We start from the raw sequence: 62,648 nt of genomic DNA, 5'->3' as shown, positions 1-62,648 counted from the left end.
AGAAATGTCAACGGGGCGGGTAGGGTACAGTAGTTCTCTCATACCCTATCCGCTAGATAAATATTCGTCATGTACTTGTATTCATATTCGTCGGATATCCGTTATGTGGATATCCGTTATGCGGATATCCGTTATGCGGATATCCGAATAATTTTTTAATATTCACGGGTACTCGCAGGTATTTACAAAAAAATTAAGATAAATGATTAACAATATATTTTAATCATAAATTCAAATCAAATACAATAGATAACATTCCTAAATCTCAAACAAAGTCTAAAAAACTCATTTAAATAGTGTTGAATGACAGTTTACAAAGAGATGATTTTTTTAAAACTAATTGATAAAAAAATAACTCATTCAAAATTAATATGTTAATATTTTAATCATATTTTTTTATTTTTTTTAATTTAAATTAGAGTATAGTGGGTACGGGTATCCACGGGTACGGATACTATGATACCCGTACCCGCTCCGTTAACATACGGGTATACAAACCCGTACCCGTTACCCGTGGGTATCCATTTACAATATCTATTTCCTACCCTTGCGGGTTTTATCCGCAGATACCCGTGGATACGAATTTTTTTGACATTCCTACTTGGGGTATTAGGCCACCCAAGATAAATGGTGGTTGTCATCACTTTAACCGAGGTTCAAGATAAGAACAAGAATAGAACACTCTTATAAGAGCAAAGCTCACAAAAACACATTAAGGTGTCTTCAAATAAACCTTAATCAACCATTTACAGGAGGTGGGAGAGCCTTATTAAATAGGCAATAAGAATAATTTCCTAGCAAAACTATAAAGATGGAGAGGACTACTTAGCAAAAGATAAAAGTTGTTTAGCAAATACAAAAATTATCTTTTAGAAAATCTTAATGATGAGGTAGAGGGAGAATATTGTCCACTCGTTACAAAATCTTCACAAAGGTAATCTCTCTACTCCAAGTGTCTATGTGGTCCTCCTTTATGATCATTTCCATGTCATCAAACTCGATGATCGAAAAGGAAATGAAAACTCGTAACTCGAGGATCACATCTCAATAAAAAATTATATTCTTAAATAGGTGCATCATTTAAAATGTTATAAATGATAAAAACAACTCATACATAATTCGTCAAAATGTGGGTCTTATAAAATTTATCTCTTTATTAAATTTGTACAACAAGGAAATAAGACTCATTCTTTAATATATATATATATATATATATATATATATATATATATATATATAGGTAGGGGTGGTCATGGATTGGATTTTTAAATATCCAATCCATATTCATTTTAAATCCAAATAATTAGATTAGATTTTTTATCCAAATTATTTTTGATGTAGAACTAGTTTGGATTTTTCTAATATTTATATCCAATTGGATCAAGTTCAAAATCCAAAATCTATTTTTTATATAAAAAAATTTAAATTAAATTTTTTAAAACTCGCTAGAATAAGCTTTTTGTAAACAATGGTTTTGGTACCATATTAGAAGTGGGTTTTAAGCCTAATTCAACCATACAAAACCAATTTGTAAAATGAGGTTTGCACCTCACTTATATACTATGAAATTGTCTTATCTCTAGTCGATGTTGGACTTTCAACAAAATATTTAATGAAATAAATTTTTAACGAATTAAATAATAACAAAACTAAATGAGTTTTGCATAAATAAATATTAATATGGTAATGCATTCATATAATTTTCAAATACATACGAAATATAAGATTAATATATAATTAATGTTACATATTGTGCGCGATTAGTTGTTTAATTACAAACAGCTATTTTATAGTAATAGTAAGGAGTTAATTTTACCTTATTGTTTACGGTATATTGAATTTTATTAATTATTTTACAAATTATGTCAGCAATAATGCTTGTTAGGCTTAAATAGCAGTTTGGTCCTAATTTTCGTTCGATTTTTTTTAACGTGGTCCTACTTTTGATTTTTTTTTTCAATTTAGTCCTAATATTGGTAATTTTTTTTCAATTTGGTCATTTTCGCTAACACCGTTAAAATAGTTAACGGATGTGAACAGTAACCGCCACATGTCATTTTATGATTTTTTTAATTTTTTTATTTATTTTTTTTATTTTTTATTATTTAAAAAATGTACACGTGTCAAACTCATATCATGCCACGTGTCATTTTTGTGATTTTTTAATTTCTTTTTAATTTTTTTTTAATTTAATTTTTTAATTTAAAAAAAAAAACACGTGCCAAGCTAATATCATACCATGTGTCAGAGTCAGTTTTTTATATTCGTTAATTGTTTTCAATTTGGTCCTAATTTTTTTTTTTAAATTTAACATTTTTGTTCCTCTCCAAATTGATTGAGATAAAATTTAATTTGTATATATTAAAATACATATTTTTGTTAAATATTTTTAATTTATAACTAGAGTTAGTTTAAAATTAAAACAAAAATAATAATAACACCATTAATTTAAAATTTTAAGAGGTTAAAAATATTTAATTTTAAACCAACTCTAATTTTAAATTAAAAATATTTAATAAAAATATGTATTTTAATAAGAATATTCATATAACATTTATATACAAATTATATTTTGTCTTTGGAGAGGAACAAAAGTACTAAATTAAAAAGAAACTAGGACCAAATTGAAAACAAATAACGAATATTAGGACCAAATTGAATATAAAAATCTGATTCTGACATGTGGCATGATATTAGCTTGACACATGAATTTTTTTTAATTAAAAAAATTAAATTAAAAAACTAAAAAAAAGAAAAAATAAAAATGACACATGGCATAATATGAGCTTGACACGTGTACATTTTTTTTAAATAAAAAATTTTAAAACAATTTAATAAAATTTAAAAAAAATTAAAAAAATAAAAAAAAAATAAAAAAAAAATAAAAAAAATAAAAAAAATCACAAAATGACACGTGGCGGTTACTGTTCACATCCATTAACTATTTTAACGGTGTTAGCGAAAATAACCAAATTGAAAAACATTTACCAATATTAGGACCAAATTGAAAAAAAAAATCAAAAGTAGGACCACACTGAAAAAATCGAACGAAAACTATGACCAAACTACTATTTAAGCCTTTCTTTTTATCTGACAGATTTATAATAGAATTAAGCTTAGTATTTAAACCGTTTTGAAAACATTTGTTTTTTCATATATATAATCCTAAAGTTTTTAATCTATTGAAAATTTAATAAATTCATTTATAATATAAGAACTAGTTGTTTTATGACTATTTGGTTCGTCAACTTTTTTATTTTTCTGATGTAAAAAACAACTTTTAGATTTTTATGAAAACTAATTTAAGGGTTCATAAAATATAAATATCGAGAGAAAGAAAAAAATTAGTCTTAAATTTTCTATTGAAATATTTAATTGATTAAAAATCTTTATTCCATAAGGATTTTATTTATGTAAAATAAAATACAAAAACGAGTCCTAAACATACAGTATTTAATTTGCAATTAGAAATTATATAACTGTGGGAATAACTTAAAGATTTAGATGTTACTTTTAATAGCTTTTGCATATATATTGTACTATACCTAGGTGGTTAGGATCGATATGACTAACTATCTAGTCCGAACGGTCTACGATTAGTCCTATCATAAAAAGAATCGATAATTAGTTAGCTGCACAAAATAATGACACATACATAACGGTTAACGCCGCCTACTCCAAGAATAACACATAAGTAAAAGTCGTCAACTCCAAAGTTAGGAAATAATAGTGGGGTTTCTAGTGTCAGATCACAAACTTGGAACTTGGGTCTACTCAGTCAAAACCTGAACATTAGCCCAACGCAATAAAGAGGGACCCAATTTATAAAGGGGGTAAAACATAATTAATAGCTCTATAAATATATGTGGACCCCAACAATTAAGGTTTTTCATTAATTCAGTAATATGTGATTTGACTTGAGAGTCTTTGCTAACTTGATTGTCGAAGTCCTTCTCGCAGGTAACCTCCTAAAAGTCCAATCCGCCAACGATTGTGATAAGATATGATTTGTGCTCTCTAATACTCTGTTATGATTTCTGCGAGAACATGTATAATTTATAACTATCTATTTTTAATGTATTAAATTATATAACTATTCTTTAAAATTTTAGAAAAAGCCAAATCCTTAAAATAATAAAATAATAGGAGAAATGATTATTTTTAAAATTTTGTACGAGGAGATAAATTTGATGAGATTAAAAATATAAAATAAACAAGAAAAGTTATCTTAAAAAAATATTTTAAAATATATTTTTTTTTAAAAAAAATTCACATTTTTTAAATCATGTCCATTACACCACGATCCGTGTAAAACATTTATGAGAGAAGGTGTGCAATTATGCAGAATTTCTTTCTTGCATCAACAATTTCAAGAATGTTCTTATTGTGATGATAGTTGCCTATTAAAATTGGAAATATGGATTTTCCAATTTTAAAATCTATATAAACATAATGGAAAACTGATGGGAAAAATGGATTAAAATATGGATCAAAATGAAAAACAAATTAAAGGAAATTGATTTTTAATGGATCAAATCATACCAAAAGTAGAACGGTTTGATAAAACTAGATTTTTTTCACACCTCTAGATGTAGGTTGTGATTTTCTTACCATTTATTATTGTATCATGATGGAGTGGAATTGTTTACTCAAAATCTTCCAACATCAAATCAATGTACTGGGTTGGACAAGGTGTCCAATATAACGGTTGTCTCTTTTGCATTAACAAATCTCCAACTTATTGCATTATTAGTTACAATTTGGATCACATTCTCTTCCCCGATCTCCTCAACAACATCATCCTATAAATTTTGTTAGTTGTCTTTCAAATGTTAGATGCATCAATAGACTTCAAAAAGTATATTCCTTTTCCTCCAATCAGTCCATTCATCTATCACTATTGTGCATCCATTTTTCTTCCAAAATAGTTTATGTTCTTCCAAAATAAGATTGAGCTTTTTAACTTGTTGCTTCAAATATTTTACCCTAATCTCATGGTAGGATGGTGGCTTAAATCCAACCCTATGTTTTGCTACCAACTCAAGCATCTTCCTAAACTCTTCATTATTTGCTACATTAGATGGAATAACATTGTTGTAGAAAAATAAAGCAATTTCTTGACAAGCATGCTCCCTCTCACTTTTTCTTTAAATACCCTTCTCTTGAAAATACTTGATGATTCCTCAATCTGTTCTTCACTTAATCTTTTTCTATCATATTATGAATCACACATACCGCTAATGACTATTTCACAACAACCATTCCCCAACAATGTACTGGTACGTAGTAGTATCAACAAGTGTCGTATCAATAAGGATTTAGCAATTACATTATTAGTTTGATTTTTGGGTTTTTGGTTTGTGATAAAGAGTTCAAGTAAATATAGATAGTAATAATTAAATTGAGTGGAGTAGAGGCTATGAATTGATTTCATCTTATCTTCTTCTATTATTCCATTACCATCTTGTTAACTTATTATTCAAATCATTCAATGTCCTAGGAGTACTCTTTTGTAGATCTAGATTCATCATTGATACACTAAAACCTAGGGACTTCAAATCCAATGTGATTCCTCAACTCCTGGTAGAATGAATCATTGCTTTTATATGTAAAACTCAATCTTCCAGTATCTCCTCTAGCTACTTAATAAGCACCAGTACATATATGCTGATTAATTGGACCTTAGTTTGAGATCAGTATTTCAACTCAATCCAAACCAGTGAAATAGGATGAGTCATCAATTTATCCATACAAGTTGAGATCAGTCTTCCAACTCAAATCAAACCTATGAAATAAGAAGAGTGATCAAGTCATCATTAAGCATAAATCAAACCACAAACAACTGAATAAAAGAAAAGATAAATACCCAAGAAGTTGAAGTATATAGAATCAGAATTGATTATATCAAATCTGGACACGAAGGAGTTCAACTACTCAGAATATTACAATGTAATTATAGCAGCATCTACACATAAAATATACACTTAGAGCATCTCCATCGTGCCTCACAAACCTTATTCGATCCTACTACCACATTTTGGAGCCTTCACTCAATGCCTATAATGAAAACCCAAGGTCATTATTTATAGAAATTTTTGAGCGGTGCTCAACCCAACTTTTGGTGCTCAACCACAAGGGTTACTTCACAAATGAGTTTCCTTCTCAACTCAACCCTTGTCCTAGTGCTTAGCACGTGACCTTTCCTTCTTGGAATGGTTTTCTTGGTTGCTTATCCTCATGGATTTGGGCTCTAGGTTTCATTGCAAAGAGGTTTCCTCACGAGGCTCGACTCTTTTTGTTGTGCTCATCCAAAAAGTTAAAATATGTTGTCATGTCTTTTCTACTTCCATGACTCATCTTTAGTACTATGGCTCAACTGCATACTTGATATTTTCTTTTATATTCACTACAAAACAACAAAAAATAATTATAATTCATAAAACTCCAATTCTAAATATCTCATTATGTATCTTAAGCTAAGGAGGTTTGTTTTATACACAAATAACACCAATTCTAATCAAAGCACATGTGTTGGAAATGTTTAAATTCAAAAGGAATGATTGTTGATTGGGAGAGTAGCTTCTTTAAATTATTTGTGAACTCACTTTTTTACATCATATATTTTTTGCCACTTTAGTCTTTAAATGATAATAATGTTGACTTAAGACTTTACCTACCTTGCAAATTGTGTGGAACCCAACCTTTCAAATTCAATGTGCTCATCCATTTGATCCATGCATCATCAATACATTGAAAATATTGCATTCTTCCATATTGGGGAAGTTCCATATTCAGGCTCAACTATTGAAGAAATGAGGCTTGGTCAATGGGTTATTCCCTCTCCTCGTGGATAATGGAAAACCTAACCCAAAGCTTAAATTGAAGTTTACGTTGTGGTTCAAGCCAACATATATGGAACCAAGTTGGGCAAAATTGTTGAGCAATGACTAGGGATTTCAAGGGCTGGAGGAGGCTAGCTTCCCACTAAGGTCCAATTGTCATGTTAAACTTTGTCATGGTGTTCACCATTCTTCAACTTTTTAACCTCTCTTTGATCTATGTGGAATTGCAAAGAAGTTACAAAAGGATGTTTGTAAAGCCATTAAGGATGCAAAGAATTTAGTTTATATTGTAGGTTGGTCCTTTAATCCCATGGTGATTTTGGTAACGAAATGTCATGTCCTGTTTTTCTTTTATATAGGAGTGCATCTTCTTGTGCTAAATTTTTACATGACTTTTAAACTTATATGCATAGTTGGTCATGCTAGTAAGGATAAAGTTTATCCAATAGTGGGCTTTTTTTGTATTACATGGTTGTTTTGAACCCGAAATTGTAAATAAGGGTCAGTTAATTTTTTTTTGTAGAATAGGGTGAAATCGTCAGGACTCGTGACGACATTCAAACAAAAGTCTTCATGAGTGAGGCCAGTTTTTTTTTTTTGCAAAAGTGAAGTCGTCAGGACTTCTAGCGGTTTCTGTGTGTCAACACCTAATTTTGCTCAGATAAATAAAATTGTTTCCAAAAATAAAAATAAAAATAAAAATCCAAAAAAATCAGTGTTAATTAAAAAGGATAAAAAATAAATTATCTTAAACAATAATTGATTAAGAAAGTTTTCTTTAATTTATGTTTTTAAAAGTTAAGTAAAATAAAGATTTTGTGTTTTAAATTAAAAATTAAAAATTATTTTTCGTTTTTATTTATTACATTAAAAAAATTCAAAATTCAAAAATTAAAAATAAAAAAAATAAAAAATACAAAATCAATTTTAAGATTTGGAAGAATGATTTCAACTTCCTCTAACTACTGCTCACTCCATCTTCTAATTGACATTCAACATCAAGTTTTAGGGGACACATTCATTTTTTCATATTACACTTGCGCAAGCATCATCATCTTCCTGGCCAAAATTTAATTCATTACCGGAACACTCACATAAACAAAAATTTTTGTCCATTCATCTACCAATTCATGCCTCATCATTAAGAAATTTTCATCCTCTTTCCCTAAAAATACATGAACAGAGGGTTTTCTTTCCCAAGGATTCATCCTAACACCAATTCACGCACATTCAAGAACGCACATCGCATCCAATATTAGAAAGCAGAAAGTAAGATAAGCCAAATCAACAAAATAAAATGAAAGGAACAAAGTATAAACATTCAGAGTTTCCCATATTGAGAGTTGCCATATATCAGAACACAAGTACACAGTTTTTGTCCTTAATCCTACTTTCAGTTCTGCGATAATGTTTGATGTTGCTTCCATTACAATTATAATTAGTTGTGGTAAGAATTCTAAATGAAACCAAACTTCTTAGATTTTTCATAAGTAATAAATAATAAAAACATAATCAATATTGGAAATAAAATGGATGAGAAGAAACATTTTGGGATAGGTTAGAAAAGAGGCCTGGATATCAATGCCATGGAGGTTCCGACGGTGGATGATGGCACCAGCAACTCCGATCACGTTCCCAACAACGTGGTGGCCAACGGATCATGTGGCGACATTGGCGACAACCACAACTGGTGCAACAACGAGATGGAGGAAGAAGATAGGAAGCCCTCTCATGATTCTCGTGTAAAGAAGGAGATGCATTGTCGGCGATGATGGTGGCCGACGCCGTTATTGGCCATGTCACCGACAACTTGGCAATGAATCTGAGTAGCGTTTGTGTTGGTGACTGCACAAGGATGTGTCGTGAGATTGAAGATGAAAATGGGGAGGAAAAACTTGTAGGTGTTATGCGTTTTGGAATAATTAGACTTAGAATTTTGGCAAATTCACTTTCACTTCTGCACCACCCACAATTAATTCTTACACCACCATATTAATTGGGTTAATAACTTTAAATTTTGGCCTACACTCCCATAATTAATTCTTACACCACCATCTTAATTGGGTTAATAACTTTAAATTTTTGGTCTGCACTTCCATAATTAACTCTTGCACCACCATCTTAATTGAGATACTAATTCCAATAATTTCGCATGCACCCCATAATCAACTCTTGGACCACTATTTTGGGTTGTTGATTTTAATACTTTTTGCACCTCTGTGGTTCATTTTTCCACCCTTATTCTATTTTGGACTTTTCATACACTCCCAAATGTAAATACCCCACACCCCTTACATTAAGTTTTATTTTACCTTATGTATATGCATTTAGACACACTCTGCTCTTTTAATTTCCTTATTTTAGACTAGGATGTATTTATCTCACGCGTTTCTTTTTATGCACTCCATTCCCATTTGTATAGCTTTTCTTATTGCACCCACATACTCACTTATGCACTCCTTTTTTTTATTTTCAGTTTTACCCTTTTTCAAATTAAATCTCACATTTCAATCACATCATTTTAAAAAAAATAAAAATATTTTAAATTGAAATAAAAATTAAAATAGTTTTAAAAAATGATAAAAATAAGAATAAACAAAAAATTAAAATTATTTTTTTTATTTATTCTTTTAGTGTCTAATCGACTATTTGCGTCGCACGACACTTCTTTTTAAAATAAAAAGTTATAAAAATTATTTTGGTGTCTAATCAATCGCTCGTGTTGAACGACACTCCTTTTTAAAATACAAAAATTATAAAAATATTTTTGGTGTCTAATCGACTGTTCACGTCGCACGACACTTCTTTTTAAAATACAAAAATTATAAAAATAGTTATGGTGTTTAATCGACCGTTCGCGTCGCACGACACTCCTTTTCAAAATATAAAAATTATAGAAATGCTTTGGTGTCTAATGGACCGCTCACATCGCAGGACACTCCTTCTCAAAATATAAAAATTATAGAAATATTTTGGTGTCTAATCGACCGCTCATGTCGCACAACACTCTCTTTCAAAAATACAAAGTATAAAGATGTTTTTGGTGTCAACCCAGTCACATGTGTCGCATGACACTCATTTTTCAAAAATGTCAAAAAACAACTTTAAAAATTAAATATTCTAATAAAGTTTTTTCAAGAACTACGTGATTCCTAATTTTTCATTGTGAACGGAAATACGTAGGAGCGAGGTCATATCTTGACGGGTTCACTTTCAAAACGTCATTTCCAAATAGTTTTATAAAGAACTACGTAGCCCTAATTTATCATTTTAATGAGAATACGTAGGACCAAGGTTAATCATTGTCGGGTCCTTTTCACTCAAAAAATATATTTGTTCAATTTTTTTTTTTGGAAAAATAAATATTATAAAATAAACACATATATTTTGCAAATTTAATTAACGACACCGCCTTTGGGTGGGCGTTGTAGGGTGCTAATACTTTCCCTACGCGTAACCAACTCTTGGACCCTAAATTTGGTTTTCGCAGACTGTATTTTAATTTTATGGTTTTCCATAGTTTTCCAGAATAAATTATGATGACGACTTCATTTCTCTTTTTCCAAACAAATTTCTTTTTTTAGTCCACCGTCCCGTTGCGATTTAGGTTGCGACACTATGTATCAAAAAAGTGAAATCGCTAAGAGTCATTGTAAGATTCGCGGAATTTAATTAATTAAATTAATAATTAATTAATAAATACGGATAGTGGGAGCCTTTATGGCATTAAATATTGACTGTTGTGACATGGAAAAGTACTAGCTCAAGTGGTTGAAAGTGCTTGATTGTGTGAGAGGACTTGGGTTCAAGTCCTATGTGAATGTCTTTTTTGAAAGGATTAGACAGTGACAACTAGTGCTGTGAAAATCCTTAACATCAAATCTCTGAGCTCAGGAAGTCAAGTTAAGACATGTACTTATACAAGGTCAAGACCCTTATCACGAAACATGAATTGGTTGAATGGTTGTGCATTGATCACATGGTTATGGGTTGGGTTTCGAGACTACCAATAGTGAGTGTTGTGAGGAAAGGTTTCTGAGCACGTAAACTAGAATTTGGGAGACATTTTAGCAAGGCGTGAGAGTGGTAACAAAGGAGACCATAGTTGATCAAGGAGGAATTCTTACATAATCAGTTTAAGCAAGGAATCCAGGTTAGGGGAGCTGGAACCATACTTTTTATTTCGTGTTGTTAATTGTATGAAATGTATGATTGATTGGATGCATGTACTATGCCTATTTTCCAGAAATCGTCTGGCGGTTGATGAACCACTGTCAGGCGACTCATCCTTTTTCTGGGTAATTTTGGGTTGCAAAGATGGAACCGCCTCGTGACATGGGCTTATCTGCCAAGCGACACAAGCTGCACCACCCAATTTCTGGGTTTTCTTATGAATGGCCTGGCGGTGATGAACACCCGCCAGGCGACGTGAGCCATATGGGTTCGATTTTGGTGTTTTGGGATCCTAGAGTGTTTCTAATCGGGAAAGAAGAGAAGTGGCCCAAGGGTTAATTGTTAGATATTAAGAATTGATTGAATTACACCGTGAATTGGATGTTAATTGAATGAAATCATATGAACATGGTTAGGGTTTGGGAAATTGGGGATTTTCAAGTCAGTGAGGATTGATGCACGAATTACATTGAACAGTTGTAGGTTCACTTTTAAATTTATATTAATTAGCATTGGATGGGCATTGGCCTGATGAATTATGGAAGTGAACAAAGGAATGCGTTCTGGAAAGATTGGAGACTTAGAAATTGGATTCGCACAGTGTGGGGAGAAGTTTTGGAATTTCCAGAAATTGGTGCATCGCCTGGCGGCGAGCTATGTGCCGCTAAGCGCCATTGTAGCACAGAGTGACGTTTTGGTGTTGTGAGGTGCAGATGTAGGGTTGGGGTTCTGTTGGACCCAATTTCTTTATTTACTTGGAATTGTGGACATTGGATGGAAGATTAGGGTGAATAAATCTACAAGAGTTTGGAGTAGGAAATAACTCTAGTGTGATTTGGTACTTGTATGGATAATGGTCTGAAAAACAGTGTAGACTTGGTTCAGCTAACCAATATCAGGCATGATATTGGCTGCCATATAAGGTTTTGGACTTGGTGATGCTTGGAAGCTATATAAATTACTATATAGTAGGCGTAATTGTTCAGGTTGATGATTAGGTGGTATTGGATTTAAGGGACCAATTCTGAGACGAGAGGAAGGTGATACTGTTGTACAGAATGAGTGCAGGGTGTATGAATCGATAAGAAGCGTAATGGTAATTAGGATCGACTTAATGGAGAATGTTAATACTTGAGATTGCATACAAGTGAACATTTAAGGAATGAATGTACAAGGGATGAGTTATTCTAATTGAGAATGTTGTGGTTAGAATGGAATTAGAATTGTGGCACTTTGGATGAGTGGTGAGGATGAGTTGGTGCTTGAGCAACTGTGCTTGGATTATAACAAAAACTAGTACTGCGCGTGTACTAGTGTAGCGCCTAACGGTGGGGTTTGATCCGCCAGGCGATAGCTACAAGCAGTGGGCTCTAGAAGCGAGTGGTGCCTGACAATGAGGGTGGTCCCGCCAGGTGATGTCTGCAGGTCAGTGGTGTGTTTTGAGCGAATGTGGGTCCCGCTCAGGCGAAACGGGCTCGCCTAAGCGAGATGAAGTGTTGTAGTCATTGTTTCACACTCACTCAGGCGAGGTCTTAAGCGAGGCTGATGGACTAGCCTGGGCAAAGATCCCTGGCTTAGGCGAGAATGATGCGATTTCTATGTTTGTGTGTGCTGTTTGAGCTGGTTTGCTTGTTATTCCTAAATTCTATGAATTATATGCTTGTGGTTGTGATGTTTGGGCTTAAAGGACTAAGTCCATAGCTTTTTGGGACGTGCTTGGTTGAGTCACGAACGAGGAGTTCGTGATGGGTGGACCGCATGCAGAATGTGAACAATTTAGTTCACTAGAGGTACTCTCGTTGGGATAAGTGAGCGAGGGAGTTCATCTTATGCTCAACTTGAGAATGCTATGAGCAAGGGAGTTCATAGTAGGAAAGGCGGGTATGTGTGTCCGGGTCCGAGCGAGGAGTTCGGATGAACGGGCGTGAGAGTCCGTGAAGCAGGACTACAAGCAAGATAGGCTTGTAGGTTGGACCACGAGCGAGGGGGGTCGTGGAAGCACATGAAATCCCAAGATTTAGAGAACATGCATGAACTCATAATGGTTATGAGTGTGGGAAAGTGGGTGTGTTGTGAAATGTTAAATAATTATGATTTATCGGGTGGGTGTATTTTCATATTTATTTACATATATGTGCATAGCTCACCCTATCTGTTTGTGTGTGGCGATGATCAGGTAACTTGTTATCCGGGAGTAGATGATGTTTCTGGTGGGTCAGGAGATGCCTAGTAGCGGAGAGTGGGAACAAAGATCAGGGGATTTGTTTATAAAGACCTTATTTTAATTCCTATAATTTAATTACAATTTTTATGGCTTTGGATATGTTTTTAAAATTGTAAAGGTGGATTTTAGAATATTTTGACTATTAATGGTTTATTATTAATGTTAAAGTTTTGAAATTTCCCGTGTTTTTGGGAAATGGATTAATTAATAAACGAGGTATTTATTTTTGTCTTGTTTAATTATTTCTTTTAAATAATATCCTATTGGGATGTTACACAACACGTCCCTTCGTCATACGCATTCTTTCCGTCTCAATCAAGTTATGGTGCGGGTTCATCACACATGTTTGGCACCTTAGTTATGATACCACCGTCTACCCATTATCTAGGATCTTCATTATCAATGTCATTCTATCATCTGCCAATGTCTTTTCAAACACCCCAAACAACAGTTCACCATCTCCAACAAGGGCGGAATTATTAAGGGACAGGGGGAGCCAAGGCTCCCCCAACCGTTTTTGGTTTCACTTTTTTTTCTATATATTTAAAAAATAATATTTAAAAATTATTACTCTATTTATATTAATTATTTTTATTTTATTTTATTTTCTATATATTTAAAAAAATATATTTATATATTACTATTTTATTTATATATTATTACTTTATTTATATATTATTACTTTATTTATATATTATTACCTTATTTATATTAATTTAGTTTGAAAAGTCTATTTTAAAATTTAAAAATCACGTTTTGTTCTCTATTATAATTTCTTATACTGTTCTATTTGGTTTCTCTCTTCCGTGCCTCCAACTCTTTCTCCCCTTTTATTTCCATCTCAATTTTCACCATCAATTCCTTATTATTTTCAAAATCAAATTGCACTACGACAAAATTGAAGAGTTAAGGAAAATTTTGGACCGAACAATTTCTTCTTTTGAGTAAGTTCATCTTTTCCTTTTTATTTCTGAAGCAATATGTTTCCCTCTTGTATGTGGCTTTTCTACGCTCTAGGCATATATCTATCTGTTAGATATCATAAAATCATGCTTTAATTATTGATCAAACTCTTCTTTGTGTAGATAGAGCTATTTTAAGCTTTGAAGTTGTGTAAGGGAAGAACAAGATTAGGAATCTACTCTAAGGTAATGGAAGCTAATCATTTAGAAGTTATTAGTTTTCTTAAAATATTGAGTCTTGCTTTTAAGATTTAATTTTGGGTATTCATAATTTTATCTTTTTGTAAATAGGTGAGAGGTGAAAAATTTATATTAGAAAAATTATGATAAAGAGTAAAAGAATTGATTCTTTTTTCAAGAGGAAGGCTTGTGATGAAGATGAAAAAAATGCATCTACGTCATCTAAAATTGAGAAACTTCATGAGAATCCAAATATTGAAGAAAATGAAAAACAACTCTCTAAGGTTCCCAAAGTTACACATAATGAATTTGAAAATACTTTAGAACGTGATCCGGGAAAGCGTTTTCAAATTTGGCAATACCCACCAAATCAAATTGATGAGATACGAAGGGCTTATCTAAAATGGGGTCCATATCAAATGCGTCTAGAAAATTATCCATTTTCTGGTAAAGATGATCATCCAAGAAGATTTCAGTACACATGGTTTAGCTTATTTCCTTCATGGTTAGAGTATTCGCCATTAAAAGATGCTGCATATTGCTTACCGTGCTATCTTTTTAGTAAAAAACCAAGCGGACGCCCTGGCTCAGATGTTTTCATTGTTACAGGTAATTGAGTTTATTTTCATTGAATTCTAATTGGCAATAAGTTTATTGTCATCAACATGTTTTAACTTTTTGAATGTTATTTTATAGGTTTTAAAAATTGGAGGAAAGTTAATAATGGAAAAAATTGTGCTTTCCTTAAACACATTGGGAAGGATCCTTGTTCACCACACAATATTCCAGTGTCTGCTTGTCAAGACTTGTTAAATCAAAATTGTCACATTAGGAATGTTTTGGAAGTGCAAAGCTCAGATCAAATTATGAAGAATCGGTTACGTCTCAAGACTTCAATCGACACGATTCGTTTTTTATCACTTCAAGCTTTGCTTTTAGAGGTCATGATGAAAGTACTGAATCGAGGAACCAAGGTAATTTTCTTGAGATGATAAAACTCATAGCATCATACAATGATGAAGTTGCAAAAGTTGTGTTGGAAAATGCTCCATTCAATTCCAAATATACTTCACCCAAAATTCAAAAGGAGTTATTGAATATTCTTTTTAGTAAAGTGAAAAATCATATTCGTGAGGAAATTGGGGATTCCAAGTTTTGTATAGTTGTCGATGAAGCTCGTGATGAATCAAAAAAAGAGCAAATGGCTCTTGTTTTGAGATTTGTTGATAAAAATGGTTTTATTCAAGAGCGATTTTTTGATATGGTGCATGTTAAAGACACTGCAGCAATAACTTTGAAGAATGAATTGTGTGTTATACTATCTCGACATAATCTTAATGTTTCTAATATCCGTGGTCAAGGGTATGATGGTGCTAGCAATATGAGAGGAGAATGGAATGGATTACAAGCATTATTTTTGACTGATTGTCCTTATGCATATTATGTTCATTGTTTTGCTCATCGGTTACAACTTGCCTTGGTTGCTGCATCAAGAGAAGTTATTCCAATTCACCAATTCTTTTCAAAATTGACTTTCATTGTCAATATTGTTTGCTCTTCTAGTAAACGTCATGATGAGTTACAGGCTGCCAAGTTAGATGAAATTGCATATTTGTTAGAAATTGATGAGCTTGAAAAGGGTAAAGGGGCAAATCAAATTGGTACTTTAAAACGAGCTGGGGATACCTGTTGGAGCTCCCATTTCTCTTCTATTTGTAGCTTGATCAATATGTATGATGCAACTTGTTTAGTTCTAGAAAAAATTACTATTGATGGATCTACTAATTCACAACGTGGTGATGCTGATAATGCTTACAAAAGCTTGACCTCATTTGAGTTTATACTGATCTTGTATTTGATGAGAGAAATTATGGGGATAACAAATGTTCTTTGTCAAGCATTACAACAACAATCTCAGGATATAGTTAATGATATGCGTCTAGTTTGTTCTACAAAAGGACTTATTCAAAACTTGAGAGAAAATGGTTGGGATAAGTTATTAAAAAATGTGACTTTTTTTTGTGAAAAACATGATATTGAGGTGCCTAATTTTGGGGCTTCTTATGTAGCAAGGCAATGACGCTCTCGTCACCAAAAGGATCATATTACAGTGGAGCATTATTTCAAAGTTGAAATATTCTTTGTTACCATTGATAAGCAATTACAAGAGTTAAATAGTAGATTTAATGACCAAGCAATGGAGTTATTAATTCTAAGCTCTGCTTTGGATCCTAAGGATGCTTATAAAGCTTTTAATATTGATAAAATTTGCACTCTTGTGGAAAAATATTATCCCATGGATTTCAATGAGCAAAAGAAGATTAATTTGAATTTTCAACTTCAACATTTGATTATTGATGCTCGTCAAGATTCAAATTTGAAGAATTTATCAACAATGCAAGAGTTATGTACGTGTTTGGCAACAACAAAAAAGTCTGAAGTTTACTACTTGATAGATAGATTACTTCGTCTTATCATGACTCTTCCAGTTTCTACAACTACAACTGAAAGATCTTTTTCTTCAATGAAAATAATCAAGAACAAGTTGAGAAATAAGATGGAGGCTGAATTTTTAGCAAACACTATGATAATCTATATTGAAAGGGATATTGTAACTAGCTTCAGCTCTGATTCAATTATTGAAGATTTTAAGTCATTGAAAGAGCGTAAAGGAGCACTCTGAATAAAGGTAACTTTTGTTTTATATTATTGTCGATGATAAACTTTATGTTACTCTTTCATATATATTATTATTATATTGTTTAGATTCTATTGTCATGAATGCTTATTTTGAATGAAAAAAATGATGTAAAAAAATTAATTTTTTTTAATTAAAAGAAATTATTATTTTTTAATTAAAAAAAATTATATATAACAAATATAATTTAGCACCCCTACAATTTTTGGTCAAGTTCCGCCACTTATCTCCAATTTCCTCAAACTCATCAAGATGAAGATAATGATGAACCACACCAACAACAACCACCTAGACGACCAACCAGACCCAAGAGACGACCTCCATGTAGCATTGGAGGCCACAAATGAATGTGTTATTAATTTCCGTAAACTTTGTTGTTGTTTTTAAATTTTTAATCAATATTAAAATATATTAATGTCTACTTTTATTCCAATAATATTTTTTGTTTTTTTACTATTTATTGTACGAATCAACTTAAACTAGAAAAACAAAAAATATTTATTTACACTTAAAAAATTATTTTAAAAAAATACATAACTGGAATTGTCATGAGTCCTAACGACTTCACTTTTATAAAACAGAAAAAGGAAACCGGTCACACTCATGACGACTTCAATATGAATGTCGTCATGAGTCCTAACGACTTCACCCTATCTAACAAAAATAATTTCAACTGACCCTGATTTATAATTTTGGATTTAAAATAACCCTATAATACAAAAAAAGCCCCGATAGTAACACAAGTTTAGATTTCAGTATTGATATAAAAATAGATTGGTAAAGTATTTATAAGTGTTTTTATAAGAATTCATTGAACATGACATCATGTAAATGAGAGGATTCACCCCTTTCACATTTATATGTATTTTGTTTTAGAAGTTAATATGCTCATATTGGACATCCTCACACATAAATACCACATCCTAGAGAGAATTAGGACAAACCCAAACACTAGTACTAAAGGAATTCAAAAGTTCAAATATCCAGGTCAATTAATCATAAATCAGTTGGTGAGTTGTCTACAAAGTCAATTATTAATAAAGCATCATAAAACTTATGTTAAAGCAAATAGGCATGGCAAAAGGTTTATATACACTGAAAGCCAACATTTAATTATGGATGTCCTTTTTGAGAAATGTCATTGAAAGTCAATATTTATTTATTTATTTTATTTTAATTTTTTTAATTCTGGTGTTGTTTTATTTCAATTTTATATAAAATAAAAATATATAATTTTTTTATAATGTAGAAAATTGTCATTTAATTTATGGAGATCCATATTTAAATTAAATTATGTTTAAAATATCTATTTACAATCATTTTAATTTACTTTTTCTTTATCATTTTATTTATAATATAAAGAACAAATATAAATTCTCTATATAATATAATTAAGAATATATTACAATTATTTTCTTTTTATTAAGTATATATAAAATAAAACATGCAATAATATATAGTAAGATTTTATATTTAATTAATAAAATAATGAGAAATTAATTTAGAAAGTAACATTTAAATTTATTTTATAAAACAAGAATATACTACTTACAAAACACAAATATCAAACTTTTATAAAATGAAATATATTTTAGTTACTTATAAAAATATTGAAGTCATCAACTATATAATTTTTTAAAATTAGTTTATAAAACTAATTTTAGATAAATTATATATTATATATTTCTTATTTTTTTATTTTATTTTGAAAACATAAGTTTTAAACAAGAATTGTTAATATATATATATATATATATATATATATATATATATATATATATATATAAGAAAAAGTACACTAAATTTATATAAACTTTTTTATTATAAAAGTGAATTCAACCTTCGATAAAAAAGTAATTTTTATCTATATTTTTCAATTTTAATTATTTATTTTATAAAGTAGTCTATAAAAGATATAGAAAAGTAATTAAATATATTGTATCATGAAAATAGTAAAATTTCATTATTTAATATAAAATATAATATTTAAATTATATTTGTATGAATTATTTTTTTGTAAAATTATATTTTATTTTTAAAAAAATTCATTTGCACAGTAAGATGTATCTTCACATTTTTATTTCCAATTTGTATAAGACATAATAAAAATTTCAAAATATTCAAATAGTTTTATTCTAAAATTCACACAAATCTTTATCTCATTTAAAAAAAAAATAGAAATAGTAATGTAACTTAGGTAATATTTTTTAAATACAGTGTCATTCATTTATATACAATGATGTTTGAAATAAAAGATGAAATTTACTTAAAATTGTTTGAAACTAATGACAAATCCACATTTGACTTGATCCAAATATATGACAAAGATTTGCTAAGTTGTCATAGTGACAGCAACTCATCCTAAGACATGAAATGAATCTTGCAGTTTTTAAAGAGCAAAAGTTTGGGTTGAAAAGAAAAAAAAATCAAAGTCCAAACAGTGAAAAGGGAAGGTGTGGTTGGTTTTGACAATAATAGAATGAATAGATAGAGATAGAAGAAGAGAAGAGAAATTGCATTGCTGTAAAGCCTGCAACTCCGTGTAAGGATTCACCAATACACACAATAGCTACTTAAAGCTGTCACTGTGAGATTCTCTTTCACTTTCGTTTTGGAATTCGCAAAATTTTTATTTATTCAAAGCACCCTTAAGACTTTCGTCGTTTACTGCTTCGTCCTTTTGCCATCATCATCCTCTTCCATTGACATTCTTCGGGATCTGTCTCTCTTCCTCTCCACCTAAGACATTTACTACGTTGTTCCTGCAACAAACAGTTCTATTAGCGAATCAAACCAAACTAACAAACATCAGTTTTAATTGCAATTGTTAATGTTTATCTGTGGAATGATCATGTTTGAATTCCCATAATAATATCAGCATGCATGTGGCACATAGAGTATGTTGAAGAGGGTGTTTTGTTGGCACCAAAAATTCACATGATGAGTACCTGCTCCCATGGCAGAAGCAACTGAAGAAATGAAAAAATGTAGAATTTAGTTGCGTGTCGTATTGTGTTGGTTTCAGAATAAGAGCCACAGCGCGTTGGAGTCAACCACAGAGTACGACCATATGCATCCATTGACTTAGAATTATTTTAACTAATTTAGTTATAAACCCAAATAATGAATATATGAATGAAGAACTTACTTTTTCTTTGTTTTAATTTTATTTATTTATTTTAAATAATGATAAATGATGAATGAGTTTTGAAGTATTTTATGATTGAGATGTAAAATGTTTATAATAAATTTATTGGAAATGAAAAAAGATATTATTATATTTTAACCCAATTAATGATAAGTATCTCTAAATGGAACTCACCTATCTTGTATTTTCTGTTTGGAAGATGACGATTTTCTTGTTAAATAGCATACATGTGTTATGTGGGAAGGAAAGGCAAAAAAGTAACTTTGTAATTTGTTTTCTTTTTCATTATGTACTTATCTGTTTAAAAATTACTCTTGGTATTTTCTATAGATGTTTTTAAATTTATGTTTCTTTTATAAATTTTGAATAAAATTATCTAAAAATCATTCTTTAAATTATAAACTCAAGTATTAATTATACTTTTAAGTATAATACAAATAATATTACTTGATAACACATTAGTAGAAATAAATTTACTCCTTTCAAAAAGCAAGTTCTTACATAATAAAATTAATATCGGTTCAAAAATTTAATTCCATAAATCAAAATAAAAAAATGAATTTATTAAATCAAACTTATAAGTAATTCTTCGATTATTGATTTATAAATGTGTCTTGTGACTAGTAATATTCTGAATATTAGATCAACGCAAATATTTGAGAATTATTTTACCTTTTTTTTTAATTTTTCCTTATTTATTAATAATAAAAGAAAATAAAGGTCCATCTATTTTTGTGTTTTTTTTTTCAAGAATTATAATCACAGGTCAAAGTGAATGTAGATTACATGGGAGGTGAAATGGTTATCACTATAGGGAAAATGTATTGATATAAAAGTTTGGATATTTAACTTTTAGTGTTTTTAATTTTAAAAATTTGATGTTTTCAATCACAATATTTTATTGATAATAATGCAAGTGGTAAAAATGCATTTTGTATTTGATATTGAATTTGGATTGTAATTTGTGGATATATAAGACGTATTAGTGTTACTATATCAAGAAGAATATTTAATTAATTGTTTTCGATTATGTCCAAATGTTACGAGAGAAGTTTGTTTAGATAAATCAACTTTAGTCTTAGTGTGTGTTTTAACATGTTTGTGAAGTCGAGAAAAAATTCTCTTAATCAATCTTAATCACATAATAATTGATTACTCTTAATCTAGATGCACTTTTAATCAACTTCAAAAGATGAATGTAAATCATATAAATTTGAATTGATTAAGGCACTTATATAATCGATTAATCCATTAAGTTTTTTTTTAAAAAATAGCTAAGGCATATTAATCGATTAAGTCACTAATATAACTAATTAATATTGACATGTACTTAGGTTTCTTTAAATCTTGCATCTTCTCTCATTTCATTTTAACACTTTGATATCCTAAAATAAAAAATAAAAAAACTTGTGTTAGAGAGTCTTGAGCATTCTATCTTTTCAGAAAACATTTTTATTCAAGAAGATAAAAGACTGAAGGGCTTTTCTTTTGGCTATATGTGAAATTGTAATATCTTCACAAATTAGACAAATTCGTTTCTATGTATTTTCTATATAATCATCCATTTGTATTGTTCTCACATTGTTAGTGATAGGATATGGTAATTGTGAGTGGCATTACCTTTGTTTGTAAATCTTGAAGTGTATTTCAAGTTCTTGTAGGTTTTATATAAGTGAATATTATTATCATAACTTTTGTTATTCTAGTAGAAATTTTAGCTAAGGTTGCTATAATCTGGATGTAGATTCTTTAAAATCAACCAGTATAAAAATTGTGTCTTTTGTTTTTCTTTCATATGAAAGTTTATTTCTTAGTGATTGATTAAGTATTTTAATCTGCATCATCATCTACCTTGTTAATTGATTAAATAAGTTCCCATTCCCTTCTTGCTTGTGAAAGATTAGAGTGCATTTATTGTGTTGAATAAGTAACTTATTTGAAAGTATTTCAGTCTTCTTGAAATTTAAGTTCCCTTTTATTAGATTAAAAAATGTGTTAATGTGTTTAAAGGGGTGACAATGTGGGTTTGGCTTGACGGGTCGACCCGTAACAAAACATGGGACATTCAAAATTGCACTTGCGTATATTGGTTACTTTCCTATTAGACTTCTACATGAACATTCAAAATTCTTGTATGAGTGAAAAAGACAAGTGATATGCATTTTTTAATGTGCTAAAATTTGAAGAATGCATCGTATACGTCAAAGTACGAATATGAATATGATAAAAATTTTGAATTATCAATTTATCATTAAACTCTCCAAAGTTTTTGCTTAATTCTTGTGAATTTATTAAAGTTTTCCAATTTGTTGAACATTGAAAGCTTTATCATAAGATTGTTTTTTTTAAATGGCCATCCGGCGGACCATAACTTATGTGGGCGTGTCGGACTCTTCAGACTGCATTTTCAACATGGGATGGACCAGTCTGACTCGTATTTTGCGGGACAAGTGCGATGCAAACCTAAACAAGCCAACCCAACCCGTATTTACATCCCTATTTTTGGAGTTACTAGTTTTGTAAGAAAACAAATATTTTAATTGATTAAAAACACAAATTAATTACTTAAACATTTTAAAATCTCATAATTTTACTATTTTAAGCTATCAAAATAATATTTAATCTATTAAAACATGTTCTAGTAGACTAAAAGTCCATAACAAGGCATTAGCTTATATTAAAACAAATTTCAATCCATTAAAAGTGAGAGTTTTAAATCATTTTTAAACATTGAAACCTGTACAAGATAGAAAACATATTTAAGAGTTACTTTACCATAATAAAGACTTTAACATCATACATTGTGAATACCTTTATATATGTTTTATTTTCATTTTGTACTACAACTTGTACTAATGATATTGTTTCTTTTTCTAATTTCTTTTGTATATTTGATTTTGACTAGGATAAGGGTGTTGATTGTGATAAAGTGGTGGTAAATTTTTTTATTGGATTCAATAGTTTGCTACATGTGTTTTAGTTTCTTGTTTTATTTGGAGAAAATGTAATGAATTAGTGTGACTATAGGATGAGTAGATAATTGGAGATAGCTCCTTATAAATCTATATAAATATGTATTTTCAATTGATATTTTGTTAATTACATATTTAGTATTTTTTTTTAAATATAAAAACTCTTCATCTTGTATCACAAATTTTTGTAAAACTTGTTTTGTCAACCTTGATTAACTTAAAGAACCCTTATTATTACATCTCAACTTATATTTCTAACAAGTACCATGTTGTGTGATTGAGGTGTAATTTGCAATGAGATAAGATAAACTCTTTTTTCTCTTTCTCACTTCTCAACTCTTTAAAAAAAAATTTTTACTCATAATTTAAATTATAACGATAATTACAATGTAAAAATATACTGTTTTTTATTCAAATAATTTTTTAATATTGATTTAAGAAAATATTATGTATATTTTTAAGAAAAATTATTTATGTCAATAAAATAAAATATTTCATATTTTTTCTAATACTAGTTTGTATGATAATATAAATATAAATAATATTATTTATATTAATTAGTAACTATTTAAATATCTTTAAGATACTAGTTAAAACATTCTTCAAGCGTTTCAACTATTTTATTAATCTCAAAATAAAGGTTACTACTATACATAATAGTTTGAAATATATATTTTTTACTAACGGAGAATTAAATAGCTTTTTATAGTAAAAGAATGTTTTATTAAATATGTATCAATCCATATGCATTAACCTTAAATATTTAATATAGTGTGTGGTGGGACAAAAATAAATTGGAAAAAGTGAGTGAAAAGAAGAAAATTGAAGGAAAGAAACTACAACATAAATATTTATAATTGATAGATTTCTTCATCCATGCGGGCCTATTGGTGGTGTATCTGGCTGGACTTAACTTCAGGCTGTGGTGGGCTAGGTGGCTGGGCCTACTATCACTACAAGTAACTCTAATTTATTTTATAATATTATATGTAATAATGAGATGAAAAATATTCTTGAAATCTCAATTAAATTAATAAAAAAAAAAGTAAGACCTTGTACTACTTAAATTTTGAATTAATTCGACAACGTCTTAATAAAATTGATCTAAAGTAATCCAGATTCTTAATGAAAAACTTCCAAATTTTACTAATCGAGTTGGTGTGTGTTTGGATTAAAAAAAAATGAATAATTATTAAACATAAATCATCATTTAGTAATCTCTAAAAGGGAAATAGCAGGAAATAAAAATAAACAATAAATTTGAATTTTATTTATCTGATAAATGGGAATCTGAGTTGGTACTGTAGTTGCCGGGTGAGAAAGAGCAAGAAAAGACTGTGTTTACCAAATGAAATTTAAGAAAGCATGAAAAGATCTGTCTCTCTTACATTTCTGAGCACTGCTCCACCACCTTTCTCTCTTTTCTTTAATTGCACCACCAACCATTGCCACCTACTTCTCTTTATTGCCTTTCTTTTTCCTTCTTCCCAACTCAACTAACTTTCTCTTTACAAAATGCCCTTCTTCTTTTCCTATATTACTCCATCCACACAACACTACTTTTTCACATTATTAACTTCAACTCTTCTTCCACTGCTTAACCACGATTCTTTAGCTTCTTTACATTTTCCCTCTTTCATTTATGTTACTCTTTCAGTTTTCTCCTGGTAGTTGTCATAATACTAATTATCATTATTATTAATGTAGAGTTTCAGAGGAGAGAGAAAAGAAAAGCATTTATTATGATTGTGAACAGATTACGTTCAAGGGGAATGCATGCAAGATTATATAGAGACCTGCAGAGGCATAACAGAAGGAAACAGATTAACTGAAACATAGTAGTTAGAATAACCACTAACTATGCTAACTAACAGAACCTAACTATGCTAACACGCCCCTCTTAAACTGAGGGTGGAGAGCGTAACGAGAGAACCCGAAGTTTACTACGAAACAAGGAGAAAGAAGACCCGGAAACAGGTTTGGTGAAAACATCAGCTATTTGAAATCTTGCTGGTATGTGATTGACTATCAGTTGGCGTTTTTGAACCACATCTCGGACAAAGTGAACATCCATTGCAAAGTGTTTAGTTTTGGAATGCATAATTGGATTAGCAGTGAGAAGAACAGATCCAAGGTTATCGGAATAGAATACTGGAGTTGAATGTGAGAGTTTTAGCTCATGAAGAAGGGTATTCAGCCAAGAGATTTCTGTGGTGATAGAGGCAATACTACGTGATTCAGCTTCAGTGCTGCTCCTGGAGACTGTTTTCTGCTTTTTGGAGGACCACGAAACTATGTTGTCCCCAAGATAGACACAATACCCTGTTATGGATTTCCTATCATCTATGTCAACCCCTCAATCAACATCGGCGAAACCATGAATGGATTGGTTGGTGGAGGAAGTAAATCGAATACCAAAAGCACGTGTGCCTGCAACGTATCGAAGAAGCCTTTTTACTGCTTTCCAGTGGTGGATTTGAGGATTATGCATGTATTGAGAAACTTTGTTGACAGTGTACGTAATGTCTGGACGGGTGAAAGTTAAATATTGGAGAGCACCAACAATTTGACGATACAAGGTTGGGTCGTGAAAGGCTGTAGAACCATCTGCGGTGAGTTTAAGAGACGTCACCATGGGAGTGGGTTGTGGTTTGGCTTCTGTCATGTTGACTTTGTGTAACAATTCTTGGACATATTTGTCTTGATGGAGAATAAGCGACCCATCTGAGTTCCACTGCGTTTCAATGCCAAGAAAGTAGTGTAGTTTCCTAAGATCTTTCAAGGCGAAGGTATGACTAAGAATGGAGATCAAAGACCTAATATCAGTAGAAGAAGACCCTGTAATTAGGATATCATCAACATATATAAGAATAATGACAGAGGTAGTATGAGTGGCATGAACGAATAGTGAGGGATCAGAAATAGTAGCTTTAAAACTAAGGTTAATAAGTGTGCTACTTAGCTTATGGTGCCAAGCACGTGGTGCTTGTTTTAAGCCATAAATGGCTTTGTTGGGACGACAAACTTTCGTAGATGAGGTAGTGAAACCGTACGGCTGTTGCATATAGACCAGCTCTTGAAGATCACCGTTTAAAAAGGCATTATTTACATCAAGTTGGTGTACTGACCACTTATGAGAAATAGCAAGGGTTACGACGGTTCGAATCAGTGGCGTAACTTGGACTAAAAATATAGGGGGGCCAAATTAGATTTGTTATATATAATTTTTCCTTAGAAGAAAAACTATTCATTTTTTTCTCTTCATTTCCTCTCCTTCATTATATTGTAAGTAGCATATCACGTACTAATGGATTTTTAAATTCATTATATGTAATTCTGAGAACTTTAGAGATTTATTTTATATTGTCTTAAATTCTTGGTTCTTATTAAATTTCTCAAGTTTAGTTAACGTAAATGCATCTCTTTTTAATCTTTATCACAAACCTTCCTCTTTGAAAACAAAAAGAATCAATTTTTTTTACTTTTTATCATAATCTTTCTAATATAAATTTATCACCTCTCACCTATTTAGAAAAAAATAAAATTTATATTCACAAATCACAATTATCACAATGCAAAACATAACAAAACTCATACTACTTTAATTAAATAAATAACCCGGTATAAATTCAAAACTTAAAAAAAAAGAACTTACCATAGGTAACGAAAAACACAAAATCCATAAATTTCATAATTAAGGGTTATAATAATTTAGGAAAAATTATAAGTAGGATTCATACCAATTTCATAAAAGAATCCCTAAAATCATAATTAGGGTTTATATTAATTTGGGATAAACTTAATTTGGAAGAAACATCCTAAAAAGAATCATAAACTAACATACATAAATCATAATAAGATACTAACATTTGATTTATGAGAGATAATGCAAAAATGTATACATCAATCTCAATTTATGTGTTGTCAATCTCTATTTCCCGATCTATCTCTTTGTATTTATCTCTTTTCACACACTTTTATGATAATTTACATAGTAAAAATATCTTATAGTCAGAAAAAAAACCCTAATCTCTTTTATAAATTAATGTCTCTATTAAAATTTATTATTTTATCTTTTATTATAATTTTTCAGAATATAATCTTAATATAAATAATATATAATATAATTTTAAAAAATATATAAATATATATAAAAAAAATTCAAAAAAAAAAAATGGGGGAGCCGTGGCTCCCCCTGGTCATCGCCTAGTTCCGCCATTGGTTCGAATAGTAACTGGACGAACCACGGGGCTAAACGTATCAAAGTAGTTAACGCCTTCTATTTGATCAAATCCACGAGCTACAAGACGAGCTTTTCATCGTTGCAGGGAGCCATCGGGATTGTACTTGTTTTTGAATATCCACTTGCAAGTGATGATGTGAGCATCAGAAGGTGGATCTACGAGAGTCCATGTGTTGTTTTTAATGAGTGCATCATATTCAACATCCATAGCTTTCTTCCATTCAGGATCGTCAATGGCGGTTTTGGGATTGACAGGAACGAAATCACTAATAGTGGTTGTCCAAACTTTGGGTTTGAAGACACCAGACTTGGCTCTTGTTTGCATGGGGTGCATGTTGATGGTTGACGCTGGAGCTGCATTAGAAATATTAGGAGAGGAAATGGTAGGGGAAGATGACATCATAGATTCAGAGGAAGATGCAGTATTGTGTGTGGCAGAGGGCGTGACAGTAGGTGATTGAGGTGTATTTGTGATTGTAGGTGATTGAGGTGCATGTGTGATCGTGGGTGCATGAGGTTCAGAAAGTAAAAATAAAGGCTGTGATGATATAGAGGCAGGTATGGAGGAACCATTAGGTTCAAACAAGTTGGATTTTGTTTTATAAGGAAACTCATCTTCTTTAAACAAGACATTACGTGAGACATATATTTTTCCATTAGGATGAAGACAAAGGTAACCTTTTTGATTTACAGCATAACCAAGAAAAAGACAAATGTGAGATTTAAAGTCAAACTTGTATTCATTATAAGGTCTAAGCAAAGGAAAACATGCGCAACCAAAAACACGAAGTAAATTGTATGTTGAAGGATTATTATAAAGAATAGTATGTGGTGTTTAATGATGCAAGATAGATGTTGGGAGATTATTTATAATGAAAACAGCAGCTTTGAAAGCATAACTCCAATATTTTAAAGGTAAGGATGCATGAGCAAGTAAACTTAAACCAGTCTCTACAATATGCCGATGCTTTCATTCCACAACACCGTTTTGTTGATGTGTATGAGGACAGGTATATCTGTGATGAATACCAAACAAGGCAAGAGTTTTATCGAAGGAAATAAACTCACGAGCATTATCACTTTGTATGTTTTTGATTTTATGTCCTAATTGGTTTTCAACAAGAAGTTTAAATTTGAGAAAGATATCTAACGCTTGAGACTTAGCATGCATAAGATAGAGCCACGTAAATTTTGAACATGCATCAACAAATGAAATATAATATCGATGATCATCTATAGAGTTTTCATGGGCAAGGCCCCAGATATCAATAAAAATCATTTCAAGAGGTTTCGTATATTGAGTATTAGACACATGATATGGTAGTTGATGTATCTTGGCAACAACACATGAGTCACAAAAAAAAGAATTCATTTTTACACCAATATTAGAAGCGTAAAGGGCACGTTTTACAGCGTTGAGAGCTGCATGCCCCATTCTGGCATGCCAAACATCCAGAGGAATAGTTGAAGAAGATCCCGTAGTAGTGTGTTGAACGGTTGGTGGTGCAGACCTTTGCAAAGTCGGAAAAACGTAGATGCGTTCCTTAAGGGTTCCTTGGAGTAGAATCTCCTTGGTTACCTGATTTTTAACAGTGCAATAAGTAGGATAGAATTCAAAGAAAACATGATTATCTTTTGCAAATTGAGAAACACTAATAAGATTCTTGGTTATGTGAGGAACATGTAAAAGTTTATTCAAAACAAAGGAAGATGAATTTGAAAGAGACGAAAGAGATGCAGAACCAATGTGGGTTATGGATAAACCTGTTCCATTTCCTAATTTTACTTGATCAGCACCATTATAGTTTGATTTAGATGTATAATGTGTAGAATCATTCGTAACATGGTGAGAAGCACCACTGGGTACCTAACGAATCAGGCATGGATGAAATGGTGGAAAATTGATCAGAGATATCAGTATTGGAAGACAAAACCTGGGTGTTGTTGGTTTGTACAGATGATTGTATTTCTTGATTGAATCTGTGCCAGCAATCCATAGCAGTATGTCCACCCTTGAAACATATTTGGCATTGAGGCCGATTGTTGGACAACTGTTGATACTGAGAGGGAATCGAGTTCGATCTAGACGATTGTCGACCAAAGGGAGGACGTCCACCGCGATTTGAATTTGATCTTGAACGTGCACGACCACGATCATAGGACCTGCCACGATTTGAAGAATTCCAAGAAATGGTGGTGGAATGCAACTGCGGTGATGAGTCGACTTGTCGATGCCTTTCCAACCTTTCCTCTTGATCAAGAAGTAAAGCCTCGATCTCTTCGACGGTATAAGGTTCATGGCGCGAGAGAATAGTGGTGACAAAGGGATCATATTCTTCAGACAACCCATCAGGAATATGTTCAATGTGTTCTTCCTCTGAAACAGAGACACCTGCAGCACAGAGAGAGTCAACAATTTTCTTTATCTCGAGAATGTAGACGGAGATGGAGCGTTCTTTCTTGGCGCTCTTGAGTTGAGTTCTGAGCTTTTTAATTTTTGCTCGTGATTGACTGGCATAGTAGATCTGGAGTTTCTGCCATACTTCGTAGGATGTGTTTAATCCAACCATTTTCATGAGTAATGGGGAAGACATTGACGAGAGTAGCCATGCAACAATTAGGCGATCTTGCTGGTGATAATGCACGTATTGAGGATTTATGATATCACTGGCTCGTGACTCTTCGTTGAGATACTTGGGCGGGGCTTCTTTGCCTTCAAGATATTTGAGGAATCTAAGACCATCAATGGTGGCCATAACCTGATGCTGCCAAACCATGAAATTGTGTTCATCGAGTTTGACGCTGACGGGAGTGGTGAACAAATGCGGAGTAGGCGTATGCATTGTGGAGGAAGAGGACTGGGAATTCCCAGTAGGCGAAGACATTGCGGAAGCGAAAAAAAAAATATGCTCTAGATACCATGTAGAGTTTCAAAGGAGAGAGAAAAGAAAATCATTTATTATGATTGTGAACAGATTACGTTCAAGGGGAATGCATGCAAGGTTATATAGAGACCTGCAGAGACATAACAGAAGGAAACAGATTAACTGAAACATAATAGTTAGAATAACCAATAACTATGCTGACTAACAGAACCTAACTATGCTAACAATTAATAATAGCATGTGTCAAGTTCATTCCTTTACAATATGAAATAACCATGTATTTAATTATGGTTTCTCATTTTTAAAGCTATTGAAGAGAGAGAAAATTCAGGAATACGTACCCACTTAAGCTTTGACAGTGGTCAGAGTGTGAAGATCTTGAATGAAATTATTTAAGAAGCAAAAGAAATTACATAATTGAGACAAGTAAAAAAACAGTATGCATTGATGCAATCACGTGTAGCGTTTTTGGAGATAGTAACTGAAAGAAAGATTGTTGTCAATACAAGTAGCAATATTCCTTTCTGCACACAAAGGTGTAAAGGAAAAAACAAAGTAATATCTCTGTTTTCCACCAACGATTTCTAATTCTAAAAGAAAATCATGGCCAAGTGACATCTTTAACACTTTTTATTTAAGAAAAAAATTAAATTAAAGACAAGGGCAGTGTCGGAAAATGGAAAGCCAGGTCAGCCTCCATGTCAAAAGCATACCAGAGTATGATGACATGGCAAACACGTAGGACCGGAACCTCGGCATGGTATGCCACGTGGCTTTGTCGTAATTTATTTTCCTATCTACCACAGGGGACCCTTTTTGCCGTTAATAAAAACTGAATATTACTTATGTGTGTGGACTGTGTGTGGAAGCAGAGAGAGACACTACAGAGAGAGAAAAAAACAGAGAGAGAGAGAGTGTGAGAGACGTTACTTTGACGCCGGCGAGAAACTTCCGCTCACACTCGCCGGAAAATCCATTTTCCGTTTCTGCTTTGTAACTCTTCAGTTGAACTCCATATACTCTGTTCCCACATTTCACTGTTTCTGGATCGAGTCTTCTGCTACACTCGCTGCTGATTTTTTCGTCTGCTCTGCTTTGTTTCACTCTGAAGCTTCCCTAGAGGAAAAAAGTACCTTACTTGCGAAGTGGGGTTTAGGATTCGGTGTGCAGTCTTTGTCTTCAGTGACCGTTCCTTATTTCAGTTACTTTTTTTTTTTTTGTTATTCGATACGTTTCCATTAATTCCCTCAGTCACAAATGCCACTGCGGCGTTGTGTTCCGCCCCATTCCTTTTTTTCTCCCTAACTCAAGTCTAGCCGTTACTGAAATAAAAAAGGTTGCTTTTTCTTTTTTCTTTTTGTTTTGGTTAGAGCTTAATCTGAAGTTGGGTTTTGGGATTTGATTGTCTTATCCAAATTCGGAGGCTTTGGCCCTCTTTACTTGTTTTCCCCAGCTCAATTTCACATGGGCGTTTAGGGCTCTAAAATGCGAGCGTTGTTTTCGAGCATGAGAGGTTTTCTTTTTCTTGTGTGGTTGTTGGAGGTGGTTTTTGTGGCGGTGACGGCGGTGAACCCCTCTCTGAACGACGACGTTTTGGGGCTGATTGTGTTCAAAGCTGACATACGAGATCCGAAGGGGAAGCTTGCGTCTTGGAGTGAGGACGATGAGAGTGCGTGTGGGGGTGGTTGGGTTGGGGTGAAGTGCAACCCTAGATCCAACAGAGTGGTGGAGGTTAACCTTGATGGGTTTTCTCTATCTGGGAGAATAGGTCGAGGGTTGCAAAGGTTGCAGTTTCTAAGGAAGCTTTCTCTGGCGAACAACAACCTCACTGGGGGAATAAACTCCAACATTGCACGAATAGATAGCCTTAGGGTCATTGACTTGAGTGGCAACAGTCTCTCAGGGGAGGTGTCTGAGGATGTTTTCCGACAATGTGGGTCTCTCAGGGCTGTTTCCTTGGCCAGGAACAGGTTTTCTGGGTCCATTCCCTCTACTTTGGGGGAGTGTTCTGCTCTTGCTGCTATTGACCTTTCTAATAACCAGTTTTCTGGTTCTGTCCCCTCTGGGATTTGGTCTTTGAGTGCCCTTAGGTCCCTGGATTTGTCTGATAACTTGTTGGAGGGAGAGATTTCTAAGGGGGTTGAGGCCATGAAGAATTTAAGGAGTGTTAGCTTGGCTAGGAATCGGTTGACTGGGAATGTTCCTGCTGGGTTTGGGAGCTGTTCGCTTTTGAGGTCCATTGATTTGGGGAATAATTCATTTTCTGGCAGTATTCCTGGTGATTTCAAGGAACTTACGCTGTGTGGTTACCTTAGTTTACGAGGGAATGCTTTTTCTGGAGAGCTTCCTGAGTGGATTGGGGAGATGAGAGGTCTTGAGACGTTGGACCTTTCAAACAATGCACTTACTGGTCGGATTCCAAACTCTGTTGGAAATCTTCAGTCATTGAAGATGTTGAATTTTTCTGGGAATGGTATCACTGGTAGTCTGCCTGAGTCTATGGTTAATTGCACGAAACTTTTGGTGTTGGATGTCAGCCGAAATTCGATGTCCGGGGGGCTTCCATTGTGGATTTTCAAGTCAGATTTGGGCAAGGTTTTGCTGTCGGAAAATGGAGCAAGTGGTAGCAAGAAAAGCCCTTTGATTTCCTTGGCCGAAGTTGCAGTTCAAAGTCTTGAAGTTTTGGATTTGTCTCACAATGCATTTTCTGGTGAAATCACATCTGCCATTGGAGGTTTAAGCAGCTTGCATGTTTTGAATTTATCATATAACTCTCTTACGGGTCCTATACCAGCTGCAATTGGTGAGTTGAAAACATGTTCTAGTCTTGACTTGAGCTATAATAATCTAAATGGAAGTATACCTTGGCAAATAGGAGGAGCTGTGTCATTGAAAGAACTGGTACTGAAAAAGAACTTCCTAAGTGGGAAAATTCCAACGTCAATTGAGAACTGCTCTTTGCTAACCACACTGTAAGTTCCTTTTCCCTGACCCATCTTTCATTTAGGCGTTTCATACACGTGCTTGTATTTACAGTAGGTATGCAAGTGCTGCTCTCATAATTTTCATCAAACGGAATTAACTTATCTGCATGCTGTATATTTGGTGAAAGGTGCTTATCTCACGTTATTATACTCTTTAATGCATATAAACTCAAGCCAACCTGTTTGTTCATTGTTCATATGCACTTGATGGAAGCTTTTCTTTGTTTATTATCATTTATTTATTCCATGTTGTATTGAAATGTGTTGCCTATCATAATACATTCCAGACAACCGGAAGTCTTGGCCTCGATTTAATCTGGGATGGAGTTTTGGTATTTTATCTTAATCTTGCACAATAAGCAGCAACAACTTGGTTAAGTTCATTTGTACTTCTAAACTTTTGTATGCCCAGCACAGTAGGGAAACTCAAAAAGGTTGAAGAAATTATGTCAATAATTTATATTTGTGGAATGGACGGTCATTGTGACATGAATGATTTGCTATATTTCTTTCTTGGAACATAAATATCTGTTACTATTGTGCGGCCTTAAAGTTTATAGCACTACACTTTCATGCATTGTTGTTTTTTTCTTAATTATAATAGTAGCTATTGTGTAGGTTTTGTAGTCCTGATTAATTTTTAAAAAACATACAGTAAGATGAGATCCAACTGCTCCTTTTTATATTGTTCTGACTTCCCTGGTTCTGCTTTGTTTTCTTTACCCTTTCTCTTTTGGTACGTTGTGTAGGACCCTGTCCCAGAACTGGCTGAGTGGCCCTATACCTGCAGCAGTTGCAAAACTTACCAACCTGCAAACTGTGGACTTATCTTACAACAACCTTACTGGAAACCTTCCTAAGCAACTGGCCAACCTTGCCAATCTTCTTTCCTTCAATTTATCTCACAACAACCTTCAGGGTGAACTGCCGGCCTGTAGTTTTTTCAACACCATTTCGCCAACTTCTGTTTCTGGCAATCCATCACTTTGTGGCGCTGCAGTAAACAAATCATGTCCTGCTGTGCTTCCAAAGCCTATTGTTCTAAATCCCAACACTTCTACTGACGTTAGCCCAGGTGCATTGCCTCAAACCTCGGGTCACAAAAGAATCATTCTCAGCATTTCGGCACTCATTGCCATTGGTGCAGCTGCTGTCATTGTCATTGGTGTTATTAGCATCACTGTTCTCAACCTCCGTGTTCGCTCCTCCACGTCTAGAGATGCAGCTGCCCTCACATTTTCTGCAGGAGATGAATACAGCCGTTCCCCTACTACAGATGCCAACTCTGGCAAGCTTGTCATGTTTTCTGGTGAGCCTGATTTCAGTTCTGGTGCGCATGCTTTGCTTAATAAGGACTGTGAGCTTGGGCGTGGAGGATTTGGTGCAGTGTACCAAACGGTTCTTAGAGATGGGCATTCAGTTGCAATAAAGAAGCTCACTGTATCAAGCCTTGTGAAGTCTCAAGAAGACTTTGAAAGAGAAGTGAAGAAGTTAGGCAAAATCAGACACCAAAACCTCGTGGAACTGGAGGGTTATTATTGGACACCATCGCTGCAGCTTCTTATATATGAATACGTCTCTGGTGGTAGTCTGTACAAGCATCTCCATGAAGGATCTGGTGGAAACTTCCTCTCATGGAATGAGAGGTTTAATGTGATTCTGGGAACCGCCAAGGCCTTGGCACACTTGCACCATTCCAACATTATTCACTATAACATAAAGTCAACCAATGTCCTTCTGGACAGTTATGGTGAACCAAAGATAGGAGACTTTGGCCTCGCAAGGCTGCTACCGATGCTTGACCGATATGTCTTGAGCAGCAAAATCCAGAGTGCGCTCGGGTACATGGCACCGGAATTTGCCTGCAAAACAGTGAAGATCACTGAGAAGTGTGATGTATACGGGTTTGGTATCCTGGTTTTGGAGATTGTTACAGGGAAGAGGCCAGTGGAATACATGGAGGATGATGTGGTGGTACTTTGTGACATGGTGAGAGGCGCTTTGGAGGAAGGTAGGGTGGAGGAATGCATTGATGAGAGGCTCCAAGGGAAATTCCCAGCAGAAGAAGCCATTCCTGTAATGAAGCTAGGCTTAATATGTACTTCTCAAGTGCCATCTAACAGGCCTGACATGGGAGAGGTAGTTAACATATTGGAGCTCATTAGATGTCCCTCTGAAGGACAAGAAGAATTGGGATGAATTAACTTGCTGTTTTCTTTATTAGTAGGATAGACAATGGGTTATCCGGGGAAGAAGAATCCGGTTTTATTTATTGAAGAGAGAGAGAGAGAGAAAATATTTGTTGCAAAATGTTTACTTTCCATTGTAATTTTTCCTTCTTAGTCTCTAGTTGTTTGTTTTAAGATTTCTCTTTGTTATGCTGCTACACCTAGGATGCCGGATTCCTTTTCACCGGGTTCCATTTTGGACCCCCCCTGAAAATTGTTGCTCAATTACTCATCTTTCATATTCTAGTTTGTTTGTTTCGGTGTCACATTTATTGTTCAGACAGCTTTTTGCTTTTCCAGGTCTAGGAATGACCATATATCTTTTGTTCGTACGCTTTTGGCTTGTGCATAGAGAGCATGCTCTATAACACATACATACACATACATATAGTATCTCTTTTTTATGTCTTTTTATTCCTCTTGTGAAGGGAAATGCAGGAAAAAAGTTAATGGCATCTAATAATTTGAGCTGTGATAGTGTGTTGTCTAGGTTAAAGTTGTGTAAATGAATTGAAGAGGTCAACTTGACAAGAGAAATATTGTCATGGGAGAAAAAGAAAATGAAACACAACACTTTTTTGCCTCTAGTTTGACATTGATCTTGCACTGATTTCGTGTTAGAATGATGTGGTTGTTGGGCTAAAATGAATTTGACAGATGGAACTGTGGAATAAAATAAAGTGCAAATTTAGAAGTCAAAAGTGGTGAACAGAGCCTCGGGACTCCATAGATTCTTAGCACTCATTTTGAAGGAAATGTTTATTTGAAATGTAACGAGAACAGTGCATATAATGGAATGCCAGCATTGCATATGCATATAATGGAATGGGGAAAAAAGAGTGTATGCAGAGAGCACGCCTGACCTATAAAGATCACGACGAAATAGTAAATCTCTGTTATTGGATTATACAATATTACCAGATATGATGCTGTCGGAATAGAAGCTCACTTTTCGGTGTTATATTGCTTCCCATGTTCTTTGCTTTTTCTTTTTTCCAATTACTCTTCTATTCTAAGTACTTTTCATAATTGTGTGTCTATATATATCTTTAGTGGTTTATAATATATTTGAACGTGCAATTTACTTTATTTAGTCTTAATATTGTTCTAGTTGATTGCATAATTTAGTACCTGACGGGCTGTATCAACTGAGAATGTGAATAAATATTGTAATTTTAATCGCAAAGTTGGTACTATGATGAATGATTTAATCTAATTTTAAATACCAAAACAATCTAATTTTATATGTAAGTTTCTGAGTATTTGTTTCTTCTCTTCAGTGTCTCTACTTTCATTTTCACCTTACAAAAGAAGCAAAATTTTGCACTCTCCTTGCATTTCCACCTCGACCATTGAACCATACTATTTCACCTACTTCACATTTATTTCCACAGGATTCTCCCAAGAATTTAACCATGATGAATTGAATACACGATTTGACACTATTTGTTCTTTTCCTCCATTTAGGCCAGCTAGTTAGGCCTGTTCCAAAACCATGTAGTTTGTTTGAAAGAAAACAAGAGAGGATGATGCAAGTTTGAGTTCAGTGTCTTCTACACTTATTTCTTTTCACCTTATTTATCACCCCCACGACACTGAAAAAAACACCTTTACACAGTTCTCTAGGTTTCTGCCTCATATTGTAATCCATTAATTCGTTATTATTCTCCCCCTCGAAACAAAAAAAGGAAAAGAAGGTTTTAGGTGTAGGATAAGCATGTGCATATGTGGGAAGCAGTGAATGAGTTGTCCCTATTTTCCTAATGCAGATAGATATAAATTAACACAAACGTTGTTGGGCCCAATGGAACCTAAATGCATTGGCTTTCTCATCATCTCATTTATTCCACTCTTCCCAGATTGAATATCTCAAGGGCTCATGTGAGGGTAACAGAGTCCCACACTACTCTTCTTTACATCATTTTGCTTTTGCTAACATGCTTTATACTGTGATCTTTGATTTGAGCACAGCGTTCAATTTACAAAACGTAGAAAAAAAAAGAAATTTTATGATTTTTGTTACGTAAGAGAATGCATCTCAAATAGAAAGTGGTTTTTAAAACACTCCTTTCATTCTTTATTCACTGTCACTGTCATTTGACAATGGGATACATATGATATATGACCCTTTTTCTTTCTTTCTTTTTTACAAATTACAGAAGCATTTTCTTCGTTTCGTTAATTGCAAATGATGTAGATTCTGGAAAAGAGGCACTAGACAACTCCTAGTAGTGCTGAAAACTTTTTTTTTTCTTTCTCGGGACAAGGTAATTAGGGTTTGACTGCAGTTCCCTATGGCAATGACTTATGCAGTAGGTTTTTGAATCGCTATAATGTTCTGTAGCACATATATGTATTGTTTTTATCATCCAAGACCTTTTCAATTGGTGAGACAGAACAAGTTATGAAGAACCCATCAAGGTATTGGGATTCCAAAACACAATATATTGTTGTTTAGTAAAAACCTTGTATTGTTACATGTATATTGTCTGGTTGAGGAGTGAAGATTTAGCAGATCCATGTTCCTCCCTTGTCCTGGATGCAAAAATACTGCAACTGAAATTTGCAGAAACCAGGCGCTGTAGCCAAAATTGTTAAAAGTATATTTAAAACATGGTAATTTTAGAATATTATTATTATATACAAATTTCTATATGTTAACAGTAGATTAAGAAAAACTAAAAAACTACAATTTTTTCTTTTCAAATTAAATGATTTGGTTCAATTATCCACTATCTCAAAGTTTGACAATTTGATGAATACGGATGAAAATATCTTTAACGATATTTAGAAAAGAAATTTTACCTTTCCTTTTTACCATTTACAGTAGCGTCTCCATTGTTTTTCCTCCGAATCTTTAAGGAGCGTCTTTTATGTAATGTACCCACACAAAAACTGCTACTATATAAAGCGTAAACTATTAAATAAATAAACATTATATAGAATTGCATACATTACCTAACTGAACATATAAACATTACATGAAACAAATATATATATATATATATATATATATATATATATATATATGATTTTTTTATTTTTCTTATAAAAGATTTTATTATCACGTGTGAAGTTCTTGATATAACACGTGATAGGACAATGTCGTGTTAGTGACATTCAAATATTATTGTCTTTTTTTTTAGTTTCTATATGCACCGGCGGAACTAGGATGTGACAGGGGAGCCACGGCTCCCCATTTTTTTTTTTAAAATTTTTTTTATATATATTTATATATTTTTTAAAATTATATTATATATTATTTATATTAAAATTATATTATGGAAAATTATAATAAAAGATAAAATAAAAAATTTTAATAGAGACATTAATTTATAAAAGAGATTAGGGTTTTTTTCTGACTATAAGATCTTTCCATCATGTAAATTATCATGAAAGTCTGTGAAGAGAGATAAATACAAAGGTTGGGAAATAGAGGTTGGAAACACATAGATTGAGATTCATGTATACATTCTTGCATGATCTATCACAAATCAATGTTAGTATCTTATTATGATTTATGTAGGTTAGTTTATGATTCTTTTTAGGATGTTTCTTCCAAATTAAGTTTATCCCAAATTAATATAACCCCTAATTATGATTTTAGAGATTCTTTTATGAAATTGGTATGAACCCTAATTATAATTTTTCCTAAATTATTATAATCCTTAATTATGAAATTTAGGGATTTTGTGTTTTTCGCTACCTATGGTATTTTTTTTTAAGTTTTGAATTTATACAGTATTGCTTATTTAATTAAAGTAGTATGAGTTTTGTTATGTTTTGCATTGTGATAATTGTGATTTGTGAATATAAATTTTATTTTTTCTAAATAGGTAAGAGGTGATAAATTTATATTAGAAAGATTATGATAAAAAGTAAAAAAATTGATTCCTTTAGTTCTTATATCTCTTTCATCCAATTTTATCCCAATTATTTTTAATAACTGAAATATTTTTAATCTATATTTTTTTAATAAGATTAAAACTAGTTAAGTATAAATATGTTTACAAAATTAATGTAATACGATAAAATTTATTTTTAATAAAAAATATAAATATAATATTTATACAAATAATAAATTTGGTCTAAATTTAGAAAGATTATATTGCTCTATTTTGAAAAATAAGAAATGATTAACGAAACATGAGTTAATAATATACAATAATATAATATGTTAAAAAAGTTATTTTTAATAAAAAATATTAGTAAACATTTATGCTATTGCTCTATTTTGAATAAAATTTGGGATAAAATTGAATTAGAGAGACATAAGTAGAGACAAAATTGAATCAAACACACATATATAAGGACTAATTTGAAATCAATACAATGACACCGGTTTTTAGATATAAATCAACTTTTATAAGAAATTTATAATGTAATATATTAAAAAGTCATTTTTAATAAAATATATCAGTATACCATTAATACAAATAATAAAGGACTAAATTAAATCAAATAGACATATATAGGACTAAATTGAAATCAAGACAATAACACTTCTTATTTTTTTTATATAAATCAACTTTTATAAAAAAATTATAATGTAATATGTTAAAAATTATTTTTAATAAAAAATATCACAAATAATAAATTTGGTCTCAAATTGGAGAGATAATATTGTTCTATTTTGAAAAAAAAAGTAATGATTATAAAAAACACAAGTTAATAATATACAATAATGTAATATGTTAAAAAGTCATTTTTAATAAAAAAATGATGTCATAATATGTTCTAATTTTGTAAAAGTTATCGATTATAAATAAATTAAATTTATAATACATAATATGGTATTTTTAAATTAATTTGGTAAAGTTTAATTGAATTTAAAATTTACTTTTTAATTAAGATGATGTCATAATAATTTGAAATGTTTATTCTAACTAGATTTGTTATTTGTTGGATCTATATTATTATCTATTATCAAGTTATTAACAAAATATTTAGTCTCACATTTGAAATTATATATAAATGAGTGTAAATCATACTTTATAAACTAGTTTTATAAAATTGATTTCTTAATAAATTTTAAATTTGGAATTGCATTATTCTTCACAAAACATTTCAAATTTCCAAACCATAAAATATTGACTAATAAACTCAATTTTCCATGATCATTTATTAACAACAAATGTTACTAAGTAATATTCCTAGGAAGCTTTTGAATCATGAATTCTAAATAGGAATGGCAACCGGCGGAGCGGGAACGGGTTTCGCTATCCCATACTAATTCCCATAAAAAAGATTCATTCTCGTCCTCATACCCAAACCCAACGGGTATCAAATTTTTGTCTCATCCCCATCCCCACCGGGTAACGGGTATAACCTAATACCCATATCCATACCCGTTTTCTTACTACTTCAACATTAATTAATTAATTTTTTTATAAACTAATAAAAAATTACGGTAAAAGAAACATAATATTATCAAATATTTAAGAGGATGATTGTTTCTTCAATATCAAATACTTTGAAATAAATTATAATTGTTTACATTTTAAATTAGAATACCAAATAAAAGTTTATTAGAACCAAAATATTTATTAAATTTACAAACATTAAAGAAACCTAGTTGATAAAATTTAAAAATATTTTAAAAAAAATATAAAAGAAAATTAAATATTTAAATTAAAATATATTTTAAATGTTTGTTTACTTCAATTTCTTAAATTCTAATCAATGTCTTTTTTATACACTACCAAAAGTTATAATACATCACTTGATCAAAATGACGCAAAGAACAAATAATAAGCATAATAATAAAACTTTGACATAGATTTTGGATCTTTTGAACTCCAATATATGTTGGATGGTGATAAAAAATATTCATGACAATTATATTAAATTTTTATATTGTAGTATGTGACGACAATTTTTTTTTCTTTTTTTTTCTAATAATTATTATTATTTCCTATAATATACTAATAAAATTTAAAAGCAAAATTATACATCAAATATTCAAATATATATATATATATATATATATATATATATATATATATATATATATATGTACACACACACAAAATACTATATGCATCTTATATTTACACCGTTTAGTACATCTTATATTTCCTATACTACAAGGGGAAAAAATATTATTTATTTACAGTTTTTCCCTCATATACTGACTTTCAAACAGGTTGAGGGAAAAGGTTATGGATAAGGTTCACTTGGAATGTTAACACTCTCTTTTTAACGCCTTCGTTGTTTTGTTTTTTTATCTTTCACTTCTCTGCTTCCTTTCACTCTCACTGTCTTTTGTTTTCTTTCAGCTTTGAATCTCCATTATTTATAACCATCTAAATCTATACATACATATATAGATATAATTTTGCATTCAATTGCTTTTAGATTTCGTTCTGATTTGGTTTATCTCCATTTATCCGAAGCTCCCAACATTTAATGTTCTAACATTATGTACTTAAGGTTTATCCAACAACGTTCAACGTGATTAGCCAAGCAGGAGTGCTATTACTATATTCCTTGCATTCTGCATCCAAAGGAATAAAACTCATATATATATATATATAAATATATATATATATATATATATATATATATATATATATATATATATATATATTATAACATTCTACGTACGCTCATTTAATAAAGATCTAGAACCTTAAAACCTATCATAATATATATATATATATATATATATATATATATATTCTTTATAATTATTTTTTTTTCTAAAAAAAATTATCTTAATTTCTTTATCCTTTATATTTTTATCATTTTATTTAAATGTTTATTATCATCATTATAGTATTACTTATTAATTATTATTATTATTATTCTATATATATATATATATATATATATATTTTACTATCATTATTTCTAATAAAATAAAACATTTGTAAATAATGTGATATTAATAAATTGTATTATAAAATTTATGGATGTTACAATTCTTCCCTTCTTATAAAAATTTCGTCCTCGAAATTTTGTTTTTATTTACTAAAATAAATGAGGATAAATTTCTCTTATTTTTTCTTCTAATTCCCATGTAATATCTGCATTAGCTTCATTCCACATGACCTTTACTAGAGGAATTTGTCTGCCTCTCAATTCATTGACCTTCTTGTCCATAATCTGTACAGGCATTGCGTCAAATGTAAGGTTATTCTTTAATTGTACTGTATCAGGTCTTATCACATGAGTCGGGTCAGAAATATATTTTCTTAATTGAGACACATGAAAAACATTATGAAGGTTGGAAAGGAACGGGGGTAAACAAATTTGATAAGCAACAAGACCTATTTTTTTAAGAATTTGGTAAGGACCAATGAACCGGGGAGTGAGTTTTTTTTTTATTTCATCACTCTACCAATTCCAGTGGTTGGTGTTACTTTCAAGAATACATGATCACCTTCTTAAAATTCAAGAGGTCGTCTTTTCTTGTCAGCATAACTTTTTTGTCTACTTTGAGTTGTTCTCAATTTTTCCCTAATCATTTTGATTTTCTCGGTTGTATGTTGAATCATGTCAGGACCTAATACTGAATTCTCACTGGTCTCAAACCAACACAAAGGTGTTCTACATTTTCTTCCATATAATGCATCATAGGGTGCCATACCTATGCTGGAATGGAAACTATTATTATAGGTGAACTCAATCAAGGGCAGGCATCGATCCCAACTACCAGAATCTTCTAATACACAAGCTCTCAATAAATCTTCCAAAGATTGGATTGTCCTTTCTGATTGTCCATCAGTTTGGGGATGATATGCTGAGCTAAGATGGAGTTTAGTCCCCAAGGCCTGATGTAAGCTTCCCCAAAACTTAGAAGTAAATCTGGGATCCCTATCAGACACAATACTTGTTGGAACTCCATGTAACCTGACAATTTCTTTTATGTACAATTTAGTCAATTTTTCCAATGAATACCTAATGTTAATGGGTAAGAAATGAGCAGACTTTGTTAACCTATTCACGATAACCCATATGGAATCAAATTTTTGAATGGTTCGTGGGAGGCCAACTACAAAATCCATTGCTATATTATCCCATTTCCATTCAGGTATATCTAAGGATTGTAGCATTCCTGCTGGCTTTTGGTGTTCTATTTTAGCTTTTTGACAAACTAGACATTTTGATACATATTGTGCCACTTCCTTTTTCATTTTGGGCCACCAAAACATTTTCTTGAGATCTTGATACATTTTTGTTGTGCCCAGATGTATGCTTAATTTTCTTTTATGTGCTTCTTCTAGAATCATTTCCTTAATTTCCTCATTATTGGGTACACACATTCTGTCCTTAAATCTCAAAATTTTGGTTTTATCTATGCCAAAATTCTTCTCACCCCTTTGACCTATCAATTTCTTTTTCTTATTAATTAACTCATCTCTTTCTTGTGCCTCATGGATTTGCTTTTGTAAATTGTTAGTGATTTGAATAGAGTTTAATTGCATTTTATCATGGCTTAGGGTGACCGACAAATTCATGTCTCTAAATTTTTCTAACAAATTCATTTCATGAATCATTAGTGAAGAGACATGTAAAGATTTTCTGCTTAAAGCATCTGCCACTACATTTGTCTTTCCTGGATGGTAATGTAATTCAAAATCATAGTCTTTTAGAAATTCCATCCATCTCCTTTGTCTCATATTTAATTCCTTTTGGTCAAACAAGTATTTGAGACTCTTATGATCACTAAAAATTTCGAACTTACCACCATAAACATAATGTCTCCATATCTTAAGTGCAAAAACAATGACAGCTAGTTCTAGATAGGTAATTTTTCTCATGTGTTCTTAGTTGCCTAGAACTATATGCCACTACCTTTCTATCTTGCATAAGAACACAACCTAATCCCATTTTGGAAGCATCACAAAATATAATAAAGTGTCCAGTAGGATCAGGTAATGCTAAAACAGGAGAAGTGGTTAATCTTTTCTTGAGTTCTTGAAAACTATTTTCACATTTTTCTGTCCACACAAAAGCTTGGCCCTTTTTGGTGAGTTGGGTTAAAGGCATAGCTATTTTAGAAAATCCCTCAATGAATCTTCTATAATATCCTACTAAATCGAGAAAACTGCGAATCTCAGTCACTATTTTTGGTGGTTCCCATTGTAAAACTGCTTCTACTTTGGTCGGATCCACTGACACTCCCTTATTGGAAATCACATGTCCTAGGAATTTTACTTCCTCTAACCAGAATTCACACTTAGACAATTTAGCATACAATTTATTTTCTTTCAAGATTTGCAAGATAATCAGAAGGTGTTCCTCGTGTTCCTCAAGAGTCTTAGAGTAAATAAGAATCTCATCTATAAAAACAACTACAAATTGATCTAATAAATGATGGAAGATCCTATTCATATAATCCATAAATATTGCAGGGGCATTGGTCACACCAAAAGGCATCACTTGATATTCATAATGACCATACCTAGTTCTGAAAGCGGTTTTTTGTATGTCTTTTGCTTTTACTCTAATTTGATGATATCCTGACCTTAAATTTATCTTAGAAAATATAGAGGCTCCTCTCAATTGGTCAATCAAGTCATCTATCCTAGGAAGGGGGTATTTATTCTTTATGGTGAATTTATTTAATTGACGGTAATCTACGCACAACCTAAAACTTCCATTTTTCTTTTTAACTAACAAAACTGGGGCTCCCCAAGGTGAGACACTAGGACGAATGAACTGTTTTTCAAGTAACTCTTCTAATTGTTTCTTCAATTCTGCTAATTCAGAGGGTGACATCCTATATGGTGCCATAGAGATTGGTCCAACTCCAGGCATCAAATCTATGGAAAATTCAATTTCTCTGTTAGGTGGTAAACCAGGAATATCATTGGGAAAGACTTCAGGAAAATTTTGAACAACTGCTATATTTTTCAACTCAACTTCCTCTTTTATTTCCATAGAAGATAATAACAAGTACCCTTGAATTTCATTCCTTAAAGGCCCACTTTTTGAATTGGTAGGTGATTTTAGAAGATTCTCAGAGTTTGGAAATATCACTGATTTCTTAGCACAATTCAAAAGGACTCGATTGGAAGATAACCAATCCATACCTAAGATTACATCTAATTGAGATAAAGGTAGACATATTAAATTTACAACGAATTTTCTATTCTCAATGAATAATGGACAGTCTAAACAAACTCTATTGGTAATCATTGAGTCACTTGTGGGAGTTGAAACAACCAAACTAGTTTTTAGAAAAGAGGTCGACATATTAAGATGTTGAACACAATAATTGGAAATGAATGAGTGAGTTGCACCTAAGTCATACAGTACATTTAAAGTTTTTCCTTTAATAAAACACATACCTTGAATTAGATCATGGTTTTCAGCAGCTTCAGCTCCAGTCATGGTGTATACTCTTCCTGTTGTGGTAGGTCTTGTCTTGGTTGCACTTGGATTGAAATGTGACTTTTGTTGTCCACACTCAGAGAATAGGTGATCAGGTTTCCCACACTTGAAACAGACTGGTCCCTTAAGGTGACAATCTTTAGCATGATGACCTTGTCCGCATTTAAAGCATTTGATATGATCATATACAGGTCTACTAGAATTTCCTGATGAAGATTGGTTGGATTGGGTCCTCCATTGTGGGCGATTGTAAGGTTTTCCCTCATTGCATTTATTTTTATTTGTTTGGGGTCCAAAATACTTTGGTTTGATATTTTGGTTGTTCCCAAAATCTTCCAAAAATCTACACTTGTGAATAAGCGTAGGAAAATCAGCAATTTCTAGTATTCCTACTGCTTTTCTCAATTCATCTCTAAGTCCATTTTCAAATTTTATACACTTCATCCTTTCCTCTAGGTGATAAAAGAAAGTAGAGTATTTTCCTAACTCTTCAAACTTGGAAGCATATTCCCCTACTGTCATACTTCCTTGCTTGAACTGCATAAATTCTATTTCTTTTGCTCTCCTCACATCATTAGGGAAATATTTTTCTAAAAACTTTGTTCTAAATACATCCCAGGTAATAACTATTCTTCCTCCTTCAAGTAATCTCCTAGTACCATCCCACCTTTTGGTTGTCAACACAGTTCATAACTTGAAATATTTTTTCTATCTCCTTAATCCATAACTCAGCTTTTTTTGGATCGTATCCTCCAGAAAATTGTAGGGTTTGTTTCTCCTAAATTCAGCTAAACCTTGTGATTCAGGGTTTCCTTCAGGTCTTTGATTCCTCATTAGAGCAGAAGCCATGTCTCGGATAGCTTGCATTGTTTCAGTTAATTCATTGTTCCTCCTAATGTTTGCCATCTGGAATTATATGAGTTAGAGAAAAAAAATATAATGAGCACATTTCACAGATCTCGCATGAAATGTCGCTCTGATACCATCTAATGTGACGACAATTTTTTTTTCTTTTTTTTTTCTAATTATTATTATTATTTCCTATAATATACTAATAAAATTTAAAAGCAAAATTATACATCAAATATTCAAATATATATATATATATATATATATATATATATATATATATATATATATATATATATATATATATATATATATATATATATATATATATATACAATACTATATGCATCTTATATTTACACCGTTTAGTACATCTTATATTTTCTATACTACAAGGAGAAAAAGTATTATTTATTTACAGTTTTTTTCTCATATAATGGCTTTCAAACAGGTGTTTAAATATCAATATATATACTCAATGGTCGAGAAATAACAAAAATCATTTTAGCGAAACAAAAGAGTTGTTTAAATGAAACAAAAATTATTAATAATAAGCAAAGATTTTTTTATATTATCTTGTAAATGAAAAGTTTATGCTATTAAACACTTAAATTGAAAGTATTAAAAATTCTCATGTGAAAGGAAAATATACAATAAATAAAAATATTAAAAAATAATAGAAATATTCAAATGTGAGACATAAAAAATTTTAATTACATAAATCATTTTAACATGGCTACATAAAGATTTATGATAAGATGAAAAATATATTGGACACAAATGAGTTTCATAAAAACCCAATAATTAGAACAAATAAAAAATAGAAAGTATATATATATATATATATATATATATATATATGGTTACTTAATTAATTGTCAAGATTTTAATAATTTAAACGGAAATGAAGATATGGCGGGGACGGGTATTATGGCGGGGATATGTATATCCCTATATCCAATCGAAAAAGTCGGAGATTCTTCATACCCATACCCATACCCATACCCATACCCAGTCAATGCGAAAATTTCCCGTCAAAACGGGGACAAGTTCGGACAATACCCACGGGAGCATATTTATTTGTCATCTCTTCAGAAAACATAAAGGGAATGAGTGTTACAAAACTTGGATTACAAAAGTAATAAATATTCGTGTGAAAAAAAAAATATTTTCTGTTAATGTTACCATATCTACTTAAATAAATAAGTAAATGAAATATTATGTAACCGTTATTATCTTCAATTAGTATAATCTAAAATAGAGAACGATCAATTAAGGATAAAGTAACATTTTAAGTATATTTCGAAAACCAAAAATTACTAATTTAACAACGAGTGATGCAAGGAAATTATATCTTTTATGTAGTTTGCATACTACATTTCTATAAAATGCTTACACCCTGCATTTTCTGTAAGAAAACTTGTTCGTTTTTCACATTTCACTGAATCTGATAGCCATTATAAAAACGCCTGAGCATATATTAAAAGCTTCATATATGAAAAAAAAAACTTTTTTTAATCATGTTTACAATCATTAATTGGGAAAGAAATGCCCAACATACATTCAAAAATGTCAAATTTAAGATTGAAACTTTTGTTCGATATATCTTTCCTTCGACTCACTAATCAATCACATAAATTGTCAGCAAAAAGTGTAACAATTACGTTTTTTTCACACCACTCATAAAATACTACATAAAAAACAAAAAAAAAAATCTCACAGTAACATTCTATTAAAATTCAAACTAAAAAACAATGCTATCAAAGAAAAATAGAACAATATACTACATATAAAGATTGAGCGACAAATCAAGATTACAAGATGTCGTATTGGAAGTTTCTTCTGGAACGGAATGATCAGTTGTTGCAACTATCGTCGTCTTTAGGAGTGGGCTTGATGAAGTGCTAGCATCACTTGTAAAAAGAGGGAGTGTTTGAAGAGTGGTTTTGTCATTATAATCACTCTTTATATAATGATCATTTTTCATAACTGTAAACCCATCAAATATTGATTTTCCATGATCTCTTTTAAACAATGGATGTTCATATCTTGGAGTCCAAGAAAACTTCTGAATCATGGAGTCTTTTCTAACCCCAAGTGCCCCATTATAGGACCTTCCATACAGGAGATGGTAAGAGTTATATAAACTTGAATAATAAGAGTAATAAGGAAAGTGTTCTAACCCACTAACATCAAAACCTTCAACTCGTTTTGCCATAGCCCGTTCTTGTTTGTGTGCGTTTTGGTGTCCTCCCAAAGCTTGTGAGGTAGAAAACTCCTTCTTACAATAGTTGCAAGAGAAAGTATTTCCTTCTTTTACATTTGTATTCTTCTTATCTTCATCTTTTGATTCAGAAAGAGATGAATCAATTGTCTTAGTGTTCAATGATTCTTGAGTAGCATCACCATTCTTTGACATCTTCATAAAATCTATCATCACTCTTGTATCAAGATTTGAACATTCATCTTCATGAGACTTCACACTCTTTTTTCGACAATGCTTCATTGCAACAATAGGTAGGTTCTATGATGAGAATTTGAAATTAGGAATGAATTATTTGAAAAGTATAATATGACTATATTATTTATTCTAAATAAGTGTTATTATGTCTAAATTAATAAATAAGAAAAGAATATCACATTTTTTTTTCAATCAATACAAATTAAAATAATATTATGAACTACTTTAATCTCCAAAATTTCCATATTTAACCATCACTTATGTTATAAAGTTACTGTATTTATGTCTTTTATACATTGCATCAATCTTGCTACAAGATTAATCATGATAAATCAGTATCTTTAAAATTTTTATTGTATTACAATATAGTTAATTGATTTAATCGTTGAAAGAATATTTGCAATAAAATATTCGCTTAGTTCCCAAGTTATTGCTCACAACTTAGAACTATGTATATTATATTTAAATTTTAAATTAATTTCTTCTCTTTCAAAGTGCTTGGTGCTACCTTTAAGGAAGATAAAAAAGGAATTAAGGAAGTGATATTCAGATTTATGTTTACAAATCAGTAGTTGTCAATCATTTTTAAAATAAAAGCATTTTCATTTCATGGATAATATTTATAATTATATTTAAGTTTAAGACTTTGAAATATACTTACATAAAATAAATTTTAAAATTAAAACTTTGGAACATAAAAGTACAAAATTATCTTTTATCTTAAAAATAATAATGTTTTAAAAAGTTTAGAAAAAAAAATTACTAAAGTAAGACCAGCATTAATTCAGCACTGAAATAAAAGTTAATAAAAAAGTAAAAATTAAAGAGAATTGCAATAGTGTACTAAAAGGTAATTACAGTCGATACAAACATTTAAATTATATCTTGACATGAATTCATTTAATATTACTCCAACAGATTGAAAATACTCTTTGCTTTAATTTGATTACACCGACTACATTAATATCGTTTAATTTCCCGCTCTTATGTTACGGATACTTGCGGATGTTTTAATAAAATAAATTTCGAAAGATAATAAAGTTTAATAAATGGAATTTATGCCAATTAGTAAAAATTATCATTAACAGAAAATTAAAAACAGTTACCATAAATTAATAAAACTGCCACATATACGATGTATGATTACATTTAAAAATTATTCTTTAAAATATAACTCAAATAAAAAAATAATCTTAAACTATAATGTAAATAAAAATTCATCATAAAATATTAATACAAAAAATTTATTTTTTTAATAAATAAATTAAAACAAGTTGTACCTCTAAGAATATCTCCAATCAAGACTTCTTAAAAGAGTTTTTTAAATTATTTTTTGTGATTATCGCGTTATATTTTGTGGTCTTCACACTGTCATATCATTCTTTAAGCTACACATACTCAATTTTCTTTCATAGATAAACAATTTCAAAAAAAGTCATACTTATGTAATTTTTATTTTTTCTTAGTTATCTTTCAAATGAATTTTATTTAGGAGTTTGTTTAACTTTACATAAGATCCCTCATCTTGATAAATTTCTAAAAGTCAAGAAATTCATGAAGAAAGCTCAGCTCGATGGTATAAGTTTAGATTTTAATAAAATTAATCTCTTTAAAAATAATCTTAATTTCATAATTCTATATAATAGGCATTATTCTATAAAATTAAATTATAAATAATTATTTAATTATTAATATTTTTCTAATCAATAACTTCGATTTGATTGTTTAAGTTTAAAAAATATATTATATTCAAATAAAAATTACCAATAATATGTAACAAATATCTTATATCCACTGATTAATAAGGGATAATTAATGTACTTTGATGTATATATTGCAAATTTTTTTCATACTTAATATACAGAAAACAAATTTAAGGAAGTCTCAGCCAATCCGTTTAAGTCTGATTATCAATCAATTAATTTTCATTATCAATCAATTTAATTTAATTACTCCGTTAGAATTTTTATTGGAAAGAGATGATATAACAATTGGGTTTCATATTATTTTTTAATGATGAAAGATGATGAGAATATTATAAAATTGTTAATTTTGGAGACTTAATTAAAAAAAATTAAAAGTTTATTAATTTAAATAAAAAATTAAAAAAATTATCATACACTTAAAATATAATTAAATTTAAAAGCTTTATAATCACAAATATATTTTATTAATTTATTTACTTTTTAAAATATATTATATATTTGTTATTGTACCACACCAAGTCAACTTAACAAAATAATGATAAAACGATCACCATACCAAAGCATTCGAGTAACCGGCCTAGGCTGGCCTAACCGGCCAAAACCGGTAACCTAGACGTCTAGAGGAACAACCTGCCTAAGACAGCACATGAGCAACACAAACCGCCAAGGAAAGTAGTCGGTTTAGGCCGACAACTTCAATATACTTAGTAAAATGGAAACCTCCGTGTTCAATAGGTCCTAAGGGTCTAGGTTAGGGCCCAGGCCCACTTACAGCCCAAGCTAGAGCCCAAGCCAAGGCCCGGCCTATGGGATAACCAGATATAATTAATGTTCTATAAATACACGTGGACCCTAGTAATTAAAGGTACACATTCATTAATCACATCTTTGACCTTTTTGAGAGTTTTGACTCACTTGAGCTTCGGAGTCCCTCCTGCAGGTAATCCCTCCTGAGTCCAAACCGACATGTACCAAGGAAGAGACCAACTGAGGAGATAGCAGACTACATAGGTAAGGTGACACTTGTACCTAACTTATCTTGTTTGTTCTCTGGAAAAACAGTTATTGATCTTAATTTTTTTTAAAAGCTGATGCAAACACAAATACGTGAATTGTGTTTGTTTCTGATAAATTCTAAATTTAGTTATTATTAAGAGAATAAAATTATTAAAAAAATAAAAGGTACAAAGTTTGGGACCTGAATTTCTTACGTGGCAGTCTTTCTTTTTGTGTTCTTAATTTATTTGTTTTATTTTTAAACTGATATGTTATAAAAATGAGAATATATTTCTAATATCATGAAACAACTTTATTGATATTTGAAGTTATAAATACAGTTGATCATTATAAAAAATATTCTTAAAATTAGAACATTTTACACCTAGTTATCTTAATTTATAGTATGCATTCTTAAAAATTATTTTTAAAATAGTTAATTGAAAATTTACATTTTAATCATGATTTGCATCTTTAAAATTATTTTAAAAATTAGTTTATTTATAAAAAAATATAGTTCTTTTGCAATGTTTGTTACTGTGGATCAACCTTAGGAAAGACAAATTTGAGTGGACGAACTTTGTTTCACACCATTTGTAAAGATATGTAAGAGTGGATATGCGTGGATGGATGAAAAATTAATTCAGTAAATATAGAAATGAACCGTAGACATTAAACAGTTGATCAAAATATCCTCTAATTTATTTTATATAAATAATAATAAAATAGTAATAATAAGAATAATAATTACTATAATAATAATAATAATACTAATACACATTATTATAATAATACTTTTGTAATTTTAGTTAAAAAATTTAACTTTATTTAACATAATTTTTACTATTTAATTTAAATTTATATCACATGTATCTTTAAGGACAATTTGGTAATCAACTATTTTTATCAATTAAAATATTTTTTTAATTTATCACACTCATCACACTATTTTAAACTCTCACTTCAAATTCTTTCATCCATCCTTTCAAATCTCTTAATCCAAACAACACTATTATATCCACTCACTCTCTCTCAAATTCACTCCCAAATTCAAACACAACCTAAGGTTGTGTTCACTTGGGGGAGAGTAATTAAGAGAGAGTGAGTGGATGAGTTTGAGTTGATTTAAGAGTGAATTTTGTGTTGTTTTCTTTAAGGAATTTAAAAGTGATGGTGAGTAAATTTAGAAGTATTAATTTGATTGATGTGATAGATTAAAAAATATATTTTAACAGAAGTAATAATGAAATTATCATTTTAGTCTTAGTTTAATAAGTATTATAAATTGATCTTTGTGTGAGTAAATATATTTTCATAATTTTTTTAAACACTACAAATGAAAATAAATAAAAAAGATTTTTACGCAAAAAGAAAATAATAAAAAACTGTTAGAAACCAAGCAGCCACGGAAAGCAGATGTGGATCCAATCCTCAAAATCGCGTATCCGATCCATGCCAACGGGATCGAATCTCAACACCCCATATTTGATCCATGTACACGTAAGAGAGGAGAGGATAAATTTGTAATAGCGCAATTCAATCCTAGCAATCAGTTCATAATGGGAGAGATTATTAATCCTTTGGATCCCTGTAATCTTCATTATGCCATCTCCACAAAATCTCATAAACGAACATCATATTAACTTTAATTTCCATTTTCACAAATACACTCCTCTTAAAGGAATACAACATAAGTGTTTGTCCCCACATTTTAACCATCATTATAGTTTTTTTAAACCTATTTTCAAAATGTTAAATACTGACATATATTTGAAGTATTAATTTTTTTAAATATTTTCTTTTTCATTTTTAATTCTATCTTCTTATGATTTTTAGTTACCTAATAATTTAATAAAATTAAATTTCAAAAAAATATATTTCTTTTATTTTTTAAAATAATATATATTTATTAATAATACAAATTATTTACACCATAATAAAAAAAGTTATGATATAATAATTATATATATATATATATATATATATATATATTATATATATGCAAAATTTACGATGACTACATAGACAAATATTTGTGTCACATTTAGTACGTAGAAAACAAATTTCATATGAGCAACTTATTTTTCAAATGGTATAAAACTCGTTAATCAATGACAAATTTATAGATTTTCAATTAAAAAAAGTCACAATTGCATATTTACATCAAATAAAGAACTCAAACAAGAAAATAAAGAAAAATACGTAATTAATAACGTCAACATAAATTCCAAATAACAAAAATGACATAAATTGGCAACAAGAGAAAGAATATATCAGGATCATCCATAATCCAATTAACCATATCTTCATCCTTATTAGTAATTAAAGAATAAAAACACACATAAGTGGACAATAAGAAAAGGAAAGTTTTACCGAGTATTTATCTAGACCGGATTAGCAACAAAGTATAACATTACTATTTTAAAATAAGAAATTTTAATCAATTTAAATATGCAAATGTCAGAGTATCAACGATCATTCTAAAGATAATAAAAATCACCCTTATTTAATGTCTAGAAAGTATTTTCAAGAATAATATTATATGCATTCTTACCGTACCAAATTGATGACAATTTAAAGAATACTTATTTATGATACTTAGACTTAAAAAATAGAATAAATGTTAGTTTATTTTAAATCATTAGCAAACTTCCAAACTAAACATAAAAGATAGATTTTATTCTCCAAGATATTAATAACATGTTAAAAGTATATTTAGAACATGGTAATTTTAGAATACTATTATTATATACAAAATTTCTATATGTTAAAAGTAGAGAAAAACTAGAAAACTACAAATTTCAAATTAAGTGAGTTGGTTCATTTAATCCAAAACTCTTGACAACTCGATGAATACAAATGAAAATATCTTTAACAATATTTAGAAAATAAATTTTACCTTTTATTTTTTACTATTTACATTACAGTAGGATCTCCATTGTTTTCCTTCAAATATTTAAGGAGTGTCTCGTATGTAATGTACAAAAAAAAAAAAAAATACTGGATACACTAATGTTGATTCATAGAAAACGTGGACAAAATATGTTTCTAATAACCCTTAACATATCTATTTATTGAGTACTCGATTCTTCGTATTTACATTATTATTATTATTATTATTATTTGAGTTAAATATGTTTGTATCTCTTAATTTTTAGTAAAAATTAAAATTAGTTTATCTTTAAAATTTTGAATCAATTTAGTCTCTTATCTTTAAAAATGTATAAATTTAGTTTTTTTAACCAAATTTTGTTAAGTTTATTTGATGGTTCAAACATGTTTGTCATCTAACATTAAAGTGAAAATGCGTCAAACAGGCTAAATAACTCAAATACTATCATAAAATATGTAAAATGTCAAATCAATTTAACAAAATTTGGTTAAAAGAACTAAATTCACGTATTTATAAAATTGAGGGACTAATTTGGACTAAAATTTCAAGGAAGAACTAATTTCAATTTTCACTAAAAATTATTGGACTAAAAATATATTTAACTCTGATTATTTTCTATGTGTTAAAACACAATCATCAATGGTACATAACAAAAACAAAATGAATTGGGCAACCTAACAATTATAGAACTTTTGTAGTTAAAATACACCATAATTAAATGAGGAAAATATACAATTAGCATAACATAAAAAGTTTAAGTAATGTGTCTGAAGACACAAAACATTGATAACTATGAGATTTGACAACTTCCAAAAAATAATATCAAACACGAATTTTTATTCAAAGGAACAAAGGGAAGAAGAGCTTCAAAGCTTCAAAACTCTAGTTTGACGATGCCCAAGAAAAGAATAATCACATGTAGTAGTGTCGTAGTTAGAATCATTGCGTGATTGAGTCTAGAGATGTTGTGAGCCAAGCTAGATGTCTTAATACCATATTAATCACAACAAAATTGATTAGAAGTATCCTTGACGCAAAAGGAATACTAAACTCAGATAAAACTGTCATATTAATCAATTAGAGATACTAATGTAATTAATTATGTAAGACTAATTAATTATGTAAGACTCCTCAGTAAACATTGAATTGAGTATTGAATTAATTGATTACATTAAAAAGGTGTAATCAATTAATTGCGACAGAAAAACAGTTTTAAGAGCCAAACGTCTATCTGAATTGAATGACCCCATTTTTCATAAGTCTAAAAGTATGAAATAATGATCAGAGAGTTCTTAGAGCATTCTTAACTAAGCACTAATCAATTTCAACTTCTTCATCAAGATTGATTGGTGGAAAGATGTTCTTGCTTGACTTAGGATGACCATGTAATTTCGGCTTGATTTATAGGTGTATTCGTTCCTTAACTTTTGTTATTCTATTTTCAATTTTTTGTCACTATGTAGGTGATGTTCTTGATGCAATTGTGTGTAGCATTGCATTAGGAAGTAATTCTTAACAGGGTTATCAAGGTCTTGATATCTCAGGGTTTAGAATTATTGAGGAGCACTTGTAATTCTTGTAAAACTCTTTGATATAGCGGGAATCTTGTAGTCTGGGTTGCTAGAAGAAGATTGGACGTAGATTCGTGTAGAACCGAACCAGTATAAAATCTATTGCCTCTTGTCTCTTTCCTTATCCTCTTTGCTTACTTTCATGTCTTTAAAAGCTCATAAACTAAGTGTCTCATTCACTCTTTATTAATTTATTAAAGAAGATCTTGAAAGACATTCTTGAAAGAAAAAGGAATAAATTTTTGTCACAATCAATTCACTCCCTCTTCTTCCTGAATATTAGTCTCATCTACTTTAACACTAATATCTAATAATTTTCATACATAGAAGTTTTAATAATCAAATTAATTTAAAAGAACAAAAATTAATCTATATAATCGATAAAAGGTATAATTACTGATTTGGTTCACTAATTTTTTGGTTTAATTCAATTTGTTCCCCTTATTATTGGTTAGTTCAATTTAGTACCCCCAATTATGTAAAAGGGTTCAATTTGGTTATCTCTGTTAAGTTGAAGTTAACACCGTGTCCGTACAGGACATGTGTTAAGCTGTAGAATTTTAATTTTTTTTAATTTTTTTTTCTAAAAATTTATAAAATTCTGTGACACGTGACAATTTATCGTCATGACACATGGTAATGTAATAGTTATTTTCAATTTAAATCTCTATTTAAATTTTTTGTTCAATTTAGTACCTCAATTCTTTAAAACGATCCAATTTTTACCTTTACAATTTGAGACCAAATTAGTAAATAAGTTTAATTATAACTTATATATATGTTAAAATAATTCCTTTGAATTTATACATCAAAACACTACACCTAAATATTCAAATTATTTTATTTTTTGACAAGTGTAAAAAATTTCAAGTGTAAAAAATTACAAAGGTAAAAATGTAAAAAGTAAAATAAGTTGAGTATTTAGGTGGAGTGATTTGATGTATATATTAGAAAAACAATTATTGTAACATGTATATATAAGTTGTAATTAAGTTTATTTACTACTTTGGTCTTAAATTGGAGAGGACAAAATTGGATCGTTTTAAAAAATAAGAGTACTAGATTGAACCAAAAATTTAAATAGATGACTAAATTGAAAACAACTATTACTACTGCCACGTGTCCTGTAAACTTGCATATGGCACGATGATAATGTGACATGTGGCAGATTATAATTTTTTATTAAAAAAATAAAAAATTAAAATTAAAATTTTACGGCATGACATGTGTCTTGCATGAACACAATGTTAACTCCAACTTAACAAAGATGACCAAATTGAACCTTTTTAAATAATTAAGATATTAAATTGAACTAATCAATAATAAAGAGACTAAATTGAACTAAATAAAAAATTAAGAAAACAAATAAGTAATTATATTAAAAAAACGAGAAAAGTTTTGGATTGATTTGATATTTACCAGACTTTGATATCAATTATTACTTGCAGTTTGGTAAAAAAATATTTAATTAACAGTTTGGATGCAACTTTTTTACGTAACAACACAAACATTACAATTCATTATAACTTAACCCACTTACTCTCTCACAAATTATACTATCTGTAACAATATAAATACATATGTCACCATCTTTATCATCGCATATTAAAAGATCCTCAGAAAAATTTCCATGGTAAAACATTAAAATCATTTACATTAAATGTATAATTAAATATTTAGGCATCAACATTTTATATTAACATATTTTCCAACCATAGAAGAAAAAACACCCTCTTTTTACCATCAAAGTTTCAGTGAGCACATTTATTTAGCAGCACTCTATTTTTCTTTGATGGAATTTAGTTGAACGAAATTGAATCTTCTAATCCATTGTTCATGTATAGCTTCAAGTTTTCTATACAATATCAAGACATGTAAAAGTTGAACATGAAGAAGACTAAATCTTGCTGAGAAAAAAAAATGAAGACTAAATTTGTTACATTATAACTTAGACTAATATTGTACTTAAGGTTTCACAACATGATACTTATAATCTAATATTATTTTGGCTTAATTACTCGGAATATATCTAGTTTGGTCTCAAAATTTCAAAATGATACCCACTTTTAAGTTTGTTTCAATTTAGTACCCAAATTTGAAATTGTGCATCAATGTAGTACATCCCGTTAATTTTTCGCAAACGCCATTAACGGCGTGCCACATGTCAACCTCAGGTTTTTTTAAAATTTTTAATTTTTTTAATTTCTTTTTAATTTCTATTTTTTTTTATTTTTAAAAATATGTCACGCGTTAAATCCTTCGTGTGACACGTGTCATTGTCAGTGCATGTGACAAGGTACCGCCACGTGACAAGGTACCTGCCAAGTAGGGGTGGCAATCAAGGTCTGACCCGTCGGGCCGACCCGCAAAAAAAAAACACGGGGCGGGTCAGGGAAGTGAGCTCGCAGCCTCGCAGTAGTCCGGCCCGCAAGCCCACATAAAAGAAAACTTGCACTTATGTATATTAATTACTTTTTTATGGACTCTTGCATTAACATTTCAAATTCTTGTATAACTGGAAAAGACAAGTATTATGTATTTTTTAATGTGCTAAAATTTAAAAAATACATTGTGTATGTCATAGTATGAATATGAATATGATGAAAATGTTGAATTATCAATTTATCATCCAACTCCCCAAAGTCTTTACTTAATTTTGTGAACTTCTTAAAGTTTCCCAATTTTTAAACATTGAAATTTTTATCATAAAAATTAAAAATAATTAAAAAAAAAGCGGGTCAGCCTGCGGACCTGCGGGCCAAGTGCGAGGCGGAGCGGACCATTGATTGCAGCCCGCATAAATTGTGCGGAGCGGGAAGGGTCAGCCCGCGATGTGTGGGCCTTATGCGGGTCGGACCTAAACAGGTCGGGCCGGCCCGCATTGTCATCCCTACTACCAAGTGTCATTGTCTTGATTTCAATTTAGTCCTCACATGTGTCTATTTGTTTCAATTTAGTACCCATATATGTTTATTTGTTTCAATTTAGTTCCCACCCTAATTGTTTGAATTTTGTTTTTTCAAAATAGAGAAATATTATCTCTCTTTTAAGACAAAATTTATTATTTATATAAATGTTATATTGATATTTGTTACTAAAAATGACTTATAAAATTAAGTATTGAAATTTATATTAAAGTTAATGGTAAAAATCATGAATAACATATTTATGTTTTGTTATATTGATATTTGTTATACTCATGAATAACAAAGTTTTGGTAAATTTTTTATTCATGACTTTTATCACTAAATTTTAATATAAATTTCAATACTTAATTTTATAAGTCATTTTTAATAATAAATATAAATATAACATTTATATAAATAATAAATTTGATCTTAAGGGAGACACAATATTTATCTATTTTGTAAAAAAATATTCAGAAAAAATTGAAACAAATAGAGTGGGGACTAAATTAAAACAAATACATATATGGGTACTAAATTGAAACAAATAGACATATGTGGGGACTAAGTTGAAATCAAGACAATGACTCTTGGTAGGTACCTTGCCACGTGTCATTGACAATGCCACGTGTCAAACCAAGGATTTGACACGTGGCAATTATTTAAAAAATAAATAAAAAAACCAAAGGCTGACACGTGGCACATCGTTAATAGTGTTTGCGAAAAATTAACGGGGTGTACTACATTGATGCACAATTTCGAATTTGGGTACTAAATTGAAACAAACTTAAAAGTGGGTACCATTTTGAAATTTTGGAACCAAACTAGGTATATTCCGAGTAATTTAGCCTATTATTTTTCAACAAACTTTTTTCAAACAAACCAACAATTAGGAGTCGAGGTCAAGCGAAGTTTATATACTCCTACCTCCCTCCACCCTCTAAGACGCCTTTTAAAGACAAAACCGTGACGGAGCTAAAATGCTCCAAAGCGGACAATACCTCGGGAATGCGGTGGTTGTTCCTAACAATTAATTAATTTTTATAAAATAATGAAAAATGACGACAAATGAAACATAATATTATCTAATATTCAATATCCAAATGAGGGTATTATTGTTTCTTCAATGTCAAATATTTAGAAAGAAATTATAATAAATTAAAGTACCAAATAAAATTTCATGAGAATCAAAATATTTATTAAATTTTCAAAAGTCAATGAAACCTAGTTGATAAAATTTAAAAATATTTTAAAAAATATATAAAAAGAAAACAAATATTCAAATTAAAAAATATTTTAAATGTCTCTTTACTTTGATTTTTTAAATTCTAATAAAATCTTCTTTTTATACACAATGAAAAAAGATTAAACTAATAATAAATAAAATTTAACATAAATATTTCATCATTTGAACTTTAATATAGATTGGATGGTGATAAAAATATTCATGACAATTACATTAAATTATTATATTATAATAAATAAAATCTATTTATATAATTATAGTGATAAAATTACACTTATGATAATGAGTTAGAAAATAAAAATAATAATATAAAAATATCAACAATTCCACATGCTAAAAATAAAATAAAAATAAAAATATTAAAAAAAATAATCAAATGTGTATGTTAGAAACAATTTAATAGACCACTAAATGAGATTGCACAAAAAAAATGTGTAATTAAGGGTATGACAAGATAAAAAATACTTTAGATATCTAAAAAACAATTTCAAATATCAACTTAGTCGAATTGTCGAGAGATAACGAAAATCATTTTAGCAAACCAAAAGAGTTCTTCAAATGAAATAAAATTAGTAATAAGAGAATAAAGAAGGTAAGTTTTTTATAGTGTTAAATATGTTTTTAGTCCCTAAACTTTAACTCAAACTTGGAATTCGTTCCTGCCTGAAAAATTAATTCATTTTGGTCCCCAAAGTTTAAAAAAAATGAAAATAGTCATTTTAGCCCAATTACGTTAATTTGTTTTTGACGTGTCAAACGTGTTTCATGCTAGCATTTGAGTTTTTTACATCGTTTGACACATCACTTCAGTATTAGCTGAAAAACGTATTTGATATGTCAAAAAAGTTTAACGTAATTGGGTTAAAAGACTATATCCATTCACTTTTAAATTTTGGTCCAAAATTTATCAAAGTTTCAGCCAAAAATGAATTCCAATTTTGCGTTAAAGTTCAGTGACTAAAAAGATTCTTAACCCTTCTTATAATATCTAGTAAATGAAATATTTATGTTATTGAACATTTAAATTGAGAGTTAAACATTTTTATATGAAAAAAATACACAATAAATAAAAATTATTAAAAAAGCGTATAAATATTCAAATGTGAAAGATAAACAATATTCAATTAACATATATCATTTGAACATAACTTGACAAAGATTGTGATAATAGAAAAAATATATTGGAGAAGTGAATGAATTTCATGACAAACCAAACAATTAGAAGAAAAAAAAAAAGAAAGTGTGTAGTGTGTGTGTATACATGTGTAAGATTAAGAGTTTGTTTGCAACTGATGCCTTCGTCTTTAAAAAATTTGGAAGTGTAGAAATAAACTGTAGGGGTGCAAGAAGGAAGTGTGTAGTTAGTGATCGACAAAGGCCTAATCCAAATACATGGACAAACAAACAAGAAAAACAAATTTGGGCCATGTTTATCTGCCTATTCATGAAGGTATACAATTACACGTCAATGGCTCTACTGGATAAAATTTTATGGAAATTTAGTTATTTGGTATTAGGAAGAATCCTTTAAAAATTATATATTTCCTAACTTTTTAAATGCACCAAATGACTGAAAATGAGATCGATATACACTGATTAATAATAAGGTCATGTTTACGATAAGGTGAATGAATAATACCTTACCCTAAGTCTATAAAAATTTAATTTGTATGTATTTTTCAAAATCATTTAAAACTAAACAACTGAATAGTATTTCATTATATATATATATTATATATATATATATATATATATATATATATATATATATATATATATATATTATCAATTTGATTACACAATTTAGATAAACACATCCATAGATCTTATTTAGAAAAAAGTTTAAGAAAATTAGTTGCATTTATTTTTATTTTTAAAATAACTTTGAAATCAATATGAAAATTAAATTTCATGTAGAAGTCACAATTACCTATTTTATATCACATAAAAAACTCAAACAAGAAAGTAAAAGAATACTACTATAATATAACATTCAAATTAAACAAAATTGCACATAATAAAAGTATACAAATAAAAAGAAGAGTCAGCATTTAAAGTTTGATTGCCAAATTTAGATTGCAAGATGTTACATGAACTTATTTTTGGAATTGAATGATCACGTTTTTGTTGTTGAAATTGT

General features: G+C 30.3%; 1 protein-coding gene and 1 pseudogene across 1 annotated transcript; both read left to right on the top strand.

Annotated features, from left to right (window-relative positions):
* The first annotated feature begins 8,610 nt into the window (after window positions 1-8,610).
* Window positions 8,611-17,064, top strand: LOC114163636 (annotated as a pseudogene).
* A 14,120-nt stretch (window positions 17,065-31,184) lies between these two features.
* On the top strand, window positions 31,185-35,805 carry LOC114162701 (probable LRR receptor-like serine/threonine-protein kinase IRK). Its single transcript, XM_028046659.1, has 2 exons — window positions 31,185-33,299; window positions 34,061-35,805. Exons 1-2 carry the CDS (start codon window positions 31,813-31,815, stop codon window positions 35,508-35,510), a joined length of 2,937 nt encoding a protein of 978 aa, XP_027902460.1. The 5' UTR covers window positions 31,185-31,812; the 3' UTR covers window positions 35,511-35,805.
* The last annotated feature ends 26,843 nt before the right edge of the window (window positions 35,806-62,648 follow it).

This window comes from Vigna unguiculata, chromosome 9 (assembly GCF_004118075.2).
Source record: "Vigna unguiculata cultivar IT97K-499-35 chromosome 9, ASM411807v1, whole genome shotgun sequence".
NCBI lineage: Eukaryota > Viridiplantae > Streptophyta > Magnoliopsida > Fabales > Fabaceae > Vigna > Vigna unguiculata.
This window is presented reverse-complemented; position numbering and strand designations above follow the sequence as displayed.

What these genes read in the sequence shown, in the direction of transcription:
- LOC114162701 (XM_028046659.1), top strand. Translation starts at nt 31,813, where the DNA reads ATGCGAGCGTTGTTTTCGAGCATGAGAGGTTTTCTTTTTCTTGTGTGG. An exon ending in TGCTCTTTGCTAACCACACT is followed by an intron (nt 33,300 to 34,060) that starts GTAAGTTCCTTT and finishes TACGTTGTGTAG; the next exon opens with GACCCTGTCCCAGAACTGGC.